Raw genomic sequence first — 72089 nt, 5'->3', positions numbered from 1 at the left:
GCATTCTCAACATTGATATTCTGATGTTGTTCCTCATTTGTATAGTTGACTATATTGCGTATTCTGATATTGTTTGACTCATGGACTTGTCAGTATTTTCGCTTACTCTGATAACGTATGATTCATGATCTTGCGCCTATTTTGGCATTGCGTTGAATACTTGACACTTATCTTATGCACACTTACACCACCATCTAAGCTTTCTATAAGCTTATGCATGATAGATGCGTGCAGGTGATTTTAGGTTGCAGCAGCATGGAGCTTGGAGCATGTAGCCGTCTTCTGGAGCTTGATTTTTGATATATGTATTTCCCTTTCGACACTGTATTCAAATGTTTATATTAGTAGATATGTGATGATGATGTTACCTTTATGATTTGGGTATACTTGTAGTTATGCTTCATATGAGACAAATGTACGTTGGAAAATCCTCCTTATAAGATCGCAGGATCGGAACCTGGCATATGGACGATAGGAGCCGAGAATGGGGTACTATGAAGGTTGTCAGCACTGGATTCGGCGATTGGGATTCCTATGAGTCCAGTTTCTAAGTTTGGGGCGTGACGTGTTGCCCAGACCAAAGCGAGGCATGTTTTCTCTAAGCTGGAATACTTGAATTCGTAACTAGTGAACCTTCGGCTTAAGTAGTAGATTGCTTGTTCCTTTCTTCCTGAGACGTCGTGTTGGTCGAGGACGCACCCAATAGCCTCTGTTGCTACATAGATGTAGAGTAACAATGTCCTACCCGGTGTAGGTGGCATAAGCACTGGGGTTTCAACAGGTACCTCTCGATCTTGTCGAAGGCTACTTGACAATCGTCGTTCCATTCTTTTGGCGAGTTTTTCCTTAGGAACTTGAATATGGGCTCACAAATGGGTGTGAGCTGAGTGATGAATCGACTGATGTATTGTATTCGCCTGAGGAAGCCTCGAATTTCTTTCTCAGTTTTTGGAGACGGAATTTCAATGATTACTTTTGTCTTGGTTTCGTCCATCCTGATGCCATCTTCGCTGACGATGAAGACTAGATATTTACCTATAGTTGCGCCGAAGATGCATTTTTATGGATTGAGGCAGAGCTCGAACTTTTCCAGTATATCAAAGAGCTTCTTGAGGTCTTCAAAGTATCCTTCGATTGTGCGAGATTTGATGATCATGTCGTGCACATAGACTTTCATCTCCTTGTTTATCATGTCGTGGAACAAAGCAGTCATGGCTCGCTGGTATATAGTGCCCACATTCTTCAACCCGAACGGCATAACCCGATATCAGAAAGTCCCCCATGGTGTGATGAAGGATGTCTTCTTGCAGTCTTCAATGGCCATCTTGATTTGATTGTAGCCGGAGAAACCATCCATGGATGAGAAAATTTTGTGTCACGCTGTATTGTCTACCATTGTGTCGATGTGAGGCAGTGGAAATCGTCTTTGAGACTTGCTTTGTTCAGATCCCGGAAGTCGATACACATCCTGACTTTGTCGTCTTTCTTTGGAACTAGTACGATATTTGCGAGCCATTCTGGGTAGTTGGAGACTACCAAGAATCCCGCATTGTATTACTTGATGACTTCATCGTGGACTTTTAGGGCCCATTTTGGCTTCATTCTTTGGAGCTTTTATTTGACCGGCTTCATCTCAGGCTTTGTTGGTAGGTGATGTACTACCAATTCTTCGTCGAGTATAGGCATGTCTTCGTAGAAAAAGGAAAACTTGGATAATCTCGGTTTCAAGAATTCCATCATCCTCTACTTATATTCCTGGGGCAAGGATCTACCGATGCGCACTTCTCTAAGCAGTTTCGGTGATCCCAAGTTTACAATTTCGAAATCGTCTACAATGACATTGGCCTTTGTTTCGAACTTTTTGAGGGAATCCTCTAGTTCGAGAGTCGGGTCATCATTTTCCTCGTCTTGGGCTTCATCCAAACCCATGAGTTCAAAGTCTAACTCTAGATCAAAATCATATGAGTCGACCTTAAACTTTGGTGTTGCGAGTGGTGTATTTGGCACATTGTTGTTTGTGAGTTTTAAAGGGTTTTCTATTGTTTTTTATTTTTGCAGAATTTCTATTTTTTTTTGGGATTTTGACAAATATCTGATTTTTTTTTGTATTTCTGAAATATCCATTGTTTTTGAATTTCCGGAGTTTTTTTATTTTTTTGTTCCAAGGGATCCCAAACAGGACGATGTTGTAAACCATAACTGATCCTGACCTAGTTCGGGATGTCAATTGCTATTTACATTGGCATTTTTTTTAGACCGATACCTTTGGATGGCTTACCGGTGAATTCGACTGTCAGGGGAATAGCTAACCAGTTTGGTTCCTTCCCCCTCTTGATCTTGTTGGCTTGGTTCGGCTGTATTGATGGGTCATCTAACCTAATGACCATGATATCTGCTGGACTGGGTTCAGAGTCTATGTCTGACCTAATTTCTTCGCTCAGGAGTTAGAGCTCTTCTGGCTCCTCTGATCCACATTCCTATGGGATCTTAATATCTGTCCAGTCAAGGAAAGGCCACTTCCTTTTTTCAGTCCAATACCTTCTTTTAAATTTAAATTTCCCTTACCAATCAATAATCCAAATCCTAAATGACTTAAACCCATCCAACCTAACCACATGTGTGACCCTACAGCCACACGTGTGCATCTCTAGGGTTGGTCGTACGGCTACACCTTGTCCCTTTTGGTTTTCCATCACCCTTGAAGTAAAACTCTCTTCTTCCTTTCCCTAAACCCTAACCTAATATAGAAATCCCCAACTTTCATATTTTCCTAAGCTACCAAACCCTAACTCTCTCATTCTTTAATTCACCTAAAATCCTTACACCCGTCTACCCAAAACCCTAATTGTCATATCCTAACATCTAAAACCTTTAACCGATTCATTCTATTTGATCCCATAAACCCTAAATCTTAGATTTTTCCAATTTCCCTAACCCTAATTTTACCCTAGGTAGTATTAGGTCTTTTACTTTGAAATATGCTTTACCCTATGCTAATTGGATGTCCTTACATCCATTAGATCCTAGTTTCATTTATTTAATGATCTTGTTCGATGATGTTTCGTAACCTAGGCTAGGACTATGCATGATATTCTTATAGCTTTCTTGGTATCAATGATGATAATGGCAAGTTTTATGTTTTTTTGTTAATTACCTTAATTTTGCTACTTGATCTCATATAACATTTGGTTCATGCATTGGTCCTAATCAAGTAAATTCATATCGTAAGTTGAAATTGCCGAGGTTAACTATCACATGATTGGTGTTGCCACTGTCAAGATACCAGTTCGGTTCTTTTGTTAGAGAGGAGGTGGTAACATAAACAGTAGGGTTGGGAGCAGGGGATGGATCTTGGAATTGGTGATCAAAATGATGCCAACAAGTGTTGGCGGTATAGTTCTTACAGTGACAAATTTGACATGAAACTGTCAAATTATTTGAGGTTGGTTGTGGTCCAAATCGACTATGTCCCCCCGACCACAGCTGGCTCTGCCACATGAGGATGGTCGAGTGCTGTAAGTACAAGTGGCAACATTAGCCGTGGGTGTGGTAGTTAGATTTGGGCAACGAGTCGAGTCAGACCGAGTTAGGGCTAACTCGACTCGATTCGGTTTTGAAATAGGCCTAACCTAAACTCGATCTAAGTACGGTCTGGCCTGGACTGATCTGGACCGAGTCCGATCCAGTCAGAAGTACCGAGTCAGGTCAAGTTGGCACCGAGTCAAATAGAGAGATGAGGGAGTGTAACACCCCGTGTTTCCAGAACACAAGTACGAGACTTGTTCTGAAAACCCAAGAGTTAACAAATCAGAGATCTAGCGGATGATTAAAATCAGAGTATGATAGCGTAAGCAAGTATGGATTAATATCATATAAGCTCAATTATTTAGCCCACTCAGTTGGGGCCTTATTACACTTTTTTTTTTAAACAAAAATTATCAATGTATCAAATTAAACATAAGAGCACTACTGCTATTAATTTAAATCGAAACAACCGGCCGCTTCTTGTTGCGGCTCGTCTTCGTAATATCCGTTTTCAGGCTCCACCATCGTACCATCAGGGTCAGTACTATCGTTTTCTCCACCTATACCTGCATACTCTGTACGGTTGGATATTCGATGAATGAGTGGCCAGCTCAGTGTGAATTCCCCTCAAGATTACACACTGCCGCCTTATCTAAGCATAGTTAAAAATAACAAACATTCAAAATAGTACATGATGCAGTCTTTTTATATGCATGGATGCATGAATGCACATCGACCTGGGGATGTTTATCCAGTCGGACTTGGGCTCGTCACCCATGCAATCATCGACCTGGGGATGTATCCAGTCGGACAAATAGGTCGATAGTCGGTGGTCTGGGAGCTAGCAAAGTAATCCCTTAATGCTCCCAAGGGAACATGCTACAACATCCAGAATTAGCCACCCGTCATCGCCAATATGCTATGGATGCATGATCAGCCAACCCGTTATTATTTCAATTACAATCAGCCATTTTAAGTTACTCAATGGTCACTACGGGGGGCTCGTCACCCAGCGTAGGCTGACAGCTCGGGCATAGTGTCCCATTACCACCATCCCCGGCTCATGAGATTTCTCCCACCTTAGGATGCTTAATGAAACCCATTGACAGTGGTCAATTAAATTAATTGAGTAGGGAATCTCATGTCCTACATAACCTTCAATCGAGGGTTCATTCGATTCCACACTCCATCATGTTACATCCTAAGTCTGGGTTCACATACACTAGAGGGTTTACCCACTAATAAGTGTAGTGAATATAGGTTCATAATGACTTACAACAATTCATATGAGAATATACTGATATAGCATGACAGGCATATGTTAAGCATAATAATCAAAACAGGTCATGATGTGAACTATAAATTAAAATGAGAGCTATCATGTAGCAAGTATCAAATGCAATCATATTTCCCATTTATCAATCGTAAATCATATATAAATCATAGAAGAGATCACATGCTATGAATTAAAAATTTTAACATTTGATAAAGACTATAACTTAAACTAATTTGGAAATGGAAAGCTTAAGGGGAAAAATCATCACCTTATACTTTGAATCGCCTACCAGTATTGCTAGGGAGTGCGTGTTTCCTTAGAATCAAACCCTATCATGAGTTATAAATTTATACAGTTATGTTCAAGCTTACAAACTATTTAGGGTTAAGATCTCAACCTAAGGTCTAGATTACCTAGCCGGGTCGAACATTGATACATGTAAGATCCAGGTAACGTTAACCACACTCCACATGGAATATATGTATAGTTATCAAACCAGAGATCATGTGGGCCTCTCAGATTACTAGAGAAGTAGTACCCCATCCAAGTCGGCAGGTGGGATGGAAAACTTCGGCCAACTGGCGTGCACGATTAGGATTTATTTGGTAATAATACCAAAAAGAGAGGGGTTTTATAGCAATGGATGAAAAGATAGATATTTATATATTAAAATCAGGAAGTGAGAGCCAGACCTTTTAATGTGGCCGAAATGCAACCGGTTTCAAGAGATCCGCACTAGAACTGGAATCGAAATTTTAAAACAGAAAACTACATGAGGCGATCAAAACAGGAGAATTTAAATCCAACTAAATGGGAGAACGGAAAAATTCTAATAATGGTGGAAATTGGAGTTCAGATCTGGGGTTTTACCTGAATCTTTCAGCTTTCTCTTCCTCCCACGTTTCTTCTTTTCTTTCTGTCGTGGCTTATACTGGTGGAACGGGAAGTCTTTTGTAAACATGAGGACCCGTGCATATCCTTCACGTGAAATCTTGGCTGAAATTTTGGCTATCCTTGGTTTTGGTGATCCTCAGGAGTGTACACATTATGTGTACATGCACCACCAATGTGTGGGGCCTTCAGTGAGGATTAGTGAGATCCATACCGTCTGTCATGTTTTATGGGTCCTATTTAGGCCATCTGACTATGGGTGGTGCAAGATCAAAACTCAAGTGGCCCATGCTAATGGGGCACACCCCAAATCTAAACTACATATCCTTACAATGACGATTTTCATGGGCATTGGTGTAGCATGCGAGAGATTTCCTTTTCCAAATCGGTCCTTCAGTTAGCAGGGTCCACTGAGGGTGGGGATCATCCCATATGGAGTGGTGAGATCTATTGATGCTAATCCTAGTTGGAACGTGATTGATCTATTGATGCTAATCGTAGTTGGGACGTGATTGTTTTAGGAGGAAGAAACGGAGGTAGTTCTTTTTGAATTTGAATACATATTTCGGAAGGATTTCTATCTTAGAGAGTTGAGACTTACTGTAGCATTGAGTGGGGTCCACTTTGATGGCATTCCCAGAGATCTAATCCGCTCATTAGTTTTGTAGGGTTGTTTTAGGCCAAGGGCCAAAATATGGTGGGAATCCATTGATCAGGTGACCCACACGCGGGGTAGGGAAGTGGGGTGAAACCCGTCATTCCGCTCGGTTTAGTCGCTGTAACAACAGCTAGCTTGTGTAGAAAGAATGCCAATTCTGTTTGATTAGGTGGGGTCCACTTGTGATGATCTTTCGGAGAATCCATGCCATTCACTACTATTTGCATGTCGTTATAGCCCACAGCCCCAAGTTTGAGTCAGATCCGCTTTCCAGGTGGGCCACACGATCTATTAATATATTAAATGGTATTTAACGTCAAACCCCATGCACGTAGAAATTTGAGTGAATTGATATTTTGTGAGAAGTTCACTTTACTACTAATAGTTGTACGATCCGCTCTGTTCATTGTGTTCCCCATATCCTGCTAGGATTAAGGTCCAAAAATGGGGCAGATCTGTTGATCGGGTGGGCCATACTATCCGATTCAAGCATCAATGGTGGCATGTAATGGCATTCAGTATTTACGAACTCGCCATCCATTTTTTAACCGGCATCCGACGCCCGTTATGTCGAAATGTGCCGTCCGAATGTCTTAAAATTTGACGAACATGCATCATTTTTCGTGCTCTTTCATGTGATCCAGTTTGGGTCCCGATCTCCCGAGGATAAATAAAATATTCTTTTAATGGCTAATATACTTCAAATTTTTAAAATAATATTTGTACACCTCTAATCGACAAGTTACCGGGTAGTTTGGACTTAGAACCTAAGATCTTCATGATGATCGGTTTACCGTGATGTTCTTGTGGCCCGTTTGGCAGATCCAAATATGACCGGGGGTCAGATGATTAGCTAAAAATAAGAGAACTTAATGGTTAACACTCTTACTATGTATGTAGGTGGGTATACGGTCAGTTTCGTAAACGGATAATATGTAAAGCGGGTTTCAGGAGGATTAGGGGTAAAGCATGTGTATCGTCAGATTAGGGTGTCTTATTCACACGTGTAGGTTTCTCAGATTGTAATTCTAATAGTGGGTTAAGCATATTCATATGGTGTGAACAAGGTGAACGGATTAGAATCTTGATCTGATAAGTGTACGGACGGATGTAGAGATCAAGTAGCTAAATTAATAGGATCTAAGGGCTGAAATTTTATGTGTACAATTGATTTATGATAATTAGACCCGGTATAAAATTTCACATGAAACGGATCATGAGAACCATGTGAATTTGAATTCAAGGTATAGGTTGATGGCATTTTTGTAATTATTGTTAATCTAAGAGTTTTGTGAAATCTAACAATTCTACTTGGTTCTATGTCTATTTCTAAACAATTCTTACAAAATAACTTGCATCTAAATCATTATGGTTAAAGAGTTATTCACTGATTTAGTTGAGGGAAGGTATATGTATCCGACCATATGATCAATGGTCGAATGACTTGATTTATGGATGAAGGTCATTCCCAGTGGTCAGATTCAGGTTTGAGGATAGATGCAAGGTGAGAATAGTTAAATTGGTATCGTACTCATATAGACTAAATTTATGGTAACACCCAAGGACTTTCAATACTCGGGTATTGAAAAGTTCGGGGTGTTACAGGGAGGGAGAGACCGAGAGAGTGGAGAGGAGGAGAGAGGGTTAATGACTGTGTTTCGACCATCAATGTGGATTTTAAATGCTAGTAGATGAGACCAAAAATCATCCATGTAGATATCCTCTAATCTTTTCGTTAGGGTGGTAACAATGGCATCTTAGGCCATTGAGAATAGCTTATCGCAAATCATATTTAGGCATTGATTGGACTGGGGCAGTAAAAGAGCCAGTGAGTTGCTTTGTTCGTTGAAGATAAATCATGTTTTCTTTCAGATTGTTTGCAACTCACATTTGATTTGCATGATTCATGCATGAGGGTGAGCTACATAATACTTCTCAAGCGCAAGCCAAATGGAGCGTGAGGAATTGAGGCTGGCGAGTTAGGCCAATGTTGTTTCAAGAAGGGAAGAAAAAAGCCAACCAAGCAACACCTTATCTTGTTTTTGCCAAGTAAGATAGGCTAGGTTAAGAGTGTTTGATCCTTCATTATCTTTTTCATTATAGAGGATGCAAGGGGCACAAGAGAGTGACCCATCAACGTATCCTTCAAGATTATACCCTTTAACTAAAGGGACAAATTGGGGGCACCATAAGTGTTGAGATGTGGAGCCACATCTGGATGGCTGCTCGACCAGTCGAGTGCCCTGCTTGACCGGTTGAGTAGCCCACTCGACCAGTCGTGGACTGGCTCGACTCAAAGTTTAGCGAGCATCAGTTTTTTGGTTCCGTGGTACTCGACCGGTCGAGGCCCATGCTTGACCAGTCGAGGGTCCACTTGACCAATCGAGCATCCTGCTCAACCAGTCAAGGTTATGCAAATTCGTTTCCGGATTTGATGCGGACTACGGATTTTTGAGTCGATTTTCGCAGAGGTGCGAAAGGGGAGTTGCTTAAACTATAAATAAGGGTCCCTAGGGCTTTTCTTAGATTATGGGAGCTATTCTAAAGTGTGGGCAAAGGGTTTTCTCTATACATCAAAGGGAAAAGGTTAGTATATTGCTTGTAATCTTGTTTTCCTCATAGTGGAAGTTTGCACCCGTGATTTTTTACCCTTGTTTGGGGTTTTTTCACGTATATCTTATCTTTTGGTTTATTTGAAATGCTTTGATTCTTTTTCTAGTTTATATTTCTTCTTGTTTATCATTTGTGGGTGAGACCGGATATTAGATCTCGGTTCACTGCATTGTTGGCGTGCTGCGCAACAACTGGTATCAGAGCGGGAGGTCTCATGTTCGAGACTCCTTACCAAGGGTGATTAATATAGGGGCATTTTCATAATGGGCTCGAGTGGGGTCGCCTGTTGGATGCAGGGGCACACTCGGGGTGGGTAACCCATGTAATTTGGGGCTCACGAGGGAGGTCTCGTGTTCGAGACTCCTTACCAGGGGTGAGTAATGCGCATTTCACACCGGGCTCGAGTGGGGTAGCCCGTGGGATGCGTGGACACACTCGGGGTGGATGACCCATGTGATTTAGGGCCTACGGAGGGGGTTCGGTCGAGGTCCTAACCCATAAGATGAGGAGCCTAGGCTATGAGATAAAGGGATTAATTCGCCATACTCTAACAGTTCAAGCTTTTAGAGCAAGTGGTTAATTGTCCTACATCAAATTGGTATCAGAGCTATTGGTTTTAGTTCTATTGGGAGTGATGACGGAAGAAGGGAAGACTAGAATTGAGAAGTTTGATGTTTCAAACTTTACCTTCTGGAACATGCAGATGGAGGATTATTTGTATCAGAAGGACCTCTATATTCCTCTAGGAGGAAAAGAGAAGAAACCAGAGAAGATGACAGATGATGAATGGTTTTTATTGGATCGTAAGGCTTTAAGAATGATCTGACTCTCTTTGGCTAAGGGCGTCGCCTTCAATATATCCAAGGTGAAAACCACAAAAGAATTAATGGAATCCCTAGCCACCATGTATGAAAAACCCTCAGCACCCAACAAGGTTCATCTTATGAAACAGCTATTTAACATGAAGATGTCAAATGGTGGGAGCGTGGCTGAACATCTAAACGAGTTTAATACAGTCACGAGCCAGTTGGAATCCGTTGGCATTGTTTTTGAGGATAAGGTCAGGGCGTTATTGATCTTGTCCAGTTTGTCAGACAGTTGGGATGGTTTAGTGATTGTTGTGAGCAATTCTTCTGGGTCGACAAATCTGAAATTTGATTATGTGGCCGGTCTAATTCTCAGTAAAGAATCTAGAAGAAAGGCATCAGGAGTTTCAGGGGATTCAATGAATGCTTTAAATGTTGAAGGGAGAGGAAGATCGCTGAACAAAGGAGGCAATAAACACGGACGTTCTAAGTCAATGAAGAAGTCCAAGGGACCTAAAGACAAAGATAGGTATTGGCATTACAAGAAAAAGGGGCACATGAAACGTGATTGCAGGGCACTCAAAAAATAAGAAGGAAGCTCTCAAGGCGGGAAAGATTCAATGAATCTATCTGAGAAGAGTGACACAAAGGCGTTGATCTTGTCTTTTGATGCGAGGAATGAGTCTTGGGTTATAGACTCGAGTGCTTCGTTTCATGCCACTTCATGTAAGGAAGTTCCACGTAATTATGTATCAGGTGACTTCGGGAGAGTCTACCTGGGTGATGATGAGCCGTGCAATATTGTTGGAAAGGGAGACGTTCATATAAATTAGAAAGATGGAACAGCTTTGAAATTGAAGGATGTCAGACATGTACCGCGTTTGAAACGGAACTTGATCTCATTGGGGCAGTTGACCGATATCGGATATGTGACGACCTTCACTAGTGATTCCTGAAAGATCACAAAAGGTGCCTTGGTAATATCTCGAGGCAAAAAAGAAGGTACTTTGTACGTGACCTCAGGATCGTATAGTTCACTCGCAGTCGCATTAACTGGAGTGAATAGGCAGTTATGGCATCAAAGGTTGTGACATATGAGTGAGAAGGGGATAAAAGTGTTGTTGTCAAAAGGGAAGCTACCAGGGATGAAGTCTATTGACTTAGAATTCTGCAAGGACTGCGTGTATGACAAGCAGAAGAGGATAAGCTTTAAGAAGACAGGATGCGCTCCAAAGACGCATCTGTTGGAGCTTGTACACACTGATGTGTGGAGACCGGCACAGGTATCATCTCTTAGTGGTTCACGTTATTTTGTTTCCTTTATTGATGATGCTAGTAGAAAACTATGGGTTTATTTCTTGAAGCACAAATCTGATGTATTTGATGTATTTAAGAAGTGGAAAGTAATGGTAGAAAACAAGACAGGTAAAATAGTAAAATGTCTCAGATCTGATAATGGGGGATAATACTGTGATAAGAGATTTGAGGAGTATTGGGCAGCAAATGGAATCAAACATCAGAAAACGATTCCAGGGATACCACAGCAGAATGGTGTGGCTGAGCGCATTAACAGGATCATCCTTGAACGCGCCAGGAGCATGAAGTTACATGCAGGGTTGCCTAAGACCTTTTGGGCAAATGCTGTCAATACTACCGCATATCTCATCAATAAAAGTCCCTCAGCACCATTGGATGGTGGGCTACCAGAAGAAACGTGGACTGAGAAAGAAGTGAACCTTGTACATCTCAGAGTGTTCGGTTGCACTTCATACGTTCACATTGATGCAGAGTACAGAAACAAGCTGGATGCGAAGTCCAAGAGGTGCACGTTTATAGGATACGGGCAGCATAATTTTGGCTACAGGTTTTGGGATGTAGAAAATAAGAAAATTATCAAAAGCAATGACGTAGTCTTCAATGAAAAAGTGATGCATAAGAATAGTGTGCAGGAAAATAAGGCCGAGGAGAAAGAATTTGTAGAGTTGGAAGAGTTACCGGACGCGAGTGTTACAGCGCCACAGGATGATCATGCACAGGAGCATTATGAGGCAGAGCCACAGACATCGGTTGTGAGGAGGTCTACTCGGGAGAGGAGACTCACGGTCCGATACTCACCCTCTTTACATTATCTACTGCTGACAGACAATGATGGACCAGAGTGTTTTGAAGAGGCATTACAGTCAGATATACGGGTTAAGTGGAAGCAAGCCATGGATGATGAGATGGACTCTCTTGAGTCTAATCGTATATGGGAGCTAGCCACTCTACCCAAGGATAAGAAAGCTCTTCATAACAAGTGGGTTTACAAACTGAAGGAGGAGCACGATGGTTCGAAATGGTATAAGGCCAGATTGATCATGAAAGGGTTTCAACAAAAGGCAGGTATCGATTTCACTGAAATATTTTCACCGGTAGTGAAAATGTCTACGATTCGCATGGTCTTGAGTATAGTAGCTACAAAGGACTTGCATCTAGAGTAGCTAAATGTTAAGACAGTCTTTCTTCATGGGGACCTTGAAGAAGAGTTATATATGCATCAACCGACAGGATACGTGGCACCAGGAAAGGAGAACAAGATATGTAGACTGAAGAAAAGTCTATATGGCCTGAAGTAGGCCCCGAGGCAGTGATACAAGAAGTTCGACAGTTTCATGTCAAGAAACGATTTTAGGAGAGTCATGCAGACCACTGTTGCTATTTGAAGAAGTTTGATACGTCGTACATCATCCTTCTTTTATACATTGATGATATGCTTGTGGCCGGATCAAGCATGAAGGACATCTCAGATCTCAAAAGACAACTGTCTAAAGAATTTGCTATGAAGAATTTAGGAGCTGCAAAACAAATCCTGGACATGAGGATAAAGCGTGACAGGGAAAACAAGAAATTGGTTTTGTCACAGGCAGAGTATATAGCCAAGGTACTTGATCGATTCAATATGGGAGGTACTAAGCCTGTTATCACTCCATTAGCCAACCACTTCAAGCTATCTAAGGAGCAAGGTGCAAAGACGCAGGAGGAACGGTATTACATGGCTAAAGTCCCATACGCGTCAGCTATAGGGAGTCTCATGTATGCTATGGTGAGCACGAGGCCAGACATTACTTAAGCAGTGGGAGTTGGTAGCAGGTTCATGAACAACCCTAGGAAAGAACATTGGGAAGCTGTGAAGTGGATCCTCGAATACCTGGTAGGTACTATAGATATAGGGTTGTGCTATGATGAATCGAAAATCAAGTTATAAGGCTACATAGATTCGGATTTGGCAGGAGATATCGACAACAGAAGAATCACTATAGGTTATGTATTTACTCTGGGTAGTGCTGCAGTCAGTTGGGTCTCTCAGTTACAAAAGATAGTGTCTATTAGTACGACGAAAGCAGAATATATTGCGGCTACAGAAGCGTGCGAGGAGATGGTGTGGATGCAAGGTTTCATAGAAGAGTTGGGTAAGAAGCAAGCAAATTTCAAGCTGTATAGTGACAGTCAGAGTGTAATACACTTAGCTAAGAATTTAGCCTTTCATTCAAGGACCAAGCATATTGACATCAGATATTACTTCATACGTTCATTACTGGAAGATGGATCGATTGTTCTAGAGAAGATTCGTACAAGTGAGAATCCTACAGATATGCTAACCAAGACGGTCACACGGGAGAAGCTGAAACTCTATTAAGCTTTGATTGGTCTTCAGGCTTAAAGACGGGGAGGTGGTGCACTCTAGATGAAGAAGACGAAGGTTTATGGCAATGTCTCTAAGTGAGAGATTGTTGAGATGTGGAGCTACATCTGGACGGCTGCTCGACCAGTCGAGTGCCCTGCTCGACTGGTCAAGTGGCCCACTCGAACAGTCGTGGATTGGCTCAACTCAAAGTCCAGCGAGCATCGGTTTTTTGGTTCCATGGTACTCGACCAGTTGAGCACCCTGCTCGACCAGTCGAGGTTATGCAGATTCGTTTCCGAATTTGATGCAGACTACGGATTTTTGAGTCGGTTTTTGCAGAGGTGCGAAAGGGGAGTTGTCTAAACTATAAATAGGGGTCTCTAGGGCTTTTTTAGGGTTATGAGAGTTATTCTAAAGTGTGGGCAAAGAGTTTTCTCTATACATCTAAGGGAAAAGGCTAATACATTGCTTGTAATCTTATTTTCCTCATAGTGGAAGTTTGCACCCGTGGTTTTTTATCCTTGTTTGGAGTTTTTCCACGTATATCTTGTCTTGTGGTTTGTTTGGAATGCTTTAATTCTTTTTATAGTTTATATTTTTTCTTGTTTAACATTTGTGGGTGAGACCGGAGATTGGATCTCGGTTCACTGCATTGTTGGCGTGCTGCGCAACAATAAGAGATAGTTATAACGATCAAGTTTGACAGAAATTAGATGATGAATATGAGTAGTTTGAAGGGTTGGAGGTGAAACATTTGATGAAGAAGTTGCCATCATGGCAGGGATGTAAGAAATGATGATTACTTCAATGTGAGTATCTTCTAAGACGCTTTGATACCCATAAGAATGCTAATCGAAAAGATTGAAAATAAGAAAAACACTCTCTTACTTTAGGTGATTAGTTTCATCTATATTTATATTGTTTCAATTAATTAATGTACAATGAATCAATATAGGAGTTACAAAGAAGCTACAAAGATGCTTGAGGAACTCCTACAGAGATTATTGATGAACAGTTACAAAATTGATCAAAGGGATGGTTGCAAGTTTTGGGTAAAGTGGTTTCCATAGGCATTACCCCCACTATAGGACCTAGCTAAAGATAGACTGTCATTTCAGGGGCTCTATAGGGTCCACTTTGATCCATATATTTTATTCATGCTGTCCATCTATTTTGAAATATCATTTTAGGGTATGATACGGAAAAAAATGGTAGATTGAATGTGCAAGTGGACCACACCACATGAAGTAGGGGATTAAACTCTTACTGTTGAAAACTTCCTAGGTCCCACCGCTGATGTTTATTTGCTATCCAACCTGTTCATAAGGTGATATAGACATGTTTGAAGGGAAAACATAAATATAAGTTTGATCCAAAACTCTTGTGGCCCCAAGAAGTTTTCACCGGTTGGCTTTAAATCCTCGTGGCTTCATGTAGTGTAAGGTGAAACAAACACACACACATATATATACACACATACTGTATGTCTGTCTCTAGCTAGCCCTGGCGAGGGTAGTACCCAATCCACGCCATAGGGACACATCAGAAAATCATGCAATATCAGAGCTCAGGTGGATCACATTACCCTAATTTAGAGATCTTTGGGATGATTTTACATTTGTTTCCTTCCCTGTGCCCACTAAAGTTTTGATCCGCCACAATTTTGGTTGGATCACATTACCCTAATTTAGAGATCTTTGGGATGATTTTACATTTGTTTCCTTCCCTGTGCCCACTAAAGTTTTGATCCGCCACAATTTTGGTTTCTACAGTGAGCATGAGGGGGAACACGATGGATAGAATGGATCGGATGCACAGCGGATGTAGGCCCCACATCAGCCTGGTATTGGTAAATTTTATGCTAAAAGCCTTCCGCAGGGAGCTCCTGTGCAAGAATGCTAAGCAGGGTCAACTGAGATGTTTGTGAGAAATTCACTTTGTCTATCCATTTTCAGAGCTCATTTCAGGACATGCGAGCAGAAATGAAATGTATCAAAATTCAAGTGGGGGAAAATTTTGGAAAGAAACGTCTACCGTTGGAAATTTTTTTAGGCTTCACCTCAACGTTTATATATCAACCTTTTATAAGGTAATTCGCACAGGGATGAAGTGAAAAAATAAAACAAAAAAAACAACAACTTACATGATGCAAAACTTTTATGGCCACAAGAATGTTTCAACGGTGCTCACTCAACTTTTATCATTTTCTCTCACGTGGCATAGCAAAAACGGATGGAGAGAGTATTCTCACAAACATTGCCATCATTTCCTGGGAAAGGCTTTGGAAATACGCGTCCGTTTGACTCGTGAGGAGCGGATGAAGTGTCACCCGGGTAACACGGTAGTGGTGTTAACCTCAACGTATGGGTCCCACATTGATGAATTTTTTGTATATCAACACTGCGCATCTACTTTATTATATCATTTTAAGAGTTGATTCCAAAAATTAAATAGATCTAAATCTCAGGTAGACCACACCACTGAAAACTGTGGTGATTGACCATTCAAAAACTTATTGGGGGCCATAAAAGTTTTGGATCAAGCTGATTTTTGTATTTTCCATTCATTCAGGTCTTTTTGACATCATCAAAACGTTGGATGGGAAATAAACATTACCATGGCCCTTAGACAGTTTTTAATGGTGGGAATTCAATTACCACTTTTTCCTGTGGTGTGGTCCAAATGAGATTCTAAAGTTCTTAATTTTTGGAACCATGCCTTAAATTATTCGTAAAAATAGATGTACCGTGTGGATATAAAAACTAGGTCAAGGTGGGCCCCACGGTCAGGGTAAGACCCTCTAACGTGTTCCCCGGTAACACCTAATCCGCTCCCAACACCTCAACAGCACACATTACATCAGCCTTGCGGCAGTACAGACTGTCCAAATCAGACGCGTACAGCACGGTAAACCCAGCACCACGAAGCTACGCAGTGTAATGACTCTGTGAGGCCCACTTTGATGTTTGATCCACAGCGTCCATCCATTTTTATAGCTTATTTTAAAGCATGAAACTAAAATTGAAGCATACCCAAAACTCAATTGCACCACACCCCAGGAAACAGTGGGGCTAATGATATTCACCATTGAAACCTTCATAGGGCCATTGATGTTTATCTGTCACCCAACCTGTTGATAATGTCATACACATCAGGATGAAGGGAAAACACAAATTTCGGCTTCATCCAAGACTTCCATGACTTACAAAGTTTTCAACAGAAAGCATTCAATCTCCACTATTTCCCACTCAATCGGGTCTTTACTCTTGCTCGTGTGGTAGACTTAGGAGAGTTTCAATGAAATTCTACTAGTGCGTTAGTGTGCGGGGGGTGTGTTAAAAAGAAAAAAGAAAAAAAGAAGAGATAGCATTCAACCTCCGCTATTTCCTTTGGTGTAGTCCATTTGAACTTTGAAAGTGCTTCAATCTGTCTCATGCCCTAAAATGAGCTGGCATAACAGAAAGATGGTGCCGATAAAATACTTATGTTGGGGACAAAAGATACAGAGTTCGGAGACTCGGACTTAATGCCTCGGGTCGCCAAAGGATGTGTCAGATCCGAGGCATGGTTCACTAAACCGAGACAGAAGTTAAGTCGGTTCGGACGACACATTAGCGATCCGGGCATGCATCGAGCCGATCTTCTTATCGGATCGGCCAGCGCAAGATAAAGCCTCATCCCGAATATCTCGGAATAAGATCCCCGACCCCGAAGCTCACGGGATCGGACGAAGACTGGAGATAGGCACGATCCTTTCTCCGTGATACCAGGAGAGGATCCCGCACACGATATCAGGAGAAGAATCCTCGTACGATTAAATGCTCCTGCAGCTATAAAAGAGGAACCTCCATCGTCTTGTGGGATAAGGTTAAAATTCTTTCTCAAAACCCCTCAATACATTTAGACCCAGAATCCAGGCCTGACTTTGGCATCGGAGGGTCCCCTGCTCAAGCCAGGGTCTCCTTTGTCCTCTTTCCGTGCAGGTATACGAAGGTCTAAGAGAACAAACCAGATTTTTGCATCAACAACTTACATCAGAGTTAACCCCATATGATCTTTACACTACGTAGCCATGTACAATTATGTCCGTCCAAATACTTAACGGAACTGCGGAGCTCTCTATCGAATTTATACAAGTCGCCATTTTACTTTTAATCATCCACTTGGGGCCCGTTTGGTTGAGCAGATTGGAAGGGATTGGATGGTATTGGATGGGATTGGAAGTTAAATTCCGGGATTGGCCAGGCATGCCAAACAAACTGGGTGATATGACCCCAAGATATAGCAATCTCATGGATATTAAGACAATCCACTAACAACACCATCATTACCTTTAAATCCCATCCAATCTACCCTAATTCGTTCAAATTTGCTTGGGACGTGTTTGGTTCGAGGGATTGGAAGGGATGGGAAAGTTTAATCCCAGGATTGGCCGGGCGTGCCAAATAGACTTGATATAGCAATCCTGGGATATAGCAATCCCATGGATCTTAAGACAGTCCACTGACAACACCATCATTACCTTGAAATCCATGCCATTACCATTCAATCCCTTCTAATCCACCCAGCCAAACGGGCCCTTGATATTCATTAATCGGATTGGAGAGTGGGTTAGGTGTTACCCGGACAACATTTTACTGGGTGTTACCAAGACTGTATGAGGACCACCTTGATTAAATCATTGCATATCCACGCTGTCTATCCATCTTTCCAGCTCATTTTAAGACTTGATTCCAAAATTTAACTAGTTTCAAGTCTCAGGTGGACCATACCATTAGAAACTATGGTGATTGACCATTAAAAACTTATTATGTGCCATAAAAGTTTTGAAATAAAGCTGATCTTTGTTCTTTCCCTTCATCCCGGACTTTTTGACCTTATCAACTAGTCGGGCCATGTAGTTTTTAATGGTGAGCATTGAATCACCACTCTTTCTTATGGTGCAGGCCATTTAAGATTTGGATCTTGTAAGTTTTGGGACCACGTCATGAAATAACCTTACAATAAATACCAATGGCATGGATATATAATTGATTTATCAAGGTGGATCCATAGTCGATGACACTGGCGTGCTGCCTAGTGGTCCACTCCCTCCAGACTCAGCGCAGATGGAGTACTACCCTGCCGGGATCTAATTAGAGACGAACCGCCTTATTAAAGGTTATGAGGAGCCCATCATCATAACATATATGTTTTAACAACTCGTTCATTTATTTTAACATATATTTTTAGAGCATGAGACTAAAAAATATTTTAAGATTCAAGTTAACCATACTCTAGGAAGCATTTGGTATTGAATACGTATGGTTGAAAATGTCTTGGGAGTTAGAGAAATTTTAGATGATGCTAATATTTATATTTTCCTTTCATCCAAGTCCCCAGAGGTTACGAAATTATAAATAAATGTTACAGTGGGCCTTAGGAAAGTTTCAATAGTCGGTGTCATTTTCACATTGGGTTCATGTTCTGTGGTTCGTTTGAATCTTAGATCTCCCTAAATTTTGGGCTCGTTCCCTAAAATTATATGTTAAAATAGATGGACGGTGTGGATAAAACAAATATATAATATTGGCTCAACCATCCCATCTACAATGGTCTTCGATAAAGAGCATCTCTTAGTTAAGTCAGGGCGCATGTAGTATCCAATCCGCGCCCCTGTAAACCGGAGGCAGATTTCCCGCAAAAGCATTAAGGAGGTGTTTGGCGCATGAGTTTAAAAGAAATTTAAGTGGAGTGGGTTTTAATATCCCATGATCATTGCAACGTCCGACTCACATTGGATATGGGTTTTGAAACCATTCTTCGAATCGGTGCCTTGGCAAGGGATGACCACTCACATCGGAAATGGTTTTTGAAACCATTCTCGGAATCGGTGCCTTGGCAAGGGATGACCGCGATCCTACTTTGAGTTTGTACGGGTGTTACTGTACTCATTGATTCCTGTGATGTAGTCCATATGAGCTTTAAATCCTTTCCATTTTAAGCCGATCTTAAACGATGTCGTAGAATAAATGAATGGTGTAGATATAACACATACATTACTGGAGATATAACAGATACTCATAAGCAAAATGATGTGGGCGTGCTCAGATAAGTGGGGGAAATTTGAACCGTTTATCTATTGTGGAAGCTCATTTAAGGACATGTGACTAAACTGAGTTGATCCAAAACTCAAGTGGCCAGGCGAGAGGAAAGCCAAGGAAAGAGTTTCTCACCATTAAAACTTGCGGGGATCTACCTTAATATATACATGCCATCCAGACCGTTTATAAGGTCATTGCCACTCAGATGAAGCGTAAACACCAAAAAAATCGCCTGATATGAAATACTGTGGCCATATGAATGTTTCAAACGGTGGCAATTGAATCTACACTGTTTTTATTGTACGGACCACTTGAGTTTTGGATCCATCTCATTTTTAATTGAATATCCTAAAATGACCTACCAAAATGGATGGACGGTGTGGATTTATCACAAACATCATGGTGGGACCCACCTAGCATCCCAGAGCAGAACTCGGTGACAAAAGGCTTTTGGCAGGAAATCCGCGTCCCTCTGTACCAATGCCACGCGTGAAAAGCATGATTCACCACCATTCTCAAAACGGTGCAAAACTAACACGGGATTGAAGCGCGTCCGGACTATTTTTATTCGTTCGTCCTCCATCTTCATTTCCATTTCCACGTTTCTTCCAGACAGTAAAGAGATGGGCTCGAGCAGTAGCCGGATGTCGTCTCGTCCATCGCGTCGGACCCGAGTCAACCGCGGCAGAAGCCGTTTCGCCTCCTTCTTCTGCGCTACCTCTCTTCCTCACAACGATGCTGAGGTAATCCCATATAAGATAAAAGAAAATCCAAAAATAGAAAAAAAAAAAAAAGAATAAAAAGAAAAGAAACCTCAAAACCCTAATTTTTCTTCTTTGATTCTTTAAATTTTTTTTGCTTTTGTAATTTTCGACCGCCGATCCTAATTCCTGATCCGCGGAGGATATTGACCGTCCGATCCAAATGTTCCGGAGCCAGCTTCTTGACTTGTAGGGTTTTGTTCTTCATTTTCCTGCTCTTGGATTTTATTATTATTAGTATTTTGTTTTTGGGAGATTAGGTATGGAATTCTCTTATTTGGGAGTGGGGAAGATTCGAAATTTACGATTTGTTGGTAGCTTAGTCGCGTATGGGATTTGAATGAATTTGGATCGAATGCGTGATCATCGGGTTGTGGATACGTGTGGGAGGAGAAGCCACGAGGGGGCTTCGCTGCTTGCACGCCAACATGTGGTACGTGTGCAAGATCTGAGGCATTCAGCAGGTGGGGCCCGAATGCGTAGTGGATATTTCTAACCAATGTTTTTGTTGTTATTGTTGTTGTTGTGCATGAGTAGCCCACTTGATGGGTTGGTGGGCAAGTCTGATTTTGGCCCAGGGCCATGTTGGTGTTGGGCCGTGGGTGTTGATTGGCTGAGCTCTTGTATGTGTGTGTCATGTTTGCGTGTGTACTGTGAGGTGTCCTTTCGATGTCACTCTCTTTAGCTGTGGAGTTCCTAGAATCGAGGCCATGGTTTGGTGATCCGGAAGATTTATCTGATGGGTATTGGCATGAATAGACCATGCACCAATAATCTCCTTAGTGGGACAATCTAAACCATTTGATCAGTACACAGAAATTAGACGTTTGAAAGAAAAATACAGCAACAGTCCATAAGCAATGGAAAAGATGCTTAAGATTGGATGGTTCGGACATGTGCTGGGGCCCACCTGGACGGTGGAACCGCAAGCCCCACTTGTTGGAATTTAGGGGTTGAGGATGCTATACATATGCTTGACCAAAGATCGGATTCTTCAGTTTGAATGTCTGATGTGTCGCTTACTTGCTCAGCGTTCTGGATAATAGTATTTTATAAAGAAAGAATCATATTGGCTCTATTGGTTGCATGCTTGCTATGTGTGGTGATTCCACCCAGTTTTGCTGCATAGTTGTTTGAATAACTTTTTTACGTAATGGTTCAGAAGCTTATGGTTCTAACTTTCAGGTTATTTGGATGTTAATGTGTATTTGTTGCCTGTATATTTGGGAGTAAGCTTGTACTGACTACCTAATAATGATTATAAAAAAACAGCAGCTCTTTTGATCTTCTTGCTTAGAGTTAGTTCATGCAGGAACTCCCTCCTGGTTTTGTTTTCTGATGCTTAATTTTGATGGGTGCTCTAAGGTAGGCTTGGAACATTCCCAGATAAATGGGGTGTTGAGAAATGATATGGGGGCAGTTGTGATGGCATTCCCGGTGAGCCTTGTGGTGAGGTGGGGTGGGATGAAGTGGTTGCATGCTTTCAGAGGACTGAATACTCGTCTTCTTGCTTTCGGAACCTGATTATGAAAGGAAATGCTTGGTTTGTCTTGTTGTGGGTTCTGGCTGATAGACCAGGCATTTGGAGGCATGCTTCTTGTATCTTAGGGCATTTGGCTCTGTTTTGGAAATTAATTCTGTGAGGCTGTTTCTTGTGTTTGGAAGCATGCAATCAGCTGGAATCCTGAAAACAGTTACGTAAAAAATGGTTGTTTTGTTTGTTTTCTTACGAAAAGCATGTTTGCACTTTCCAGGCTTGTGTTTTCTTCACAACAGTAATCTTTTAAATTATGAAACAGATTTGCAGCCACTCCTCCATTTTCAAGCAAGTCTTACCTTGAAAAATGGTATTTGGGATGACAATGACAAAGTGGATTTTGAAGGGGAAGGGTTTTCGGGGGATGGATTAGAGATGGGGTAATGAAAGAAGCCATGGATTTTAGGTTTTTGGTTAGAAAGGAGAGAAATCAGATGGGGCATTTAGTTTTGTTGACATTTTTTGATGGTGGAGGGAAGCAAGCCTATATTTGCATGAAGCATGAAGCAAACCGAAGTCTCCACAGATTTGGTTGCGGTAATGGTAATGCCTCTATTTTAAAATATTAACAAGTATAAACAGCTAGGAAGCGGGATGGGAACAGGATTCGAAGTGGCAGCAAAACCTAGTTAACAGGATTGTGCAAGCTTGAGTGGCGCAGAAGGGATAAAATGATTCATGGAGATGGGTTAGTTTCTAAATTAATTTACAGTCATAACCTTGAACTCAAGCAAGTGTTGCATTTGCTTCCTGTAAATGTCAAATTAATGCGGACATCAAAGTGTACCAGCGTCGTCGTAGGAGAGCCCCAGGCCCTGGCCAACCCAGCCCACACTTTATTTGGGTGATCACTACATGGGCCTGGCCCATGGGCCACTTTGAAGACCTCATGTGCATAGGATGTGCATCATGAAGGCCCTAGACTGGGAGGATGCACATGGGTTGCATTATTTGGAGTGTCAGGATACTTTTTGAGAGTTTTTGTTGAGATCTGACCATTGGATCGCGTCCGATCACATGATGGCCCACCATGTGATCAAGTCCTTTTTCAGTTTTTTAGTGTCCATTTATGTTTTGTTATTTTTCTGCACATTTTGGTTGGTTTGGATTTCTTAATGGGCCCCTACTTTGCTAGATTTTAAAAACGGGCATGTTGGTCATTTTACTTTTAATGTAAAAACTCTATTTAAGGGGAGAAAATGTCCAACCCTAGGGAAATAAAGAGTACACGTTTGTTTTCTAAAGAGAAGCCTTTCTTTCTTCCATGCGACTTGGAAGAACCCTCCATGAGACTTGGAGCAAGGTGGTAAGATTCCATCTTTTTGTGGGCGTGCGACTCGCTCACGTGTTTATTTTCTGCAAGGTATGGTCCTTCCTTCTCCTTCTACTCCTTTAAAAACACCTCTTTGATCCTATCTAGCCTAAATCCTTCAATCCATTGCGCCCAAAACCTCGACACCCTATGTCCCTGCCTCCCACATAAAACCTACCCTAGACCCTCTCCCAATTTCCTCCCACAACCCTCAATTCTCAAATTACAGATTTATCTCACCCCATATCCCACGTGATCTTCATCTCCTCTAAACATAGTTTATGTGGTGAATGAGTATGGTAAATTCTATGTGTGTATGAATCTGCCCATGAGTATTTTGTTGATATTCTGTGCTAAGGGGTTGTTTGAACAACTTAGACATCCTGCGATTTAATCTTTATATGAATGTGTGCATGTGGGGATGATTTCTAATGAAATGACACGCAGTTTTGCTTGCTGAAATTACTGTTTGGTGAACTGTTCTGCTGAAATTATTGTTTAGTGGGCTTCACTCATAACCTGTATGCTTTGAATTGTCTTTTGAATAATCTTCAGTGAAACATGACATCCACACATGTATCCTACATCACAAATAGATGGGACATTCTAGGCAAGGTTTTCCAAAACCATTACGTAATGGTAACAGTGTGACCTGTCATGTGAAATGGTTGTGTAATGGGCCACCTTGAAAAAAGCGTACTGTAATGGTCTGTTACAGAGGCATGATGGACCGTTTCAGGGCATCGTAACGGCAATTTTCAGAAGAAAAAAACTGAATAGTGAAAAATACCTTTTTCTTTTTTGCTTTTTCTCCTTTCGACTTCTCTGCAAGTGCGTCTCTCCCACTTTCTCTATATCTCTCTCTGCTTTTGGAGAAAGCAAATGAAACATGGCTTCTTTAAGACCATGGTTTTAAAACCAACCAGCTAGACTAAAATTTACAGTCCATTGGTGGATAACTTCCAACCTTTTATGCATGTAAGACATCCAATACATCCAGTAGGTTGGCCCCGTCATGAGGATCACTTTTTCCAAAACTTAGATATATCCACCTATTGAGTGACCCCACGCTTGTATTTTGTTATTTATCTATGGCTAAAAATTAATGTCTATGGTGTGGCCCACCTGATGATAGATATGTATGCATTTTGCACTAGGTGACCATCATTTTGGGGCCTATCTATTGAAATTCACATGCCCGTAACTGGTTTGAAGTTATCTGCTAGGCAGAATGTGGTTTGTAGTCCAGTCAGTTTAACTTGATACCTTCTTCTTTTTTTTTCCCATGTATGTTACTTTGTAGGCATATAATGCTTTATATAGTTGCGGTTAGAAAATTGTACATGTGGCATATATTAACTCCAAATTAACCAATTAAATTATGGACTCGATGTTGCTAAGTCACAATCTCAAAATCAAGTTGTTTGAAGGATCCTAACCATTGATTGTTTTTATGGGGTGTGCCTCAGGCCCATGCAAGAATGCATTGCAAGTGGGCCCAATAGAAAGCTATTGTGGTGGGCCATCTGCCACAAGAAATTAATTAATATCATTGGAACCAATGGCCCACATATCTAACCATTGTTTTGCAGACACTTGTTGTTTGAAAAAGGACCATAGGATAATTTTCATTCTTCATCATCCAATAAATGTCCATCAATCTAATAGTTGGATGATGAAATAAGCATAATTGTTGGCCAATTATAATAGTGGGATGAGTGGGAATAGATTACATGAATTTAAGGCTAATTTGGGGCATCAAGCGGTCTTCCAAATCGGCTCGAAATTGGCAACACTATTCATTCAAATTAATTTTTAAATTTTTTCTTAAAATTTATTGAGGGAAATGATGTCAATTGGTTAGGGATATGCATTAGTCGGATGGGTGTCATAGCTTGCATGAATTTGGGGGCGTTGAGTGACCCCTCAAGCCCATGTGAATACGCACATGGAGGTTCCTATCATTCCATATCCTCAATCCCAACATGATCTCATGATTCCCTGAATCACAATCTTGTCTCCCAAACATGATAAAAGAATATCCTTCTAAAAAATTCTGTTTCCAGCAAAGCCTTTCTTTCCACCCCTTCGGTTTTCCAGACATCCTAACAACCCTTGAGATTATCTAGTTTTTCTTTGGGAGTATTAAGCTCTTTTATTTCAAGAGAGGTGGATGATCTGGCCAATAGACTCACTTTTGAGGATGTGTGACAAAAAGGTCTCTTGTCATTGGCCTCTCAGTGTGTCTGCCTTGATTTTCCTCCTTCCGAATAAAATTTATTGCTCTAAAAAGAAGAAAAAAAAATTATCCTATTATATTAGGTTGGTTGTATTTTTCTTTGAACTTGAGCAAATTTCTCGTGCAATCAACCTTTCATATTGGGTATACATGTCTTGAATTTTAACGAGTTGTAGGCCACATTGCCACTCCTTGTACCCATATCTGCATTCGGGTGTCACAACTTTTGTGAAAAGCATTTGGAGTTGCATTTAGAAGGAATGGTAGGAGTTCGGTGGGAGATGTAAAGATGGGGATGGAAATATTCAATGAATGGATATCTCTAGGCACGCGTTTGTGGATGGGCACAGGAGTGAAGATGTTTCATTCATAGATACTCCAGCCTGATATATATATATATATATATATATATATATATATATATATATATATATATATATATATTGGCATCTATCTTCTCCCAGCATGGGAACAATTGCAAGGCTGTCCATCAAATATTACATATGAAACGTGTGTTTGGTGGGCAATATAAAGATTTTTCAGTTATGTCAATGTGAACTTGCTCGATTTGTTCAATTGACCTTGTAATTCAATCTCACTCTCATACTAACCTTGATACTTTTCCTTCCCCAATATTCTTGTTCATATGAAATTAACATTGTGCTTTTGATATAGAAAAGGAATTGGATCAAGGAATCATCTTCGGTATAATTTTGAAACTGGGATTTTCCATGGAAAAAAATGGTTTTCTTTCAAGCTGTGAAAAAGATCTTGCCTATTCTCTCCCTTTTAAAAGGAAGTTATCAGTTAGTTACTAGGAAACTGTATCAGCTGTTTAGCTTGCAGTAGAAGCATGGTTACTTCAAGTAATTTACTTTACTTTTAATCCTAATCAATATATTTTGGATTCATATGTCAATGTCATATCAGCATCAACTTATGTGGATAAATTTTTGGTTTAATTGCTCAAGGGTTACATACTGATGATCAACCTTTTCATGTAACTCAAGTTGCATTGTGTTATGGGCATAGCTGTTGTTATGAAATAGGTCAATATTTCAGGGGTATTAAAATGTACCTTAGGGTATGCTTTTCTATTTGCAGTCTAGCATTTAAACGTGGTTGAGATAAGAACAGAATCTTCCTGTTCTGTTCTAAACCATGATTTGGGAAAAGGCGTAGCCCAGTTAAAGTGGACTTTCTGTATTCTGCAATGACACAAAGACTAAGTGCATTTAGTACACTTGGGAAGCCCCACCAACTATATTGTGGCGGTGCATCCAAATGCCACCTCATTAGCAAGCTAAAATTTTGGAAGTGTGATTAATAGTTGTTGACGTTCTTTATCTGCAGATGGAAGATCATCTTGCTGAAGTATTGGTTAGTTCTGGTGGAGATCATGGTTCTACTGTTGATGACTACTTCCGGAGATCGGTGAAAGAAGCATCTTCGATCTCCTCTTCAGAAAATGAGTGTTCCAGTTCCACGAGTGGAAATGGAGCTTCAGGTGAAAGCAGCAATGGTACACAACAGGCAATCCCCTTAGAATACGGTTTGGGAAATCTGGATACAATTGATGCTGGGAAAGGCTTGTCTGAAAGTAAGGAATTGGTTCCTTGTCAGGAAGATGCTTGTTATCGTAGAGATGCGGCTTATTTTGAGGGAACTAGTCACATAGCTAGTACTACCAAAGAACTGCAACCTCCTGAATCAGCTGCTGTAAATCCAGATGTTAGATTAGCTTCTGTCAGTGAGGTTGATGTTGCTACAAGTGAGCGCGGTTCGACGATTACAGAGGGGTTCTGCTCAAGCAGTATACCACAACAGGAAGTAGGACAACCGCATGAAGATGGTCCATCATCAGCTGAAAATCATTCAGATGACATGTTGGGTGTCAATAACTCTAGTTCAAATTCAGTTTCTGCTGTTTCAGATTCGTCGGCTTCTTGGCACTCATTTGGAGATGAGTCCGTTCGAGATGCAGCAGCTCCTGGTTTAGGATTCCTCCTGCCTACTATTTCAAGAGATCAGAGAAACGGAAGTGTACTTCATGTTGATGTGGTGAGTATCTCTTCCAATATCTTACCTAGTAGCACTGGGGATATAAGTAGTCGCGACGCAAGACGGAATAGTAGAAGGCTATTTTGGGATGCTTTTTCAAGACGCAGTTCTAGAAGACTTACTGACTCCCCTACTATAGTTTTCTCAACTGAGGATACTGACGATCTGGGATCTCACGACAGATGGCTCCTTGATTTCAGTGGTGAACTTTTTGACAATGGGGTCGGAGATGATTCAGGATTCTTGAACAGTAGAAGACATGGCACATATGAACGACGACGGCAGTCTAGATCCGAGGTGTTTTTTTAACTACTTCTCTTTCTTTAAGATGTGCCCTTTGAAAGTCTTTAATATTTAATATCAATAGCAGGCGAATATCTAGGACATTCAAGGCCATGAGATCTTTTTTGTTTTCTTTGTTTTGTAATGAATACAACGTGAAACCATCTGTGACCAATTTTTCAGTCAGAATTTTGACAATTTGTTTGACACCTCCTTTCTCAAAAACTTAATCATCATCATCATCATTGTCACACCTTATCCCAACCCAACTGATTGGGGTCAGCTACATGCAATGTTTTAAATATTGACGATATCGGCCGATATATCCCACGGTATATCTTGTATCCCACCTGTGTGATACGAAACACACAAGCAGTGCCGATATATCCTACATGTTTGATCGAGTGAGCATTTTCAATTTTCGATCCTTTTTTTTTTTTTTTTTGAAATTACGTTAAATCAGTATCAAATGGTTATAAATCCAATGGTTCTTCATGTTTTGCATGAAAAATCATGGAGTTGGAGCTTTGATTTCGATATCCATTGGATCTTCATGTTCTCCATTTTATTTTATTTTTTGAAATTTTCCTTCAACCAACTATAATTTAAGACTAATTTCGAAGTATTTAGAAGTATTGGATTAAATGATCATCACATACACTCTAATTTCGACAATTGAGTGTAGGTGGTCTGATTTGGGAAAAATTGGAAAAAATTCAAAAATTCCTCAATTTCTCTCAAATTGCTTGCAATGCTGCACTTCAAACATGAAATCAATCATGTATGAGGGTTGATCTACCGATTTGTCAAGTCCTTGTCAATTTTCAGAAAATAAAAATAATTTTTAAGTAAAAATTTATAAAATATTATAAAAATATTTTTTTTTTTCAAAATTTCCCTTCAACTAATTGTTAATTGAGACTAATTTCGTAGTATTTAGGAGCGTTTGATGAAATGATCATTACATATTATGCATTCAATATGGATATAGTTGCATTAGTTTAAGTCAGACAGCGCATAGCTTAAGATCCTATACAAAGGAAACTTATTATGTGCACTTCTTTTTTATGATTTAAAAGTGTGTATTAAGGTCAGTCCCTGAGGTTTCATTGAAAAATTGAATCATTTTCCCAATGTTTCCCAAAAAGTGCGATAAATTACCTGATATAAACGATATATCCTGTGCAATAACCGATACGTATCTGTATCCCAAGGATGCGATACGTAATGCGATACCGATATTTCGAACATTGGCTACATGAATCCTGTTCTACCATTCCAATCTATACTGAGCGTATCCTCAGTTAAACCATAGGTCCTTGGGTCTTTTCTGACCACTCCATCCACGTCCTTTGGGACATGGCCAAACCGTCTAAAGTGTACTTTCCCCTATCTTATTGCTATTGGTGCTGCTCCTAATTTACCTTAAATGCATTCATTACTAAATTTATCCATCCTCACATTGCCACTCATCCATCGTAACATCCTCATTTCAGTTACACTCATCCTATGAGCAATTTGTTATTAACTGCCCAAGATTGTCCCATAAAGCATGTTTGATCTTTTGCAGTTCTTTTTATTTTTCTGCTAAGACATAACAATGTATGTGACCTGATGCACGTGGTTTGAGGGTGATTGTGTGCATCTGCAGTGATTAGTCTTGCCTTAAAAAGGGCGGGAACACCTTGACGTCATTAAAAAAAAAAAAAAAAAAAACACAAAATGTATGCAACATTGGATTTATTTTATTTTATTTTTCATTCTCAGTGGTGTATCATACTTCTTCTCAACCACCATCACCACTACTGCCATCATCGTAGCCTTATCTTTGTTTTTCCAATCTCTCTCTCTCTCTCTCTCTCTCTCTCTCTCACACACACACACACACACACACACACACACACACACACACAATATCTATGGCCCTATCTTTAGTAAACAAGCCATCATGCCACTGTCACCTACTCAAGCCAATCTTAGTTGTCTTCGCTGTCATTGTCATAGCCTCGTCCCCCTTTTGCCAATCATTCCTATCCATCGTCTGCTTGATGAGTATACAAGCCTTCATATCCCCCTCAAAACCTTGGGCCAAATTCTAGCAAGCTTGCATGTAAACATGTATTTAGAAACCACTTCCAGGTAAGAGGAGGCAATGAATTTTGAATTTCTTTGGTTTTTTTTTTTTTTTTCAAAAATGTTTTTCTTGTTTTGGACAATCATAAGATCAATATGGAATCAATTGCATATTTAGAACATTATGTTGGATTTTCGATCTGGTCTGTAATGGCTTACAGATGTAACTTGATTGAGGTAGTCGTTGAGTATTTTCATTTTTCTTCCTTATGCTTTTAATCATGTCCATAAAATTGTGAAAATCTGTTTTCCTGCAGATCTGGGACAGACTTCGTCGTGACCTTGACGAGAATAGTGGGCGTACTGCTTATTGTGCATCTGGGCTCCATCCAGATGGTACGTGCTCGTGCGAGGCATTCTTAGTGGCTGAAGAGTCGGGTACTCGTGCAAGTATTTCACGAATTGTCTTGTTAGCTGAGGCCTTATTTGAGGTAGGTTTTCCCAGTTGAAGATTGTTGTTTTTATTCAATTGTTTGCAGTAGGCACTTTGTTCTTTTAAGTTCATAACCTGTAAAACAAAATTGCCCTTTTTCGCTATTTAAATGTCAACATTATGGTTATGTGAACTTCGTCAAGAAACTTCAGTTTGCTTTTCATCTTTGCAAATGTCTTCTCTATAGGTCTTGGATGAAATTCATCGCCAACCCGTATCACTTTCACTTTCAATGCTGTCAGTGCCAGCGCCAGAGTCTGTTGTCGATTCATTTCCTCTCAAGAGTCACAAAAAGCCCGCTGTACCTGAAAACGGAGATTTGGAACAGTAAGTTTCCTAAAGTACTTTCTTGTAAATTCCCAAAGAGAATTATGGTATAGGATCTGATTTTTATTTTGTTGTTGAATTTGGATATCGTTTTTTTTATCAGCAGTCAGATTCTTTGGTTCTACAACTATTTTGGCTCCCCTGTTTTTGGCCTCTCTTTACAAGCACATTTCTGGAACTTGGAATGCATGCACTCTGGGTAATGATATTATGATATATGTTGAGACCCATGGTTCAACTGATGTGGAAATAGATGGTCCATCCTGCTCATCAGTAGCCATACAGTTTGCCGATGAGCAGGATTCCGAACGTGTGGGACCATGCTTGGTGATCCAAACCACTAATGTGATGACCCCCTATCATGGATGGGGGGTTCCTTGGAAGTCTACCAGATCGAAAATCCAAATCCTTTGATTATCTATTTTCAGTTGCATGTGGATTGCTGCTATATTTTCTCCTTAATTCTCTTTATTTTTAGGCTATTGGTCAAAGAAATATGATCTTACAATCTGAAAGATTTTGAAGGAATCCACTGTCCACAGTAGGGCCCATCAGGTCGATGCTTTTGATCATTGAGATGTGGTCCCACACACACAAAACCCTGCATTTTGGCAGACTGTCGGCTAAGGAATCATTTGCCAACCCCTCAAAATCCATGATTTTGGGGGTTGTTTGGCACCCTGATAATGGTTCAATATTCCGGATTTCAATTGCATGCTCCCTCAAAATCCATGCTGCCAAACAGCACTGAAATTCAAGGATTTCAATTCGAAGCCCCAAATGAGCCCTAATGAGCTGGACCCTATAATTACTCTCAAGTGATATATACTTGTCAGAAATGCTGTATATTTCGAGTAAAGTATAAGCATACTCATGCCTCAGTGGTAGACTCACAAGAGTTTCAACATGAGGTCATGGGTTCGAGTACCCATTGTGGTGAAATCCCACTGTGGGGTAAGTGCATTGTGAGTGCGTGTGTAAAAAAAAAAAAAAATAATAATAATAATAAACTATATCACCAAAAGAAAGCTGTTTCACTGACAGAGTATGTTACACACATGCACATGCTCACACACACACAGTAAATTGATGGTTACAATTTTTTTTTTTCCTTTTGTCATTCATTTGACTTGTTATGCTGTGTCCCGCCTGAGGTCTGAAATGGCCTGACTTCTATGCCAAAATATCTAAATAGTGTCACTCAAATGATGGAAAGCTTAGATCTCACACATTTATCACACTATGGCACATGTGCCCATGTGTGGAAGTGTACGGTTCCCACATGTGTATGGAATTCAAGAGAACGTTTATGTTCAGGTAGTTGCAAGGTGTCCCGTATCCATTACGATACGGCTGTATCGGCCGATACGTAATGGTAACGGCCAACACCGTTACGCGATACAGGGTCGAAACAGGCACCCCCCCAATTCTGTGACCGTAACGCCCGTTATGGGGCCGTTACACCCGTTACGGGCCATAACGGCCGTTACGGTCCTGTAACGGCTGTTACGGGCCTAGAAAATAGGGGGGAAAAAAAAAACAGACCTATTTTTTTTTCTCTGTTCTTCTTCTCCTTCTTCTCCTTCTTCTTCTTCCTCTTCTTCTTCTTCTTGCCCTCCTCTCTCTCTCTCTCTCTCTCTCTGGTTTCCCTCTCTCCCGTCTTTTTCTTTTGAAATCGGAAGTGGAATGACTGGTGTACCACACACCAGTATAGCTGCTGTAGGTACGTGTCATGCTAAGACGAGCGCTGACACTCCTCGAGCTCCAAGTTGTATGAACGGTTCAAAGGAGATCAAAGTTACATGGGCTCCACAGTGATGTATTTATTATATCTACACCATTCATCTATTTTTAAATATCATTTTAGAGCATTAGCCAAAAAAATGAATCATATCCAAAGATCGTCTGGACCACACCAAAAATAGCAGCGGAGATGATGATTTTCACCGTTAAACAATTCGTAGGCTCACCATAATGTTTATTTTCCATCCAATCTGTTCAAAAGGTCAAAAAGACCTGAATGAAGAGGAAAAACAAATTTCATATTGATCCATAAGTTCTGTGATCCCAAAAAGGGTTTCAATGGTAGACGTTCAATCCCCCACTGCTTTTTGCAGTGTGGTCCACTTGATAATTAGATCTGTATTATTTTTCGTGTCAAGCCTTAAGACGAGCTCGTCAAATGAATGGACGGTTTAGATATAACACATACCTCATGATCAGACCCACAGGACTTGCTTACGTCAAATGAATGGACTGTGTACGAGTTACGCAGCACATCGCACAAGTTAATAAAATGTACACGTGCCACATGGGCCCCACCATGATGTATGTATTTTATCCATGTTGTCCATCCATTTTGCCACATCATTTTAGGTTATGATTCAAAAAATTAGTGAGATCCAAATCTTAGGTGGACCACAGCATAGGAAACAGTGGTTATAGAATGCTCACCATTAAAAATTTCTTAGGGTCTACTGTAATGTTTATTTTTCATCTAACCTGTTAATAGGGTCACACTGACGTGGATGAAGGGAAAACACACATGTCAGCTTGATCTAAAACTTTTGTAGCCCTAATAAATTTTTAATGGTAGTCATTTAATTATTGTTGTTTCTTATGGTGCGGTCCATCTAAGCTTTGGATTTGCCTCATTTTTGGGCTCATGCCCTAAAATTATTTGGCAAAATGGATGGACGGTGTGGATATAACACATTCATCACGAGTGGGGTCCAAAAAACTTTGACACTCGTGTGCTACACTTAACAATCCGAGTCCTACCTAATTCGGGCCCTTAAAAAATTGTACACGAGACATGTATTCACATAAAATTTACCAATTAAATTATGGACTGTAATTACTAACTCAAAATGCCAAAATCAAATTGTTTGAATAGTTTTAATTGTTAATTTGTGGACTCTTATTTTTTTTAAATAGGGCCTTTTGATTTTTTTTCATGATTCACTATCCAATAAATGTCCACCAATTCACAAGTGGGATAATGCCAATAAATTGCATGAATTTGAGGCTGATTTGGGGCATGGATTGGTCCTCCAAGTCAGCCCCAAATTGGCAACGCGATCTACCTGAATTTAATTTCATTTTAAAACAAAACTATTGGGAGAAATGATATCAAATTGTTAAGTATATAAATTAGATATTTAGAAAATTAAATATATGAATTTTGTAGTCAAATTCAGGTTATCTGGTTCATAAATTCATCAGATAGTGACACAACTTCTCACCAAAGAGTGGACCGTTACACCACCATAAACATGTTCCAATTTATAAATGAATGCATATTTGGAATGCTTAGAATATTCCGGATTTAATTCATATTTTTTCATATTTTTTTGGCAAAAAATTTTTTTTGCACCGTTACGCCCCCATATTGCCGTTACACCCCCGTATCCGTATCCGTATCGGAGGGCACCGTTACGCCAGCTGATACCGATACGAGATACCTTGGCTAGTTGTGGATGTGAAATTCACGACTAGCTGCATGTGAGACCTACCATAATGTATGTATAGCATGTAACCCATCCAGAAGGATTGACACACCATCAAATTGAATGGCCCAAAGCCAATCATCAGGTGGGTCACACCATAGAAAACAATGGACAACCACCCAAAATCTCCAATTTCATGCAGTGGCTCACCATCATAGTGTCGCTTAAATGATGGAAAGCTTAGATCTCACACATGTATCACACTATGGCACACGTGCCCGTGTGTGGAAGTGTACGGTTCCCACGTGTGTGGAATTAGCAAACCTCACCTTATACATTCAAGAGAATGTTTATGTGCAGCTAGTTGTGGATGTGGAATTCACAACTAGCTGCATGTGAGACCTACCATAATGTATGTATAGCATGTAACCCATCCAGAAGGATTGACACACCATCAAATTGAATGGCCCAAAGCCAATCATCAGGTGGGTCACACCATAGAAAACAATGGACAACCACCCAAAATCTCCAATTTCATGCAGTGGCTCACCTGATGGATGGATCACCTGTGTTTGGGGCATCCCATTTTCATAGTGGCATGACCCCTACTGGATGGGTTGGATGGACCCCATATGAAGCTAGGTGCGTTGAGATTCTCGTCTAATAATAGTTGCATGTGAGATGTATACAAAATGGTCAAGGAAGGAGAGATTTTGCTAAGATGAGAAACAGAGATAACTACAACAGCCTTTAGCCAAATGCAGCATTATGAGTTTTGGCTGCGTGCACACGCACATATGCTGTACCCGTGGCATGTTCATAATCAATCCAAACTGTTCAAATGCTGGACCCCATTTTGATGGGGCGTAATCTAAAAATGTCTGATTGGTGGCCATGGAATGGATGTTTCGAATGAAAAATAGCCAAGCTGTCCAAATTCGGCAAAAGATGTCCATCAGTCCGAGTTTAGGATCGTCGAGTTGTTCCAATTCTTGGTTCTCCCATCCAAAGTAGGGGCCCACAGTTTGTAAGGTTTGATTTAAAGGCACATGCATGCCACGTGGACAGTTGGCTGCGCGCAAATGGGCCGTCGCAGTCTGCAATGGTGTCAATGTTTTTGCCTCTAGGAATAACAGTGTCGAAGTTCTCATTTACTGAGTTTATGTTCATGGTCCAGCTCTCAGCTATATGCTTACCATCAATAATATGCACAGGTGTTACATCTGCCTGGCTGAGTATGACGAAGGAGATAAAATCAGAGTGCTGCCCTGCCGCCATGAGTACCATATGTTATGTGTGGATAAATGGCTGAAAGAGATACACGGGTATCATCATCATCTCCCCACCCTCTTTTTCTTCATGTCTGGATTTGTAAATGACACTGTATGGTTGCCTTACTCTGCTGGTGCTTTTGCAGGGTATGCCCGCTCTGTCGCGGGGATGTTTGTGCGGGAGCTGCTGAGAGCTCTGTCTCAAATGCATGAAATTCCCATTTGTAGAAACTGTATATATATGTAAGTAGCGGCATAGCCTTGCTATTCTGATCTTATCATGTTAAATTTCCTCTTCCTTCGTTTTTGAATTATATTTCTATCAGTATTATGTTTTATCCTCCAATTCCCAAATCTTGTAATTCCACTGTCGGCGCACCTTAAATATCCACACATCATGACCTACATAGAATGATCTAAATTCCCTTCTTTTGAGTAATTGCAGATTGTTATTGACCTTACACAAACTTGAAACCGGGTTTCAGATCATTGTTACAACGATGCAGGCTTCGTAGTTGTTTGATGCTATGATTTGAAGTGGCTGTTAGTTTAGTTATCAACACTTCCAGTTTATGGTGCTTTTGGGCACCCAATTGATATGGATTCCAATAGCTGAAGTCAATAAAGAGGAATGACCCATGTGGGGCTAGCCACCAAACATGGAACATCATTAATAGCTTTGGCCATCATTGGTTTAAAATGGGGCCACACCCACATTGGTTCTTTTCCTGTTCTTTATTGAAATGGTTTATTGCATTTTAGTTCAATTGAACATCCAAACAGACTCTTAGCTCTCTAATCGTGAAATCCAATTTCAGACGGATGTTGCCATCTCCAGTGGTTGCTGATGCACATTGTAGGTGAGTTTGTGTGGTTAGTTACACACTGTATTCAGTATTCGGTCATGATTTGGATTCGGATAGCTGATTATGGTGGGAGAACTGGCCCTCCAAACTACTATGCCTTTGGTATTGAAATCCTGGAACCACGAGTTCCTGGTAGTTCCAGTTCTTGGAATAACAGTGATTTTATTTTTATTTTTTATTTTATTTTTTTCGTTCTTCTTCCTTTATAACTCTGCTCTGGACTTTGGCGTGCCGAGTTGTAGATTATTTTTGTTTGACTGACCTAAAACTATCGAGGATTCGAATGATTTTCACCGTCCATTTTGCAAATCATTGTATAGCTAAAGTCAATATAAGTAGAATTTATACATGGTGTTAGCCCACAAGCAGGTATAGTGGTACGTTATGCTAACAGGCTTATATGTGTGAAAAATCCAATGGTCCTGGCCACAGTGATACAAGAAAAGCTATGATCATTGATCTGGATCATCCATCAGGTGGGTCCTACCTTTGATTGCCCATCCTCTAGGGGAAAAAAAGAGTCACTGTGAGCAAACGATCTTAACTATATTGGCTGGGGGACTGCACAGCATATGTTGATTATACTACAAAAGGCCTGCTCATTGATCTGGACGGTCCATCACTTTGTTCGGATGAATCTGTCCATTAATTGGGTAGGGGAATGGATACTCTATATCATTGGTCTAGAATTCATCAATGGGTCTCACTTTTTGAGTGTCCCTGTTACAAAAATTGCATCGACCGAGTAACCTAACCGCCCATTCATTCGATAGAGAAATGGATGGTCCATAGCTTGCTAGAACAGTTAGATTGTCATCTAGATCATCCATCAAAAATCATTTTGGTCTATCAATCCCAACCATCGGTTCGATGGTCAGGAAATAGATACAGCAGAGATCTACACACCATCAATCATGTCGTTCCATCTTTGGTTGCCCATTCTCTCTTTGGTTGGATGATCAATGGGGGGCAGCTTTTGATTCTCGATCCCTCTGAAAAAAGTACTTAATTTGGTTGTGTTACGAAATGGATTGTATCAAGCAGCGTCCCATTCCCATCATTGATCTGGATCATCCATCTTCTCAACCGAAAAAGCTTTAAGGAATGCACAACGAGATTCCTCAATGGTTGCCATTTTACTATGAGAATGGGGACCTGGGTTAAATGGTCCTGATCCGAACACGGGTTCTGGAACCTCATTGAACAAGCAGCCTAAGGGGTGGGTCTCATTGGATGGACCTTAAGTAGTGAGTGAGAATATATTACTGAACGGTCCTAATCCATCCGGCTATGGCCTAGAAACATTACGGCCAAAGCAAAATTTAGCAACGGTTCACATTCACCGGAAAAAGTTTGATAGATTGGATGGTTAGGATTGAGTGAGCTCAGTCACTGCAGACTGCACCTCTTGGCTGTTTCTGATCCCATCCCATCCGTGGAGTGTAGCAATCTAATCTATTCCATTCAACAGGTTGTCCCTTCTTTGTATGTGCATGGGACCAAAGATCAAGTTGGTCGGTTCATCAAGTAGGCCACACTAGCATGATAGATGTTGGCCCACTGGTCAAAAATTTTCAACCATCCAAGTTTCTATGTACACGTGTGGCCCACCAGATGAGCATGTCTAACTAAATAGCCCAGAATTAGCACGTAGGCGTCTGGTAAGAGCCCCGCACGAGTAAGCGATGTGCCCTTTCGCAGGGCTGAGGTATTTTGCGGTGTTGAGGTTGAAAGTTTGCACGGTACTTTTTTGCTTCAGTGTCTATACATGGGACCCATGGTTCAGCCATCCAAGCCATTCGTGCAATCAATCCTAGTGCGGATGGCTCACCCACCAAAAAATCCCCTAGATTGAAAAATCCTGGGGACAATCACCCTTTCTTGATCGAATGTGAATGGTTGATCTCTCTCTCTCAATCATCTTTATCTTGGCAAGGTTAGGACTTCTCTATATTGGGGATTTTTGGTGCATGGACCATCCATGGTGAGGTCCGTCATATCAATCGTTTGAATTACTGTACATGGGTCCCACTTCTACAAAATGATAAGCCCGAACGGTATGGGACAAGCATTCGGCACACCTCATCGTAAATACAAGCAGCAAAAACTGGTGCTTGAGGTTACTTCCTTTGGAGTTCGGACCTTTGATGAGGCTCATGTGACTGCAACAATGGTTGATCTGGACCATCCCAATTGTGGGTCCTACGGTGGATGGAAGGTAAGTTTATCCCGTTGATTGTACAATGCTGTTTGTCTGATCCTGACCTTCCAAGGGTCCGTGTTTCAATAGCAAACTTTGGATGGTTGACATCATTCCTTAGTGTAGTTTTTATACAGTGGTGATCTATCCACTGTAGAGCTCAGTACATGGACAATCAGGATCACCCATCTATGCAACTATGGGCCAATCATGGAAGGGAGAGGCTTTGGGCTTTTAAGGCGATTAAAACGAAAAACACTTCCATTGAGGTGATCCATAGGGGAGGGGAGGATTTTCCGTGTGAGATTTTGGCCGTCGCCCACCGAACATGCCCTAGGGTGATCCAAACCGTACGATAAACCCACATCAATGTGTTGTAGTTTCTGTTCGCAAGCCATCGATCAGCGCATTTGATGGGACCAACTAGATGAGCGGCTTAGATTTCCCACCTCTCTATCTTCTCTTGGTCCAACACAAATTTTTTGATCCTCTTCATCAACGCATATATTTGTTTATACCAAAATTTAGCCAATCAGATCGATGTCACATATTGTGCCACATGGCATATATATAGTGAGTCGGGATCCTCTGCTATCAGGTCAACAGAGAATTCCTGTTACCATAATGGTTTGGCGTACGAAGCTGTTTCTTGGTTTTTTTATTTTTTTAGTAAGTGGTGACGTGGACCAATGAGAATTAGAGTATCAGGATTTCTCTGTTGACCTGATAACAGAGGATCCGGACTCATATATAGTATGTCTAGCTGGCATGCTAAATATAAAAAAAGGAGTCCGGATCACGTGCATTATCCGGCCGTGTTCCCTGCCAACATGTCATGTGTGTAGGATATCTAGGCCATGCGAAAGAAAGAATGTGGATGGTTCATTTAAAAAGGAAGCAACAATTTGAATGGTCTGGATTGCTGTACTTGTACCACCATGTGACGGACAGGAACCAGATTGTTTTTTCCAACCAACTTAATTGCCCTGATTGGTTTGTTAAATTACCAAAAAAGCCAAGCACTTATCATGGTATGGATAATAAGTATAGGGAATGATCATATACTCAGACGTATTTCAATTCAATTTGTGGGGCCTACTTTAATGTGTGAAGAATCCAAACCATGCATCAGGTGATCCACGTCCTGCTCATTATATAACTAAAAAACTAGGCTGGTCTAAAAAAACTCGAGTCCGGATCCTCTATTATTTGGTAAACAGGAATTCCCTGATTGCCTAATCCTCTTGTTTTTGGATGGCCTTTTTTTCCCGTAAATAATTTGACAGACTGTAAATGATTTACAGTATTTATAGGAAAAAAGTTTGGATTTCATTTACAGGCTCGAATGGTTCTCCATTCACAGGACTTAAAATGCTTTACAGGCTATCCAAACGCACACAATCATTTACCTGTAAATCATTTATTACTTAAAGCCAAATAGAATAGGCACATGTAAATCATTTGCAACTTAAACCATGCCGCAAAGGAAGGATGTCTCCTTTTAAAATGTTCACAAGACCACTTTGATTGATCATTATAGGTCATTCATTCGGCCATTCAAAACTCTAGTGGCCCACAAATTATATAGGATTTGGGGATAATTTTCGTCGATTGCTCTTAATGGTAACCCCATAGATTTATTTAAAGATTTTTTAGATTTATTTGAAGTGTTTTATGTTAGATGACGGGTTATATATCTTATACAACTTTTTTTAAAAAAAAAAAAATCAGTCCTCATGTTAAATTTATCTTGACATTATAGGTCAATTGAAAATAGAGCTCTTATGGCTTTTTTGCGCGCCATGCCTGGTGGATTCTATGCCTCATTCATGACGTGATATAGACATCGACTCAACAGTGAAAGTTAGTATGGATGATCCAGACATGGATGAGAAGGTACCGAATCCAGAAATTGGTATGGAATTTAAAACAAAGAAAGATGCATATGATTTCTACAATAGTTTCGGAAGGAAAGTCAGTTTCAGTATTCGAAAGCATAGTGTAAAAAAAGATAAAAAGACAGGTGTATTGAAAATGAGAGATTTTGTTTGTTCCAAAGAAGGTAAACGTTCATTTGATAAACGCGATGTTAATGTGAAGCATCATCGGGATGAAACAAGAACAGGTTGTGAGGCACATATGAAAATTAGATTGGGAGTTGACGGAAAATATCGTGTTACTGATATTAAGATTGATCATAATCATATTCTTGCATCTCCTGAAGAAGCTCATTTGTTGAGATCACAACGGAAATTTACTTAAGAAGTAGTTGCCTATAATTGTGATAATGCAGGTATAAAGCCAAAAGCGACATAGGATTTCATGACTAAACAAGCCGGTGGTCGACAGAATGTTGGATATAATTTGGTAGATTACAAGAATTATTTACGGACGAAAAGGGTGAAAGCAATGAAGAAATTTGATGACGAAGGTCTTTTGATATTTTTTAAAAGAAAGCAAGCTGAAGATCCAATGTTCTTTTATTGTATTCAATTTGATGTTCAAGATTGTATCACTAACATGTTTTGGACAGATGGAAGAATGATTTCAGATTATGAACGTTTTGGAGATGTGATTTGCTTTGATACAACGTATAAAACAAATGAGTATGGACGGCCATTTGCACCATTTATTGGTGTTAATCATCATAGACAAACAGTTATATTTGGGGCTGCACTCCTCTACGATAAAACAATTGATTCTTTCAGATGGTTGTTTAGAACATTCTGTGATGCAATGTGTAGAAAAGAACCCTAAACCATTCTCACAGATCAGGATAAGGCTATGTCAAATGCCATCAAGATAAAGTTACCTGGAACGGTTCATCGTATTTGTGTATGGCATATGTTTCAGAATGCTTGCAAACATCTAAGTCATCTATTTTGTTATTCCAAGTCGTTTGGTAATGATTTTAGTAGATGTGTATATGATTTTGATGAGGAGCATGAATTTCTTGAAGCGTGGGAAAGAATGATCATGAAATATAATCTCACAGATAATATATGGTTACAACAGTTATTTAATGAAAAGGAGAAGTGGGCATTAGTATATGGAAAGAATAGTTTTTGTGCAGATATGAAGAGCACGCAGCGTTGTGAAAGTTTAAATAAGGATTTGAACAAATACTTACATCCTAGTCAAAATATAATCAGATTTTTTGAACATTTCGAACGCTTGGTAGATGATAGACGAAATGCAAAATTAGAAGCCAATTTCAAAATGACTCAAAGTTCACCAATTGTAACTTTTCCTGTTAGCATCCTAAAGCACGCAGCTAGTATATATACACCAACTATTTTCAAATTATTTCAAGCAGAATTTGGTGATAGCCTTGATCAAATAGTGGAACAAGTAGATGAGTCTGGTACAGTCAGAAAATATCAAGTTTTAAATAGAAGAAATTAAAGTCTTCACATTGTTACTGTTGACTCAATGAACGAGTCCATCACTTGCAGCTGTAGAAAGTTTGAATTCATGGGTATTTTGTGTTCCCATGCATTAAAAGCTACGAATCATACCCTCACAAATATCCCGGCTAAGTACATCTTGAAAAGGTGGACTCGAGAAGCTGCTTCAATTTCATTCTCCTCATTAAGTAGTGGAAGTGACTCCATTGACAAAAGCAAGAAATCACAATCCCGGCGTTACAATAGTTTACTTTGCAATTTTATGAAATTAGCAACAATGGGGTGTGAAAGTGAAGAAGCATTTGAATGTGCTTTCAAGCATTTAGAATGGATGTTGGAAGATTTGAAAAAGATTTTGAAAGCAAAAGAAAATGAAAAAGAACCTTTATCATATGTTGAAAGCCTGAGTAATGAAAAAGGCGTTCAAGCTTATCGGGTAAAATTCAAAGATGATGATGTGCAGCAAAGAAGTGAAATCATTAAAATTAAAAAAGAAGCTCATGAGAAAGCAATGGAAAGTTATTATATTAAAAGAAAAAGCGCTGAAATCATTGAAGTAAGAGAAAAAACTCATGAAATTAAAAGAAAAGAGAATTGTCGTGGTAGACGTAGAATTAAGAATAGCTTGGAGAGAGAAAAATCGAAGAGATGTCGACAGAATGAGCAGAGAGATACACCAAATCAAGTCCATCCCAATCAACAGCCCACATTAGTACGCTCTAATGTTCAGTCTCCATTTGCTCAGGTAGCATTTTGATTACCCTTAGAGTAATGAAAATTTATTTTATAGTGAAATTGAAATTTTCCAATGAACTTAATATTTACTTGTACATTATGTTAGGGATACAATAATGTCGGGCCTCTCCCCATGACCACGTACTACATACCGGAAGCACAGATTCAACCGCAACTCTCTCCTTCTTGGTGTCAACCACAGCTGTTTCCTTCCATGGATCAACCACATCCATATATCCAACATGAAGTTGATTCAAATTTTCATATGCTTGATAATTTCAACTTTACACAATTACTCCAGGTAATGAATAACATTTAAGGAAAGCTGATATAGCTTAGTTTTGTAAAATGAAAATGTATTCATATGTAAACTTAGGTATTTTAGTAATTAAAAAAGTAGTTGTTATTCAATTTAAACTTTGATTTGAATTATATCTTAATAAAATTAACTTGAAATTTATGGAATGTTGACTGTGTAGTATCCTGTTACATCTGGTGCATTCCAATAGTCCATGGTAAGAGGCAGTAATTCAAAATTTGGAACAGAGGAACAACGACCTTTATCGAAATAGAATATGGTAAGGTTCATCGTATCTAATATTTTCTTAAATCATTTTCAGATTTTTCCTAAAATATCTTAGCCCCTAAGTATAATCACATACTCCATCTTTATCACACCCTTATGTGTAATCACATCACACTTCCTTATAATGCACAACATATCGTCTAGTGTATGCCAATCACACTCCACCATCCATATCACATCCTTAAGTTGAACCTCAACACACACTTCATCACTAATATGATACTGTCAAGTGTAATGAGACCACTCTAACTGAAAATCCCTTCGCATCCTAAAGTGGAACCAAGTTATACTCCCAATCAACCATATCACACTCTTAATGGTAATCCCATCACATATTCTAACTCAGATATATACTACAACTACATTACATTCTTAAGTGTAACCAACTCACACACAGCTTCATTTTCATCACAATCCTAAATGTAAATGCATCACATTTACATAAATGCATATCATATGATCAAGTGCAACCTAATCACACTATCGTTAAAACTCTATCATCTTTGTCTTCAAATCTCTTTGCATTCTCATGTACAATGTAAATATATACATCTCCAAGTGTATAACCCAAATATACAAAACGTGGATTAAATGTGTAATTATATGTTGCTTTCATTCATTTTTTTTTCAGGCATTGCTTTGAATTAGGAATGGTGTGTTGTTATTAATGAGATCTTCATGAGGGTGAACTTCATTTTGAATTATATGCTACGGGAGGGCAATTCAGTTATGGATGGGCTTATGCAAATAAGAAGTTCAAGCAACAACAACTCCTTCGTTATATGCTGCAGAAGGGTAATTCAGTTGTGCTAAGGATAATTGTTCAAGTCGAAGGATGCCCAGATTTTGGTATGTTTTAAGAATTCAGAATGACTATATTTTTTTAATTCTTTTTTGATTTATAACAAATGTACATTTTGTATGATATACATGCCTTATACGATAGGTGGGGTCTTTTTTTTTTGTGGGGCCTATCCTAGTTCATGTACATTTTGTGCAGCTATAGGTCCATTATATGATACATGAGGAAGGTGAACTCCATTTCTTTCTTTTTTTTTTTCTTTTTTTTTTTGGGGCCCACTTGAATTAATGTACATTTTGTGTTGTTTAAATGCATTATACGATATGTGAGGCATGTTTCTTTTTTGTGGGTCTTCAAGAATTCATGTATAGTAATTTTGAAAATTGATGAAATTATATATTGAAATTCTACTTATGGATGTAATGAAATGCTGTTTACATATTGAATTTTTACCTTTGAGATGCGATAATGATCAAGGAAGTTGAAGTCATGCAAGTGACAAGTTTAGAGATTGTTGGAGGCTCTTGAGGCTCTTCAATTGAGTCGGTGCTTACTTTTGATGATTTACAAACACAACATACTTGTATAACGAATATCACATCTCCAAGCTTAGGTGTTGAATTGCAATTTTTGTCATCTTAATTGTTAGGTTTGATTTTGATGCTTCTTACCTTAATTAGTATTCGACAGGTCGGGGTTGGTGCTGTTTTGGGATGTACAGTATCCTATATAACTCTATTCAACATCCAAACATGACATTTTATTTACCAACTGACATGACCTCTTATTTAACTAAATTTTGTGACTTGAATTTATCTAAGTAACTATTACTTTTGCTTTATCACCTATGATTATTATTATTATTATTATTTTTTACTTTTTTGCTATTTTTTTTATGTAATTTCTTTTGAGGGTTTTAAATGAATGAAGATTGAAAACTGGAAATAGAAAAATAAATTACAATCTTCACCAAAATAAACAACCATATCACATTTCTATGTGAAATCAATTCATACTCATATAACCATATCATATCCTCAAGTGCAACCTCATCACATAGTCTATCAATTGTATCACATTCTTAAGTGGATCCACCACATCAACTTTTAAACAACCATATCATATCCTCAAGTGCAACCTCATCACACAGTCCATCAACTGTATCATATTCTCAAGTGGAATCACATCACACTATCGTCTCAACCATGTCATACGCTCAAGTGCAACCTAATCATATAGTCCATCAACCATATAATATCCTCAAGTGTAACCACATCACATTATCATACAACCATATCATATCCTCAGGTGCAAACTCATCACGCTGTCCATCAATCGTATCACATTCTCAAGTGGATACATACCTCATCACACTATCACACTACCATACTACATTCTTAAGTACAACTCCATCACGTTGTCCATCAACTGTATCACATTCTCAAGTAGACACATCACACTCACACAACCACATATCATATCCTCAAGTGTAACCTCATCACATAGTCCTTCAATTTCTTTCATTCTCAAGTGTAACTTCATCACACAGTCGCACTACAATATCATATCCTCAAGCGTAACCTCATCACATAGTCCATCGATTATATCATGTTTTCAAGTGTAACATGATCACACTGTCACACAACCATGGATTATCCAATGTCATGACATAGTCCATCAACCATATCATATTCCCAAGTGAAGTCATTTATCACACTCTAACACAATCATATCATATTTTCAAGTGCAAATAGTACATCAACCGTATCGCATTCTTCAATCTGGAACTACTTTACATTGTCACATAATCATATCATATGCATATGTGCAACCTAATCACATGGTATATCAACTATATCATATTCTCAAATGTAACCACATCATACTATCACACAACCATATCATATCCTCCAATGCAACCTCATTACATAGTACGATAACTATATCACATTCTCAAGTGGAACCATATCATACCGTCACACAATCATATCATATCCTCAAGTACAACCTTATCATATAGTCTATCAACCATATCATATTCTCAAGTAGAACCACTTCACACTATCACACAACTATATCATATCCTCAAGGGTAACATCATCACTTAGTCCGTCAACTGTATCACATTCTCAAGCGTAGCCCCATCATACTGGGACAATATTATATCAATGCATTAAGTATAATCTCATCAAATAGTCCATCAACTGTATCACTTCCACAGATACATGTACCTATTCTGATATAGATTGTACTCTCTTACGTGGTGTTTGCCACTTCTTTTATTTATGTTTGGAAATTTTTCAACCCTATAAAAAAATACAAAAAACAATTTATCTTACCTGCATTGGGACGCCTTCTAATAATCCAGTAAATGCTTATGTAACCGCCAGTAAAGGCATGTGGAAATGCAAGTAAAAAGTCTGTATATGTGCAGGCCAATGTTTATTATATTTGATTGTAACATGCATTTTTTTTTATTTACATATTTAAAATTTAAAAGATAATATTATATAAATGAGTCCAGATCCTCTGTTATTTGGTAAATAGGGATTCCCTAATTGCCCAGTCCTGATTGGTCCACGTCACCACTCACTAAAAAAAAAAAAAAAAACTAAAAGCAAAGTACGGATTCCAAAAAAAAAAAAAAAAAAACCAGAAAAAGAAAACGAGAGGGAGGGAAAAGAAAAAGAAGAAAAGGGAGAGGGTCATTATTTATTTTGGCTAGCTTGTAAAGTGTTTAAATGGGTAAAGAATTTCATACAGTTGGGAATAACTTGGATGATCTAATTCATGAAAGTTGTTGTGCACGTTTCTTTTATTGTTGAATTCAAAATTTTTAGATGAGTTAATCTATCAAGGCATGCACTAGCAATGGTAAGCCATTATTTATTTATTTTTTAAAAAAAATAGAAGCTACACTACTAAAAAAGGGGCAAAGGATTCAAACCACGTTACTTTTTTGCTACGGATATAAACCGTAGCTATAATTACTACGATTTTAATCCGTAGCTGAAAAGGTGCCACACCATTAACAATCAATAGTAGTGTAAGGGGCTCTATACAGCCTAAAAAATTATATGATTTCTATCTAATCCGTCCATATATTTTGAAATATTATTATAAAGCTTGAAACAAAAAATTAGCTAGATTAAAGGCTAAAGTGGACCACACAGTAGGAAACATGGAGATTAAATCGCATGTGCTTCCTATGGTGTGGTCCACTTAGGCCTTTACTCTACATTATGTTCGGGATGATGAGCTAAAATAATTTATTAAAATTAATGGATGGAATGGATAATGCAAATACATCATGGTGGGCCCCACGGAGCCCCTGAGAGGACCGTCCATGGCCCTACGCCCAAAATTGGGAGCGTGCTCAAAATGGGGCCGCGCCCAAGTGTCACCCCATTTCTCTCTCTCTCACTCCATACCCTAACCCGTCCTCTCATCTTCATCCCTCTCTCTCTCCGTTGCCAATCCCCTCTCTATCTCCGTTCCCTCCGTTAGCCCTCTCCCTCTCCCTCTCCCTCTCCCTCTCCCTCCCCTTCTCTCGAGCTCCCGTGCCCTCACACCTCCTTCAACAGCACCGGCTCTTCAGCAGCGCTGCCTCCGCCGGCTCTCCGTCTTCCTCTCTCGAGCTACTAGGTAATTCTTTTTATTGATAACTTTAGAGGATACTGAGTTGTTTTTCTAGTTTTGAGATTATTAATTACAATATATTGAACTGATTTTGTTTGTGAATTCTCTTGTTCCTCCTACTTTGTGGTGGATTGCATGCATCATTTGTGTTTTTATTGAGTAGAAATTTCTTTAAAGATTCAAATTTATGGCATTGTTGAGGTAGTTTTGTCCGAGAAGAGTTTGTGATAATCAGTTCCTGTTATGCTGAAATTTGATTTGTTATCATGTAGTTTTAAGATTGTTGGATACATTATTTTCAATGGGTCTTTTTTTATTTCTTGATCTTCTTCTTCTTCTTCTTATTCTTATTATTCTTCTTCTTTTTTTCTGTAATTTGTAGTTGTTATAGAGATTGAAGGATTTAGTTCAGTTGTTATTGACGTAGATGTGCTTTTTATGGTGGCGATGGTTATGAAGATTTATTGTGATTATAGATGCTCAGTCATGTGGTTTTGTTTGTATAACACATCTTACTTGTTTCATGTTTTGAGTTTAGTCTTCAATGGCTAATGATGTTTTATGGCATTTGAAAGGATATTTGATACGTTCTTGTGTATTCATTTTTATTATTTAGTATATGTACAACACCATTTTACAAAACTAAGTTGATGTTATTGTAGTATTGGTTTGCTTTTGTAGTCCTGATCCATGTTTGGCTGTTCCATGTGTCATTCAAGAGCTTTGGGGATATTGCTAACATCTCCATGAAGGTTGGGACATTAGCATTCCCCATATATGTTTAAATATAATCTATTGTTGATATTTACTAAAGAAAAGAATCTTGGATTTGGAAATAGGAGCCTCTCGTTTTGCTTTTAATCACTAGTGTTACAATTGGTTCATTGAAGTGAATGGGAAAATACATGAGATGCGATAAGATTGCCAATGCACACGGTATGGCCAGTGGTCTCCATGAATGAAAAGAACCATATCACCTAATGGAGGATGATTTAAGAGGAATTATCATGATTTTTTATTTTTTTATTTTTTGGTAAGATGATGTTTTCTTCGATAAGAAAAAAAAAATTCAAAAACAAAATCCAATTCCTGATTTTTGACCTGTACAACTCAAGCATAGTTTTTTGGGAGATTTGTGGCATCCCTACGGTTCATGTTTTGCAAAATCCCAAAAGTGAAATTTCTCATATCCGTGAAGATTTGAACTCTTGGCGATGATTTTTGTCATACTTGTTTGTTGCCCAGCCATGGAACAATTTTCAGGGATTTTGGTTTGACATGATCTCAAGTCTGTTGGTCATAGTTGATGTCCAACAGACTTGAGATGATTATACAATTTATTCTGATGATAGATTTTTCATTTTTAGTATTTGTGTGGCTCTCAAATGTTGTGCATGAACTTGTGGTTGTGATCAATTACTTAATCATTTCACCATAAACATCTCTTAAGAACTCATCATTGCATTGTGATTGGTCTTTTTTTTTTTTTTTAAAAATTTTTTAGGGCTGCAGAGAAGATGAAACCCAAGGTTGGAATCTCAGGTCCCTAAGAAAGATGTTTCCAAAGACAAGCATTGAATTATCTTAAGCAGGTAGTTTATAGTATTAACTTGCTGCTTTGCTTGTAAATCTTGAAACATCACCTTGGTCTAGAGCAGAGGAATTGTAGGATCTTCAATGCAAGGCAATAGAACTAATTTTGCTTTTGAAATCTCTTCAGGAATTAGGAAGCTGCTTATGCAAACCAGTCTAAACCTGCTCTATGCTGTTACCTTTTTTGAAGATCTTGAATAAAACTAATGTCGTTGAGAGGTGAGATGTGCATTCTATGGAAGATAAAGGGAAACTACTTCTCATGATCTAGTTTTGTTGTTGATATGATTATTTTGTGCATTCCCGTCATGCTTGAATAGTCTAGATCGATGAACCATCTCCATTTCAACAAAATGGGTTTGTTGGGACACCATTCATGTCCTAAATCATGAGGACCCTGTTATCTCTCAATTAATGTCTCATTTGGCCATCCTTTTTACCTTGTCATATCATTTTGTCAAATTGTATTTTATGTTTTTAAGATTTTATAAATTCTTTAATTGTTTCTATCTTGTTTTTTAAAAAATATAACAAGGTTTGACTCTTTGTTCAGGTTCCCAATATATGACTGTTGTAGAATATGCACCATCTCAACATGTTCCAAAACCGTGGGCTAAAAAAGATGGCCGTGAAGGGACCATATTCAAAGGTGATAATATTTTATCAAGAAAAGAATAATACAGAAATAAAGAATGAAGCTGGCGATGAGACATCACCACTTGGGATAAGGACTCCTCTTCTCAAGATGGTTCAAAAACCCCAAAAGATAGATTGACAAACAATTTACAAGATTTTGCTAAATCGATGAGAATTCCTGTTTCAAATTCCTTTTTTAAGCCTTGATGATTGGTTAAACATGATTTGTAAAGCTGAGTAGAGGTAGTAACATGATTTGTTAGCTATGTTGGTAGTAACAAGGTGACAGCCTACTGTTGAGTCTATCATTTGTCAGTTCATTGCTGTAAGTATCCTTTTTTTCGTCCTCTTTATATTTATTTGCATAAAGTTTCATTGAGAAATGTTGTTATGAACCTATGATATACATTTCTAAAATGCATGGTGGTTGATTGGGTCTTTTCATCTGGTGGCCTGCCACTTGGATGGGCAATAGCCCACATATTGTAACAGTCAGACAATTCTGTTCAACTCATCATTTCAAGTTTGCCTTCTGAATAAAGACAATATGATCATTCTCAAAGGTATTGCTTTTAACAAGAAAGCATTGATTTTATCAGTCGATATGCCAATGAGATCGAACTTTGATTGATTTGATTTGTAGATGCTTTTTTTAGTGTTTTTTTTTTTTTTTTTTTTTTTTTTAAATTCTATGAATTGGTTTTGCAGAGGTTTTAGCTATGGTGTTGATGTTCATGGTAGTGTTTGATGATTGATGTGGGTGAATTCTTTTTCATTTTCTTTGTTGATTAGTGATCCTCTTTCCTCTTCTTCATTTGTGTTTGGAATGGTTCTATGAATGGAATAAATCATTTGTTTCTTTATCTACTGCTAGTATACATCAGATTCAAAGCAAGTGCTATATTTTAGTTAGTATTTGTTTTATTATCTTAAGTCTTGTGATTGAAGTACCTTGACTGCTAGTATTTGCTTTCACGCTGGAAGAGACGGCATTTGAAGTGTTGAATTTGAATTATCAATGGGATCTATTGGATCAAATTCAAATCTATTGGATCAAATTCAAAAAAAAAAAGAAAAAAAAAGGTCACTGCCAAGCATCAAAACCCTACTAATCTCACTACACAACTTAATTCTATGCTTGCAAATTCATTTCCCTGCCAACTTGCACCGGATATATACTTGTATTCTTACTGTCCAATTCCTTTTATTTTCATTGTTTGGCAGGTCTTGGATGCGGATAAAGGAGATAAACTAGAAAGCTCAGTTGGAAGAATTGCAACACGTGATATCGTACAATCCACTTGAAAATCAGATAATCTAATCATTACATTAATAGAGTGGCTGGGCCTGGGCTTGAAATCTAGATCAGACTAGTCCGTTGGCTCAATCCAATTATCAATTGGGGCACCCAACAAATTGTTAAGTGGGCCACTTGATCAATTGGTTCAATCCAATTACAAATTTTTGAGTGGTACAATCTCATCACATAGTCCATCAACCGTATCACATTTTCAAATGGAACCACTTCACATTGTCATACAATCGTATCATATCCTCAAGTTTAACATCATCATATAGTCCTTCAATAATATGACATTACTCAATTTGGAACCACTACACACTGCCACATAACCATATCATATCTTTAAGTACAACCTCATCACATAATCCATTAACCATATCATATTCTCAAGTACAACCATATCACACTATCACTCAACCATATCATATCCTCAAGTGTAACATCTTCATAAAGTTCATCAACCGTATCACATTCTCAAGTGGGGCCACATCACTCTCACACAACCATATCAAAAATCCTTAAGTACAATCTCATCACATAGTCCATCAACCATATCACATTCTCAACTAGAACTACTTCACATTTTCATACAATCATATCATATCCTCAAGTTTAACATCATCATATAGTCCTTCAATTATATGACATTATTCAATTTGGAACCACTACACACTGCCACATAACCATATCATATCCTTAAGTACAACCTTATTATATAATCCATCAACCATATCATATCCTCAAGTGTAACCTCTTCATATAGTTCATCAACCATATCACATTCTCAAGTGGAGCCACATCACTCTCACACAGCCATATCATAAATCCTCAAGTACAATCTCATCACGTAGTCCATCAACCGTATCACATTCTCAAGTGGAATCACTTCACATTGTCATATAATCATATCATATCCTCAAGTTTAACATCATCATTATATACTCCTTCAATCATATGACATTATTCAATTTGGAAGCACTACACATTGCCATACAATCCTATCATATCCTTAAGTATAACCCCATCACATAATCCATCAACCATATCACACTATCACTTAACCATATCATATCCTCAAGTGTAACCTCTTCATATAGTTCACCAACCGTATCACATTCTCAAGTGGAGCCACATCACTCTCACACAACTATATCATAAATTCTCAAGTACAATCTCATCACATAGTCCATCAACCGTATCACATTCTCAAGTGGAACCACTTCACATTGTCATACAATCATATCATATCCTCAAGTTTAACATCATCATCATATAGTCCTTCAATCATATGATATTATTCAATTTGGAACAACTACACACTTCCACATAACCATATCATATCCTTAAGTACAACCTCATCACATAATCCATCAACCATATCATATTCTCAAGTGTAACTATATCACACTATCACTCAACCACATCACATCCTCAAGTGTAACCATATCACACTATCAACTGTTTCACATTCTCAAGTGTAACCTCATCACATTACATACTCATGAAAATGTATAATTTATATAATATTATCTTTTAAATTTTAAATATGTAAAAAAAATGCAAGTTACAATCAAATATTATAAACATTCGCCTACACATATATAGACCTTTTACCGGCACTTCCACATACCTTTACCGTCTGTTCCATAAGCGCCTTTACTGGCGTTTATAAAAGTGATGGTAAATCTTACCTATAGGGGTGTCCAGCAAAACCGTCGATAAAAGTCTTTGATCGCCAGTAAAGCTTTTACCAATGACACTTTTACCGGCGCTTGCCTGATCGCTGAGAAAGGCTTTACCTGCGGTTTTCTAAGCCTTTGCCGATGGTTTTAACTATCGATAAAGGCCAGTTTTCTTGTAGCGACTCCTTTTACCGAGTGCCTTAATAATTGGTGAATGATTTCTGAATTGGGCTAAAATTGAAATTTTGAATATGCTAAATGGATTTGAAATGTACATAGAAACTTCTATTTTTCCAAGTTTACTTGTAGAGGGCATTCTAGGGTGAGTAATTTTATCATATTTATCAATATTCTTGGCTATTTAAACTTATCTACTTTTAACTCACTCTCCCTTACCCATGCACTACTATTACAATTCTAAGGGAATGCTCCATAGCAAGAAAAAGAAATTCACTTTCGAAAGGCCTGGTCTTGTGTTTGTAGGAATAAGATGTATGATGTTTGCATGGCAACCCATGAAATGTGTACTGGAACTAATAACTAGTTGAGATTGATGACTTGGATTATTAAAAGGCGTCCTAATATAAATGAAAGAAGTAGCAGAAACCATATAAGAGAGTACAATCTATATCAGAATAGGTACATGCATATGTGGAAGTGATACAATTGGTGGACTATGTGATGAGATTATACTTAAGGATATGATGTAGTTGTGTGATAGTGTGAAGTGGTTCTACTTGAGGATATGATATAGTTGATAAACTATATGATGAGGTTGTGCTTAAGGATATGATATGGTTGTGTGACAGTGTGATATGGTTTCACTTGAGAATGTGATATGGTTATCATACTATGTGATGAGGTTGCACTGGAAGATATGATATGGTTGTGTGATAGTATGATGTGGTTACATTTGAGAATATGATATAGTTGATATACTATGTGATAGGTTGTATATGTGACAGCGTGAAGTGGTTCCAGATTGAAGAATGTGATATGGTTGATTGACTATTTGCGATTGAGAATATGATATGATTGTGTTATAGTGTGATAAATGATCTCTACTTAGGAATGTGATATGGTTGATGGACTATGTCATGATGTTGGATAATCCAAAGTTGTATGACAGTGTGATCATGTTACACTTGGAAAATATGATATAATTAATGGACTATGTGATGAGGTTACGTTTGAGGATATGATATTATAGTGCGACAATGTAATAATGTTACACTTAAGAATGAAAGAAATTGAAGGACTATGCGATGAGGTTACACTTGAGGATATGATACGTGGTTGTGTGAGTGTGATGTCTCCACTTGAGAATGTGATACAGTTGATGGACAACGTGATGGAGTTGTACTTAAGGATGTGGTATATATCCACTTGAGAATGTGATACGATTGATGAACAACGTGATGAGTTTGCACCTAAGGATATGATATGGTTGTATGATAATATGATGTGGTTATACTTGAAGATATGATATGGTTGATAGACTATGTGATTAGGTTGCACTTGAGCGCATGACATGGTTGAGACAATAGTGTGATGTGATTTCAATCACTTGCATAACTCAACTTGTCCACCATCCATGGCGAGGCCCATCATTCCAACGGTAGGGATTTCAATCAGCGGGCCTTATTTACACAAAAAAGCCTTAGCAATAGTATGCAAATCCTTGGCCGTAGGACCATCATACAGAGTAACTGATGAGCTAGAGCCGTCTGGACGCTGCTTTTTCCTGGCAGCAGGAAATTCGTGATGTTAAAAACGGTAGGCTGCAGCATGAAAATCAGCTTACATAAAAATCTGGCTGGCCCTCTAATAAGATGGGCCACATTGATGGAGTCAATGAACGATCTACGGTTTGACTCATGGCCTGGTTTTTGTGCAATGTGATCTTTATGGTAGGGCGTTGAAATGACAAAGAAGAATTCAACAGCTTGCCAACGGAAGTAGTCGCCACTTTTCTCTAAAGCAGTGAATCTTTTTAAAGAATGTGGAGTCCAAATTTAAAGGAAAACCCAACTAAAATATATGAAAATTCAAATACCAACCTTGTAAATCCTCTACAATTTCTATAACTCTCACCTTTTAGACAGAAAGGAAAACGCGACCCAACAGAAGAGAGAGAGAGAGAGAGAGAGAGAGAGAGAGAGAGAGAGGAGATGAGACTCTCACCCTCTTCTTGTTCTTTTCCCTCCCTTCCCTTCTTCTTTTTCTGGTTGTTTTTTTTTTTTCATCTATTTTTCTTTATAATGGTTTGGAGTCCGTAGTTTTCTTTTAGTTTTTTTTTTTTTTTTTTTTTTAAGTGGTGATGTGGACCAATCAGGACTAGGCAATTAGGGAATCCCTGTTTACTTGAGGATATGATATGGTTGTGTGAGTATGAAGTGCTTTCACTTAGAAATGTGATATGGTTGTTTATTTTGGCGAAGATTATAGGATTTCATTACTATTTCCAGTTTTCAATCTTCATTTGTTTAAAACGCTCAAAAGAAATACCAAAAAAATAATAATAACGAAAAGTAATAATAATAATAATAATAATAATAATAATAATAATAATCTTAGATGATAAAGCAGAAGCAATCACTACCAGAAAAGGGATAAAGGCTATGGATAAAAACCGTAGCTAAATAAATATGGCAACGGTGTTTAGATCGAAGGATACAGCTATTAGCTGTAGCTAGATTCTATTTTTTTAAAAAATAAATAAATAATGGCTTACCATTGCAAGTGCATGCCTTGATAAATCAACTCATCTAAAAATTTCAAATTCAACAATAAAAGAAACATGCACAACAACTTTTATGAATTAGATCATCTAAGTTATTCCCAACTGTATGAAATTCTTTATCCGCTGTAAACACTTTACAAACTAGCCAAATGCACAATCTGTTTACTTGTAAACAGCTTACCCCTTAAAAGAGAAACAGAATAGTGTTACCTTTTCAAGAGGTCTTATCGATAAACTAACAGTGCAAGAATCAAATATAATGAAAGATAAAGTGGTTATTCTCTTTCATAAGAGATTATAGTCATATTCAAGCATCGAAGAACAAGTAAATATGATATAATTGATGGACTATGTGATGAGGTTACGTTTGAGGATATGATATTGTAGTGCGACTGTGTGATGAAGTTACACTTGAGAATGAAAGAAATTGAAGGACTATGTGATGAGGTTACACTTGAGGAAATGATATGTGGTTGTGTGAGTGTGATGTCTCCACTTGAGAATGTGATACAGTTGATGGACAACATGATGGAGTTGTACTTAAGGATGTAGTATGGTAGTGTGATAGTGTGATGAGGTATGTATCCACTTGAGAATGTGATATGATTGATGGACAGTGTGATGAGTTTGCACCTAAGAATATGATATGGTTGTATGATAATGTGATGTGGTTACGCTTGAGGATATGATATGGTTGATGGACTATGTGATTAGGTTGCACTTGAGCGTATGACATGGTTGAGACGATAATGTGATATGTTTCCACTTGAGAATATGATACAGTTGATGAACTACATGATGAGGTTGCACTTGAGGATGCATATGATATGGTTGTGTGATAGTGTGATAAGGTATATCCACTTAAGAATGTGATACGGTTGATGGACTATGTGATGATTACATTTGAGGATATGATATGGTTGTGTGACAGTGTGATGTGATTCCACTTGAGAATGTGATACGGTTGATAGACTACATGGTGATGTTGCGCTTGAGGATGTAATATGATAGTGTGATAGTGCGATGATGTTACAGTTGAGAATGTGAAATAGTTGATGGACTATGTGATGATGTTGCACTTGAGGATGTGATATGATTGTGTGACAATATGATGTGGTTGTTCCACTTGAGATTGTGATACGATTGATGGACTATGTGATGAGGTTGCACTTAAGGATGTGATATGTTTGTGTGATACTGTGATGTGGTTCCAGTTGAGAATGTAACAGGGTTGTTTATTTTGACAAAGATTATAGTTTATTTTTATATATCTAATTTTCAATATTCATTTATTTAAATCCCTCAAAAGAAATAATCAAAAAAAAAAATAGAAATTCTTAGGTCTTAAAGAAAAAATGACCTTCACCGGTAGTAAAAAATGCCGGTAAATATATATATATATATATATATATATATATATATATATATATATATATATATATAAAACCATTGGTAAAAGTTATTGTGGTGGCTAGACAAATACCGAAAAATGGGGCATCGCTAAATCTTTTGTCGGCAGCTAGCGGCCTTTTCCAGTGCTTCTACTAGTCCCCGGTAAATCCTGAAAAAGCACCAGTAAATTCTTAAAAAACACATATAAATTTTAAAAAAGAGCCAGTAAATCTCTAAAATGTGATACGGTTGATGGATTATTTGCGCTTGAGAATATGATATGATTGTGTGAGAGTGTGATAAATGATCTCCACTTGGGAATGTGATACGGTTGATGGACTATGTCTTCACATTGGATAATCCATGGTTGTGTGATAGTGTGATCATGTTACACTTGAAAATATGATACAGTTGATGTACTATATGATGAGGTTACACTTGAGGATATGATATGGTAGTGCGACAGTGTGATAAGATTGCACTTGAGAATGAAAGAAATTGAAGGACTATGTGATGAGGTTACACTTGAGAATAAGATATTGTAGTGCGACAGTGTGATGAGGTTATACTTGAGAATGAAATAAATTGAAGGACTATGTGATGAGGTTATACTTGAGGATATGACATGTGGTTGTGTGAGTGTGATGCGTCCACTTAGGAATGTGATATGGTTGATTGACAACGTGATGGAGTTGCACTTGAGGATGTGGTATGGTAGTGTGATAGTGTGATGAGGTATATATCCACTTGATAATGTGATATGATTGATGGACAGCGTGATGAGTTTGCACCTGATACTACTGTATCACATTCTCAAGTGGATCCACCACACCATACTGTCACACAACCATATTATATCCTCAAGTGCAACCTCATCACAGTGCATAAAGTGTTTCACATTCTCAAGTGGAACCATATCACACTATCACATAACCATATCATATGCATCTTTAAGTGCAACCTCATCATATAGTCTATCAACCGTATCACATTCTCAATTGGATTCACCACACCATACTCTCACACAACCATATTATATCATCAAGTGCAACCTCATCACAATCCATAAAGTGTTTCACATTCTCAAGTGGAACCACATCACACTATCACACAATCATATCATATGCATCCTCAAGTGTAACCTCATCATATAATCCATCAACTGTATTATATTCTCAAGTGGAATCATATCACACTATCGTTTCAACCATGTCATGCGCTCAAGTGCAACGTAATCATATAATCCATCAACCATATCATATCCTCAAGTGTAACCACATCACATTATCACACAACCATATCATATCCTCAGATGCAAACTCATCACGTTGTCCATCAAACATATCACATTCTCAAGTGGATATATACCTCATCACACTATCATACTACCATACCACATCCTCAAGTACGACTCTATCATGTTGTCCATCAACTGTATTACACTCTCACAGCAAAGCCAGAAAGTTAATTTTAGCTCAATCGGTGAGTTTTAAACCAATTGCAAACTTTCTTCACGAACATTGAACTCTACAAGACATTATTTCAAAGGGAAACAACAATAGTAAGGACAATACCTGCACAAATTTCAATTTGAAATCAAGGCTTCAGAAATGCTGCACAAGCTCATACTCATCTCGAAGTTATTCCAATATCTGGGCATAGTTTGCATCGTGCCAAGCAATTTCAGATTTGAACGATGAGAGTAGACAAGCATGAGATGCATCCAATTATGTGCCAGCTTATAATTCTAATTCGATATTTTTGGAAGTCAATTTAGAAAACTAGTATTTTGATTTTGCAGTGAATTGTCAGAAGAAATTTACTAGGTTGGTAATGTAATAGGTCAATTTTGGACTCAAGAGGCCAGGCCAATTGAAAGGACCTGGTTGAGCTGCAAGTAGATCAATGAGTTCTCAAGATTTTATATTACTTTGAGCATACACTTCTTGGAAAAAGAAATTATGTTAAGGACTCTCACTCTACACCAATTTACTCTAATAATTGTCCAAAAAAGAAAATTAATATAAATGGCCATCGTTTCATCAATGTGTGTGCGGCCATCATTCCACTGTAGATCAATTGTACCTCTAATTTATAATACAATGAAGACTTGAAATTTTGAGACACTTTTTATAACCTCTAGTAGTTGATCAGAAGTAACAGGAATGACATTTTTTTTTCTTTTTAATAACCTACAAAAGAAAAGAGAAGAAGCCTATATGCATCATACCATCATAGCCCAGCAGTCCATGTCTGGTATGAGCATCTTCCAGTAATTCCAAGAGTTAAATCCCTCTATAGTTGCATTCCTAGAGAAAATAATTGAAGCAAAAATTGTGAAAGCTCACCACTGCATTTGCACATTCTCCAGAAAGAACAGTAATATGATAGAAAAGCCCACAATTAATTAAAAACCAAGACAAAGTTCTCCATATGACCAAGCCTGGAGCATCCAATACCACAGTGGTTGAAATTCTTAGAAAAAAGAAAATTGTAGCAGTATCACAACTTCGAATGGGAAAGGAAGCAGGAGTGGCATCTTGAGCAGAAATTTCCTATAGCTAAGCTCAGATCACTTCACAGATTGTGCTTAAGACTAAAAAGTGGGCATAGAATCCCTGAAAATTCATCAATTAGCAGCCACATTCGGTTTATACCATTGAAAACTAACCTTCCACTTTAATCTTGCCAACTACTTTCTTTGCCGCTCCATATATTCACTCATATCCAATCGTATCATGGCTGCCTCCTACAACAATGTCAGCAAAAAAATGAAATTAACTAGTTGCCACTTCATGCATTGCCTGAACAACTCTAATTTCTTGCCAATATTCATTTGGCGACTTTGAAAGTAGAAAATATTAAAAGTTACTAAATAGATAAAAAGTAGCGACATGCCAACCAATATGTGGATAGGGTTAAAGGAGGCTTGATGTCAAGTGGCATTGGTTTGCTGGATGTCAAACTTTTGTCCCCAGTCCACATAAAAGTGCTAATCTCAGGTGGCACTGGTTTGCTGGTTGTCAAACTTTTGCCAACCAACCATGATAATTGTCAGAAAGCCAACATCAAATAGATGGGACAAGGTTATGGTGATGATGATCATGATGCAACCAAATGTACCTTTGGCCATTTGATGCAACCAAACGCTATAACGGAGACTTTTACCAGCAAAAAAAATAAAAATAAAAAAGATATAAGATCAGCAAAAAACAGGCAATTACTACAATTTTAATCTTTTTGTTGTTGCATACCAACCAATCTTTGAAGATCATCAATGTCTCTTCGAACCATGTCCTCTCTAAAAACTGCCTACAACAGCAAACCAACAAATGAATCATTTTTTGTTACTTAGTGAAATTACGGGCCAATAATCATGATCAAATAAATACTTGCTGCTCTGTTCTACTAAGAGTCTACCTCAGTTATTCAAGTGCTTGAACAAGGGTAGCTTCTCGCTCCCCAGCTTCTCTCAAGTTCAGTTTTGGCTTCATTGTTCACTCGTGCCTCTCTCATATGATTTCTTCCTGAACAAATTCCATTCCCAATTGTATTTTTGAAGCTGAGAAATGGACCTAGGGAGCATGGAATTTGATGGAAACTGAAGAACATTTTCTAAAAGCTTTGCATAGCCCGTTATAAACTCTGATGCTAGTATGTTCCTAGGAAGTAACTTTCCAGAGTAAGCAACTACATGAGCAAATTTAGACAGCTTCATGTCCGATACTAAAATCGAGAAAGCTCTACACTATCATCTCAGGTTCACGTGCTTGAAAAATCAAACCATGGACTCCGTTAACCTGTATTAAGATGGGTTTTTTAATAAATATAAATTAAAAATTGCGAACTTCAGTTATGTAAATGTAAAGGAAACAAGGATGAGTTTAAATGACACTAAACTCACATATCTTTTTTATGCTAGCCAAGTTAGGAGCAATGATGGGTACTTCAAAGGAACCATAAAGAACAATGTCAGCCATTAATAACACACTTTTAACATAAACATCCAGACCATAGTGGCTTACAGAACCATCAGGAAAGCCCAGATGTGAAGCAATTTCCTGCACAAAAAATGTAATGAAGCAATTTATCTTCTCATATCTAAGAACATCAATAAACTTATATAGACTGCAGGACCATCACTGTCCAACATCAATGCTACAGATAACAAATACCAAACTACCACAGTCCCCTCAAAATCTAAGTATATTGTGCACACCCTCGGTCAAGGATCTCATAATTCATCATCCAATAAAGTGATTTTAAAAATGAGGAATACTAATTCTGAATGCACATTTGTAGACCTACATGACTGGACAACAGATAAATAAATAGAATTATTATCGCTTAAATAAACCATAGGAACAAATATTATCCTGATACGAAACTTTTGTCACTACTAGGCGTTCAATCCACATTGTTTCATGTGGTGTAATAGCCCACATGAGTTTTGGGTATAGCATTTGACAAGCAGCAATTAACACAACTAATATAGCATTTGCACCAAGTTCCCCCTGCATGTTGAAATGTTGCAGTCCAGATATTATAAATGATAAAGTGGGTATGTAATGATTTTCAATTTACCAAAAAAGAAAAGAAGATTTTCTCTGCATTGGTATATCTATATCATCAAATAGATCAAGTGGACTGAAGCTTATTGAAAGAAGATACACAGACCTAAAAGATTTACAATCTGCCTCCATACAATTTTCACAGTATCCAAGTGATTCCATATCAATCAAGTAAACGACTTCCCATCTCTGATATCCTCCACATCAAACTTCCATAACAAAAGAAGCATTTTCTTCTAAATAATCGCAATTGTGAACTATTTTCTTTTTAGAAAACTTCCAAAATTGTGACTAAGCATAAAAGTGCCGCTTTCATGCACAAATCGATGTGGAGGGTATGGGACCTGGCAAACTCTGGATTAGGATACCCTAACCACTCACACAAAGCATTAGGAATTCAAGAAGCAGCTACAAAAATAATAATTAAAAAAAATTGTAAAAGGAAAAAAAAAAATAATATTCTTTTCTGGTTAGGATTGAAAAGGAAATTATTCAAGTTCCTTGAACTCAAGCTGATTAAAAGTAGCTACAAAAACCCAATCTTTCCATTAAAGAAAGGAACTCAACTTCCAACCTTTGCAAAAAAAGGAACCAGCTCCAAATCTACTCTGAAAGAAGTAAAGGACGACATAAAAAAAGCACCTTTTCAATGTTAATGCATTAACATTAAAGTGATCAAATGCAAGTCCATAGTTCACAACAACACAAAAAAGAGAGGAGATGGAGCCTTCTTATTTACCACAGTCCATAGTTCACAACCACTTTCCGAATAACATAAACAGATTAATGCATTAACATTAAAGTGATCAAATATACAAAGAGAGAATACCTATTTGAAAAGGAGATGGAGCCTTCTCATTTACCATACCATCATTTAAGCTTCATAACACAGCTTCTCCATTGAATATAACTCAATTTCCTTTTCAAGGTGAGCTATGTCCAGTTCTAGTTGTGTATAGCCTCCTTGCCCCTGCATGGCTTTAAGGGTTGACAATGTTTCCTTGCACCTAGATAAGTCCTGCAATTGATTTCACATAGTAAATAAACACTACCAAAAGAAACTCCACAATGATGAGATCCACTTTATGCAAACCATAGATTGAGCTAAAATCAATTTTCTGGCTTTTCAAGGTGAGCTATTGTTGTTTCCCTTTGAAATAATGTCACAGTGAAAAACCACATATCTCTTGTGTGAGTGTGATGTGTCCACTTGAGAATGTGATATAGTTGATGGACAACATGATGGAGTTGTACTTAAGGATGTGGTATGGTGTGTGATAGTGTGATGAGGTATATATCCACTTGAGAATGTGATACGATTGATGGACAGCGTGATGAGTTTGCACCTGAGGATATGATATGGTTTTATGATAATGTGATGTGGTTACACTTGAGGATATGATATGGTTGATGGACTATGTGATTATGTTGCACTTGAGCGCATGACATGGTTGAGATGATAGTGTAATGTGATTCCACTTGAGAATATGATATAGTTGATGGACTATATGATGAGATTGCACTTGAGGATGCATATGATATGGTTGTGTGATAGCGTGATGTGGTTCCACTTGAGAATGTGAAACACTTTATGAACTATGTGATGAGGTTACACTTGAGGATATGATATGGTTGTTTAACAGTTGGTGTGGTGGATCCACTTGAGGATGTGATACGATTGATAGACTATATGATGAGGTTACACTTGAGGAGATGATATGGTTATGTGAGTGTGAAGTGATTTCACTTAGAAATATGATATGGTTGTTTATTTTGGCGAAGATTATAGTTTATTTTTCTATTTCCAGTTTTCAATCTTCATTCATTTAAAACCCTTAAAAGAAATAACAAAAAATAAAAATAAAAATCTTAGGTGATAAAGCAAAAGTAATAGTTACCTAGATAGATTCAAGTCACAAAATTTAGTTAAATAGAGGTTATGTCAGTTGGTGAATAAAAGGTCTTGTTTGGATGTTGAATTGGATTATGTATGATACTGTATATCCCAAAACAACACCAGCCCCGACTTGTCGAATAATAATTAAGGCAGGAAGTATCAAACTCAACAATCAAGATGACTAAAATTGCAATTTAACACCTAAGTTTGGAGATGTGATATTCGTAATACAAGTATGTTGTGTTTGTAAATCATCAAAAGTAAGCACCGACTCAATTGAAGAGCCTCAAGAGCCTCCAACAATCTTCAAACTTGTCACTTGCATGACTTCAACTTCCTTGATCGTTATCACATCTCAAAAGTGAAATTTTAATATGTAAACGGCATTCAATTACACTACAAGAAAACTGACCTTTATAAAGGCCCAAAAAACTGCCGGTAAAAGTGGCATCGGTAAAGGCTTTACTAGCGGTTAGGGACCTTTACCCGCGATTGTGCTAGACGCCCCTAAATCGTCAGTTATTCAGGAAAATGGTTAAAGGCTACGGGTTAAATCCGTAGCCATAGAGAAAAAAATCTTTCTCAAAAAAATAAAAATAAAAATAAAATAAAATAAACTGATGCAAGACAAACATGCCTCTTTTATCTACTTCAGTGTGCAAAAACGGTCTTATTTCTTGCAATCTGAAATGCTACACAAACATAAGTTGCAATTTGAAAAGAAGCATGCACATGAATCCTCAATCTTGCAGCATTCATACCAGCTAAAGTGATCAACCTTGAACTTCCACTCCCCTTTGACTGGGTCATAAGAAATTAACTGGGCGCCCTGATCTTGAGTTTTCTTCATCAGCATCTCCTTGTACTTTTCAACCTTGGGCCCTTCCGTGTACTGCTCTCCCGTCTTCTTATTAATGCATTTTATATTGAGGAGTGTTGCTGTATCTTAGAAGATTGCTGCTGGTTTTGGTCAGAATATCTTGTCACTTGAGCTGCATTCTTCAATATCGCCACAGGACTGATGCCTTTGAGAAACCATAACCAAGGAAGATTGCTATAGCCAAACATACAGAAACTGTTAGCTCGAGAGACTAGTTTACTGAATTACATGTTTTTCTGTTTTAGGAACATACAATGAAAATTGTTGAGCAAGATGGAATTCAAACAGTCAACCTCTCTTCTGTAAGGCAGGGACCTACTACCAGCATACCTTCTAATGGTGGGAGTCAGACACGTCATGCGAGGCTAACATTCTCTCAAACCTTCTGTTCCTTGTTACATAACATACAAAAACAAGTTGTACGGTGAAAATTAACCGAAGTGAAATTCACATGAATCTATCAAAACAATGTAAAAAATCTATTTTTTTCTAGATGAAACGAGATGGATCAAAGCAAAACAAGCAGATGATAATAACAGATCAGGAAAATCAAATACAGAGCAGATTTTATTTTTTTTAAAGAACTTAACTAACGGAGACGAATGAATTCTTTCAATCTGTCGATCACCACAGATTCTTATTGGTGCTTTTACTAGTCTCTTGAAAGCATCACTACACAGAATTTTAGATAAATAAAAAGAAAGAAAGAAAGACAAGAGACTTATTAAAATCAGCTCGATTCAAATGCATCCCACCAATAACCAACATTTTAAATGGGTCCAATTAAACTAAAAAAAATGTCGTGTACATTTCCAGCTCTCCTGTAAGTAATGTCGGTGAGTTACCATGCAAACTTTGCACTTGGAGGCTTACCAATCTTACAATAGCTTAGGGTCTAACCATGACTCAACTACTGCTAAATATGACCAGGAAAGAAGGCTCAGTTATTGTTGACTCTATGATGCCAATGTGGTAGTAATGTATATAGTTAGATGGGGACACTCTTTTTGTTAAAATCTGGTAGATTAGGCCATTCATCAAGTTGTTTTTATTGGTACTAATACTCAAAATATTTAAAATAGTTGTATGAGTGTTTTCAACCATTGATCTTTTATTTAACAGTTAAATTATTTTTTTCATACTTAATGGTTATTTCAACAATTAAGATCTTATGATCCATTACTTAACTTACACGAGAATTAGATTAAGGAAGAATTAGTGTTCATTAGAGGGGTGTGGTAGATATAGGTAGACGGTTATGTAGAATTATAGACTTCGAAAGTTTAAATTCTACTGCTTTTCAAAAGATTCTAATATATGCTGTGAACATGGCTTAGACCAAAAGGTACTTGTATGTGAATAATAGGCAATTAGAAAAAAAAAAAAATTAAAAAAATCAAGTGGTGTGGATTCAACATACATGTTTATTACCCTGATTTTTTATGTTTACGTTGAGCATTAATTATTAAATAATGCATATGATTACATGTCCATCCAAATGGTGGTAAGTGGTCACCAGGCCCACATAATAGGAAACAGGATCCTCATTTTGTCCAAACCTCGATTCTTGGTGTGGAAATGCTAATTTACTGTAATAAAAGGGAATATTTGTAAACATCTCCCATGGTTTGAAATATTTCAAGTACCTCTTCTCTACTAGAGATGTTAGATGAATGCAGGCTAAATGACAAAAATAGCAGTAGATAATTGTATGATGCCTGGCCAAAAGTGTTGCAATTTAATGCAATACCTTAATTCGAGTAAGCATCCCATTCAGTAGATAATTGTATGGAAAAAACCCAATGGTGCAGAAGTCAGGCCGTTCATCTCGTTAGGTGAGCCACACATGTACGATGGCAACAGGTTATTTTAAAAAGAATTTTCCCACTGTTCAGATCAATGAAGTACCCTAATGGTCTACAGAGATTTATATTTTTTCTCCTAGGTCATCTCAATGGTGGGGCCTACCTCATTCACAACTCAGATGTACCACATACGCACATTCTTTGGCATATGCCACTGTGCATGTGGGCTTTAGCAGAACTAAAAATGGTCCTGACAACAGTATCCCCATCACAATGTGTTCGAAAAACCACCAAAGCATAAACAAAGGCTATGCTTGGATGCATGAGCAAATTGAATTCTGAACAGTTTGTTAAATGAGGAAATAACATAAATGAATGATGTTTCTTAGTATTCATAACAGGAAGTAGCCCTCAATTCACAGTTGCATTTCCTTTCACATCCCACATCAAATTACTAATTGAAATCTTGAGCAATGATCCCCAAATATAAATGCTAGAGAAGTTCATGATTTGAACTTTTTTTTTAAACCCACTTTATTAGACTAACAATTGCAATTCAAAACGATAGTGCATCCAAACAAACCCATTAACTTCTAAATATGAACAATGTACTATCATCTAAGTAGGTGGATATAGCATTTGCTTGTGTTTTCACGATCCAAAGGAGAATGAGCATACATACAGAGTTCTGCTAGAACGATCACAATATTTGAGTGAAATTAACTATCCACGTAGTGATACAAATTCAAAACTTACACGAGATGTAGACAAGAGTTGTCCCCCATCCATGCCTCGACCTTAACTCTCGCTGATGGGTGATCCGAACCCAATTGAGAAATCGAAGGTGATGCAAGTCATTTGGTTCCCGTTCCCGCCCAACAACTTCATCTTAAAAGTGTGTACTTGCCTTGTATACAGTATCATGGAAAAGGAAGACAACATGACTTATTCCAAAAAGCAAGGTCAGTACATCATTAATGCTTCTCTAATGATGCAAAGAAAAAAGATAAGCAATGACAGCGTGTTTTGCTATGTTGGAGGACAGAGAAATTACAGGAACCCCAGACTGAGGATAGGCATAGTATCCTCAGTTTGAACAAGAGAGGCCTGTGGCTCAGTGATCCAGAACATTTGGTTTAACAGGCCCCACAAGCCCCCAGATTGGAAGATTGTATCCAATTTCTTTTTCCTCTCACTGAACGTGGACAGTTGCTACATATTTTATTATTTCATCACAGACCTGCAGTGGCCCTATTTGCAGGGGACTAATCAAATGTTACCTTATCTGGGAGATCATTAATAGAATATATCCAAACTAAGACCTCTTAAAACCCAATCGCAAGTAGGAAGATTATATTTAAAAAATAGAAATAAAAAAATGCAGTTAAAGAGACAATGTTCCTGTCAGGCATAATTTCGAATAGCTTGCGGGCATGTGCCAAATCCTCACACCTTATATACATATTTATTAACCCACGTCCAAACATGCAATCTGGAGGTTTTAGATTTGAAATATAAGAGATTGAATGGCTCACTATCCCTCCAATGTAAAAGCACATAGATCTTACTGATAGATGTAGAGTTGCGAGTCTTTTCCACAATTTACAAGAGCGATTCACCCAATCTCTGCATATCACTCGAACAGCTTCAAGAAAGAAGAGAAAAAAAAAAGATCAAAACCTAAATGCTTGAAAAGAATATCTAAGAGAGATAGATAGGGAGAGTGAGAGTGAGAGGAGAGAGAGGGATAGGAGAGAGACTCTCTTCCTTTTCTTCTTTTTCTTTTCCCTCCCTACCCGTTTTCTTTTTCTGGTTTTTTTTTTCCTTCATTTTTTTTTTTATGATGGTTTGGAGTCCGTAGTTTTCTTTTAGTTTTTTTTTTTTTGAGTCCGAATCCTCTGTTACCAGGTAAACAGAGATTTCCTGTTACCCTGATCCTCATTGGTCCACGTCACCACTCACATAAAAAATATAAAATATAAAAGAAAGCTCCGGACGCCAAACCATTATAAAAAAAACAAAGGAAAAAAAAACTAGAAAAAGAAAACAGGAAGGGAGGGAAAAGAAAAAGAGGGTGTGTTTCGTGACCTCAAACTCGCCCTTCTCGTCAACGAGTTCGCCGACTCGGACGTCGACTCGCTCCTCCTCGACTCCACCCACCTCAATGATGCTTTCAATCTCTCCACAGTCTCCCTCACCCACGGTCAGTAAATCCCCAAAATACCCTTCTCCTTCTTCCAAATTCCTCACCACCTCCCTTTCTCACTACCAAATTGCCCTTATGTTTCCTTCTATTTTCCATTAGGCTCCGGTTGTTGCGATGTAAGCGGGCCTTTTAGAGAATCTCTATAGCAGATTGTTGATAGCAAGCACAATTTCGACTGCCTCCTTGTAGAGGTATTGTTCCTTGTTGGTTTCGTTGCCTACCTCACTTGCATACATTCAAAGTCCAATTTTTTGAATTTTTAGTCCGATGCTTTTCGGATTTCCAAAATTTTCATACAAAAAGTTAAATGAGGGTGTGTTTCGTAGACATCTGGGCTTGAGAAGCCAGAGAAGTTTGTAGCGGAGTTAGAGGAAGTCGGCATAAATCTGAATTGGATTATTGTTGTGGTGGATGCTGAATCACTTCCCAAGATCTTAAGCATGGATGTTGTGAAGCAGCAATTGCAGCATGTGGATCTTGTGCTGCTGAACAAGTACATTTTTTACCTGATAGGAATGATCACATGCATTATCCAGCCCTGTGTTCCCTGCTAACATGTCATGTGTGTAGGATATCTGGGCCATGCGAAAGAAAGAATGTGGATGGTTTATTTAAAAAGGAAGCAACAATTTGAATGGTCTGGATTGCTGTACCTGTACCACCATGTGACGGACAGGGAACCAGATTGTTTTTTCCAACCAACTTAATTGCCCTGATTGTTTTGTTAAATTACCAAAAAAGCCAAGCACTTATCATGGTATGGATAATAAGTATAGGGAATGATCACATACTCAGACGTATTTCAATTCAATTTGTGGGGCCTACGTTAATGTGTGAAGAATCCAAACCATGCATCAGGTGATCCATGTCCTGCTCATTATATAACTCAAAAACTAGGCTGGTCTAAAAAAAATCAAGTCTGGATCCTCTATTATTTGGTAAATAGGAATTCCCTGATTACCTAATCCTCTTGCTTTTGGATGGCCTTTTTTGCCTGTAAATCATTTGATAGACTGTAAATGATTTGCAGTATTTATAGGAAAAAAGTTTGGATTTCATTTACAGGCTCGAATGGTTCTCCATTCACAGGACTTAAAATGCTTTACAGGCTATCCAAACGCACACAATCATTTATCTGTAAATCATTTACTGCTTAAAGCCAAACAGAACAGGCACCTGTAAATCATTTGCAACTTAAACCATGCCGCAAAGGAAGGACTTAAACCATGCCGCAAAGGAAGGATGTCTCCTCTTAAAATGTTCACAAGACCACTTTGATTGATCATTATAGGTCATTCATTAGGCCATTCAAAACTCTAGTGGCCCACAGATTATATAGGATTTGGGGATAATTTTCGTCGATTGCTCTTAATGGTGACCCCGTAGATTTATTTAAAGATTTTTTAGATTTATTTGAGCTGAGTAGAGGTAGTAACATGATTTGTTAGCTATGTTGGTAGTAACGAGGTGACAGCCTACTGTTGAGTCTGTCACTTGTCGTTTCATTGCTGTAAGTATCCTTTTTTTCGTCCTCTTTATATTTATTTGCATAAAGTTTCATTGAGAAATGCTGTTATGAACCTATGATATACATTTCTAAAATGCATGGTGATTGATTGGGTCTTTTCATCTGGTGGCCTGCCACTTGGATGGGCAATAGCCCACATATTGTAACAGTCAGACAATTCTGTTCAACTCATCATTTCAAGTTTGCCTTCTGAATAAAGACAATATGATCATTCTCAAAGGTATTGTTTTTAACAAGCAAGCATTGATTTTATCAGTTGATATGCCAATGAGATCGAACTTTGATTGATTTGATTTGTAGATGCTTTTTTTAGTGTTTTTTTTTTTTTTTAAATTCTATGAATTGGTTTTGCAGAGGTTTTAGCTATGGTGTTGATGTTCATGGTAGTGTTTGATGATTGATGTGGGTGAATTCTTTTTCATTTTCTTTGTTGATTAGTGATCCTCTTTCCTCTTCTTCATGTGTGTTTGGAATGGTTCTATGAATGGAACAGATCATCTGTTTCTTGATTTACTGCTAGTATACATCAAATTCAAAGCAAGTGCTATATTTTAGTTAGTATTTGCTTTATTATCTTAAGTCTTGTGATTGAAGTACCTTGACTGCTAGTGTTTGCTTTCAGGCTGGAAGAGACGGCGTTTGAAGTGTTGAATTTGAATTATCAATGGGATCTATTAGATCAAATTCAAATCTTGAAATCAGGATCCGTTTGTATTCACATCGGATTTAGATATGGCATGATTCAACTCAATAAATATCTGATTTATCACATATAAAGATCTGATCCTACACATAAAAGATCTGATCTGTTTGTAATGGCGATGCTTAAAATTCAGATCTTTTTGTTTCTTTTTGCTGTTTTTCTCCAGACCTTATTTACAGTGCCAGAGGACTTGCAATTCAATCAATGCATTTAAGAGAATTCAGATCTATTTGTGCTTGCCCTCCTTGGTATCTTCTTCCACAGGGAAGTTGATCTTTAGTGATAGGTTTACCAACTCATTGATTCAAGCATTTAGGACATGATGGAGCAGAATTCTAACAGGTTCGCTTGCAGGATTGTCCATTTTAGCTTTAGTAGTCTTACCTAAATGGTCCAACTAGTGATCATAGAAATTAAATAAACTTGCTGGAATTTCAGATTAATTGCTAAAATTTCACCATTATTTGCTACTTTTGTGATTAAATACTCCGATTGTGATATTTTAGTATTGGAAATTCATAATGATCTGTCCTGCTTGGAGCAAATCAATATCACAAGTACAAGCTGAAAAGCAACCTAGTTGAATCCTTGGAGGAGCTTGCACCTGCTTGCACATTAGATGTGAATTTTCCTCCATGGTAATATCACCCTGAAACAACAACTTGTTTCATCATTACAAATGAATTTTATTTTGCCTCGGTTATAGATTGAAGAATCCTTGGAGGAGCTTGCACCTACTTGCACATTAGATGTGATTCGGTCCCTCTAAATGCACATTAGGTGGAATTTTGAAAATGCTTGATGGTTAATTTCAAGAGTTTTCCGGCTTCTTCTACTATCATCTGAGGACCTCAAAGGCCCAACTAGAGATTTTTCTATGCAGGCTGATGTATTTTTAGCCCCATAGATCAATGTTGCCACTACAAGGTTCAATATTGAAATGGTAAAGTTTTTAACTATTTATTTTATCTTTGTTTTTTCGTGTTCTTCATATCATCTTCTTCTGAATGCCCATTCAATTACTAGAGGAATGCTGAGAAACTTAGAATATCCATTTTCTCTTCATAAACAAGCTGAAAGTAGCAATTAATTCCTGATTTCTCCATCTATTGTTCTTTTGTAGTAAGGAGCTCACGAACCTGAGACTCTTAGCATTGGAATGTCCTAACTTAATCTTCCACTTTGCCATATAGTCTATCTTGCCAATTGGTACATGTGGGGCCACAAGATTTCATACCATAGTTCTTTAACAATAATGTGTATGTAGGTCAGGTTCAAGTTCAAATCAGACCTAATTCAGTTATATACAAAACTGGTATAAGTTGGTTTTGTCTAATTTCTGGTTTCTCACTTAATATAGATTTCCAGCTAAGCACCTTACTGCATGTTTTCTTTATCATTGGATGGGATCCATTAACCTGATCAGTTGACCCAAATCATTTGTGTGCTTAGTTCTTTAGGGAAAAGAAAGAGGTTATAAAGATAAATATTCTACAATGCTGGCTCCGCAAACGTCTGCATTACGCTTGAATTTTCAATTTTTTTTTTGTACCAACTGGGTACATGATTCAGTAATCCTAACCGTTGATTTAGT

General features: G+C 38.2%; 2 protein-coding genes and 2 long non-coding RNA genes across 5 annotated transcripts; 3 read left to right on the top strand and 1 right to left on the bottom strand.

Annotated features, from left to right (window-relative positions):
• Positions 1 to 19983: 19983 nt before the first annotated feature.
• LOC131216896 (uncharacterized) lies at positions 19984 to 35760 on the top strand. The gene is made up of 6 exons (XM_058211504.1): positions 19984 to 20259; positions 26719 to 27723; positions 30099 to 30272; positions 30462 to 30601; positions 35265 to 35375; positions 35468 to 35760. The coding sequence occupies exons 1-6, from the start codon at positions 20140 to 20142 to the stop codon at positions 35532 to 35534; spliced, it is 1617 nt and encodes a 538-aa protein (XP_058067487.1). The 5' UTR covers positions 19984 to 20139; the 3' UTR covers positions 35535 to 35760.
• Positions 35761 to 40256: 4496 nt separating this feature from the next.
• On the top strand, positions 40257 to 40649 carry LOC131217572 (protein FAR1-RELATED SEQUENCE 5-like). Its single transcript, XM_058212507.1, has one exon. It carries the CDS (start codon positions 40257 to 40259, stop codon positions 40647 to 40649), a length of 393 nt encoding a protein of 130 aa, XP_058068490.1.
• Positions 40650 to 49032: 8383 nt separating this feature from the next.
• On the top strand, positions 49033 to 49952 carry LOC131216900 (uncharacterized). The gene is made up of 3 exons (XR_009157103.1): positions 49033 to 49148; positions 49277 to 49368; positions 49703 to 49952. It is a non-coding gene; the product is annotated as an uncharacterized LOC131216900 (long non-coding RNA).
• A 9571-nt stretch (positions 49953 to 59523) lies between these two features.
• LOC131216899 (uncharacterized) lies at positions 59524 to 66978 on the bottom strand. 2 transcript variants are annotated; one of them, XR_009157101.1, is made up of 5 exons: positions 66815 to 66977; positions 64584 to 64925; positions 64152 to 64427; positions 62306 to 62494; positions 59524 to 59654 (listed from the first exon to the last, which is right to left on the bottom strand). It is a non-coding gene; the product is annotated as an uncharacterized LOC131216899 (long non-coding RNA). The 2 variants fall into 2 exon arrangements; XR_009157102.1 differs by lacking the exon at positions 59524 to 59654 and adding an exon at positions 60838 to 60966 and having other exon boundaries at positions 63786 to 64427; positions 66815 to 66978.
• Between the last annotated feature and the right edge of the window lie 5111 nt (positions 66979 to 72089).

This window comes from Magnolia sinica, chromosome 10, assembly GCF_029962835.1.
Source record: "Magnolia sinica isolate HGM2019 chromosome 10, MsV1, whole genome shotgun sequence".
NCBI lineage: Eukaryota > Viridiplantae > Streptophyta > Magnoliopsida > Magnoliales > Magnoliaceae > Magnolia > Magnolia sinica.
Note: the sequence above shows the minus strand (reverse complement) of the source record. Positions and strands in the feature narration are given on the sequence as shown.

Excerpts from the sequence above, each read along its gene's own strand:
- LOC131216896 (XM_058211504.1), top strand. The coding sequence starts at position 20,140 with ATGGGCTCGAGCAGTAGCCGGATGTCGTCTCGTCCATCGCGTCGGACC. Across the intron at positions 30,602-35,264 it reads GAAAACGGAGATTTGGAACA|GTGTTACATCTGCCTGGCTG; the intron begins GTAAGTTTCCTA and ends TAATATGCACAG. Across the intron at positions 35,376-35,467 it reads TGGCTGAAAGAGATACACGG|GGTATGCCCGCTCTGTCGCG; the intron begins GTATCATCATCA and ends GTGCTTTTGCAG.
- LOC131217572 (XM_058212507.1), top strand. The coding sequence starts at position 40,257 with ATGGATGATCCAGACATGGATGAGAAGGTACCGAATCCAGAAATTGGT.